The 60,948-nt window shown below is 41.1% G+C and overlaps 7 protein-coding genes and 2 long non-coding RNA genes across 10 annotated transcripts in view; 8 read left to right on the top strand and 1 right to left on the bottom strand.

Moving 5' to 3' along the window:
* The first annotated feature begins 2,314 nt into the window (after positions 1-2,314).
* Positions 2,315-6,289, top strand: LOC113022541 (von Hippel-Lindau disease tumor suppressor). Its single transcript, XM_026168031.2, has 3 exons — positions 2,315-2,795; positions 4,979-5,101; positions 5,497-6,289. Exons 1-3 carry the CDS (start codon positions 2,609-2,611, stop codon positions 5,688-5,690), a joined length of 504 nt encoding a protein of 167 aa, XP_026023816.1. The 5' UTR covers positions 2,315-2,608; the 3' UTR covers positions 5,691-6,289.
* A 1,631-nt stretch (positions 6,290-7,920) lies between these two features.
* On the top strand, positions 7,921-8,531 carry LOC145428707 (uncharacterized). The gene is made up of 4 exons (XR_013909019.1): positions 7,921-8,033; positions 8,126-8,204; positions 8,307-8,355; positions 8,448-8,531. It is a non-coding gene; the product is annotated as an uncharacterized LOC145428707 (long non-coding RNA).
* Positions 8,532-8,657: 126 nt separating this feature from the next.
* LOC145428706 (uncharacterized) lies at positions 8,658-9,882 on the top strand. The gene is made up of 2 exons (XR_013909018.1): positions 8,658-8,773; positions 9,711-9,882. It is a non-coding gene; the product is annotated as an uncharacterized LOC145428706 (long non-coding RNA).
* Positions 9,883-14,150: 4,268 nt separating this feature from the next.
* Positions 14,151-18,293, top strand: LOC145428705 (von Hippel-Lindau disease tumor suppressor-like). Its single transcript, XM_080301282.1, has 3 exons — positions 14,151-14,631; positions 16,983-17,105; positions 17,501-18,293. Exons 1-3 carry the CDS (start codon positions 14,445-14,447, stop codon positions 17,692-17,694), a joined length of 504 nt encoding a protein of 167 aa, XP_080157408.1. The 5' UTR covers positions 14,151-14,444; the 3' UTR covers positions 17,695-18,293.
* A 1,853-nt stretch (positions 18,294-20,146) lies between these two features.
* On the top strand, positions 20,147-22,553 carry LOC113022540 (uncharacterized). The gene is made up of 6 exons (XM_026168030.2): positions 20,147-20,259; positions 20,352-20,430; positions 20,533-20,581; positions 20,674-20,757; positions 20,886-20,999; positions 21,937-22,553. Exons 1-6 carry the CDS (start codon positions 20,204-20,206, stop codon positions 21,990-21,992), a joined length of 438 nt encoding a protein of 145 aa, XP_026023815.1. The 5' UTR covers positions 20,147-20,203; the 3' UTR covers positions 21,993-22,553.
* Positions 22,554-23,088: 535 nt separating this feature from the next.
* tatdn2 (TatD DNase domain containing 2) lies at positions 23,089-30,007 on the top strand. The gene is made up of 7 exons (XM_026168027.2): positions 23,089-23,299; positions 25,859-26,168; positions 26,285-26,698; positions 26,884-27,879; positions 28,003-28,130; positions 28,513-28,696; positions 29,492-30,007. The coding sequence occupies exons 2-7, from the start codon at positions 25,869-25,871 to the stop codon at positions 29,630-29,632; spliced, it is 2,163 nt and encodes a 720-aa protein (XP_026023812.2). The 5' UTR covers positions 23,089-23,299; positions 25,859-25,868; the 3' UTR covers positions 29,633-30,007.
* A 1,153-nt stretch (positions 30,008-31,160) lies between these two features.
* On the bottom strand, positions 31,161-33,061 carry ghrl (ghrelin/obestatin prepropeptide). Its single transcript, XM_026168025.2, has 4 exons — positions 32,390-33,061; positions 31,935-32,012; positions 31,736-31,847; positions 31,161-31,645 (listed from the first exon to the last, which is right to left on the bottom strand). Exons 1-4 carry the CDS (start codon positions 32,501-32,503, stop codon positions 31,626-31,628), a joined length of 324 nt encoding a protein of 107 aa, XP_026023810.1. The 5' UTR covers positions 32,504-33,061; the 3' UTR covers positions 31,161-31,625.
* Positions 33,062-34,745: 1,684 nt separating this feature from the next.
* ccdc174 (coiled-coil domain containing 174) lies at positions 34,746-40,567 on the top strand. Its single transcript, XM_026168022.2, has 11 exons — positions 34,746-34,900; positions 35,123-35,230; positions 35,326-35,426; positions 35,508-35,566; positions 35,653-35,800; positions 37,005-37,100; positions 37,196-37,332; positions 37,664-37,758; positions 38,158-38,305; positions 38,408-38,560; positions 39,863-40,567. Exons 1-11 carry the CDS (start codon positions 34,859-34,861, stop codon positions 40,408-40,410), a joined length of 1,635 nt encoding a protein of 544 aa, XP_026023807.2. The 5' UTR covers positions 34,746-34,858; the 3' UTR covers positions 40,411-40,567.
* A 15,823-nt stretch (positions 40,568-56,390) lies between these two features.
* Positions 56,391-60,948, top strand: part of fgd5b (FYVE, RhoGEF and PH domain containing 5b) — a 21,971-nt gene continuing 17,413 nt past the window's right edge. For both annotated transcript variants that reach the window (XM_026168021.2, XM_026168020.2), the window contains exons 1-2: positions 56,391-56,606; positions 57,611-60,173. In XM_026168021.2, coding sequence (XP_026023806.2) covers positions 56,597-56,606; positions 57,611-60,173 — 2,573 coding nt within the window. In that variant the 5' untranslated portion in view covers positions 56,391-56,596. The remainder of the gene's footprint in view (positions 56,607-57,610; positions 60,174-60,948) is intronic.

Genomic DNA, 60,948 nt, shown 5'->3' with positions numbered 1-60,948 from the left:
GGCATCACGAAGTTTGGCACGGAGAGCGTCACTACCAAAGATCATAATTTCAGTTTTCTTATCATTAAGGATAAGAGTATTTGCCAGAAGCCATTGCTTGACCTCACACATGCACTCTCGAAAGCTACTCAAGGACAGAGCTAGATCATCATTTAACTCAAAATAGATCTGGATGTCATCGGCATAATAATGAAAAGCAATGTGGTATTTCTCAAAGATAGCACTTAAAGGAAGCATATATAATGAGAACAGGGTAGGGCTTAACACAGATCCCTGGGGGACACCACAGCAAACAGGTACAGCGGAAGAAGACGAGGTGGCCAAGTGAACCGAAGAGAGCCGATTGGAGAGGTAAGATTTAAACCAATCCAAGGCAGCGCCCTTGATGCCTACAGTGTGCTCTAGTCTCGCCAATAGTATGTTATGGTCAACCATGTCAAATGCCGATGAAAGATCCAATAGCACTAGGACAGAGGGGCGTCCATTGTCAGCCATTAATAAAAGGTCATTAAAAACTCGGAGCAGCGCTGATTCAGTGCTGTGATGTTGTTTGAAGGCCGATTGAAATTTATCATTAATGTTATTCTCATCCAGGTAGGTCTGAAGTTGAAGCAGAACTACCTTCTCAAGAATTTTGGCCACGAAGGGAAGCTTAGAAATCGGCCTATAGTTGGCATAATCATTTTGATCGAGGTTACTTTTTTAAAGAACAGGTTGGATTATAGCATGTTTAAAAGCTGATGGTACATAACCGGAAAGCAAGGAAGAGTTCAATATGGACAATAGACAAGGTCCAATTGCACTAAAACAGTCCTTGACTATACGGGATGGAAGAACATCATGTACAAGATTAGTATTGTTCAGTTTCTCAATTAGATGCTTCAGAGTAGAGAGTGAAACGGGTTCAAATTGACAAAAAGTAGTAGAACAATCAGGAATGGACATACGATCTGTCACCAAAGGAAGAGTAGATTTAAGAAATACGACTTTGTCTAAAAAATAACTTGAAAATTTTTCACAAAGACCCGGGGAGCACGGCAGAGGCATAGAGGGGCAGGGGTTGACCACAGAGTTAAAAATTTTAAATAAAATTTGAGGATTGTTGCCATTGGTGGTGATAATTTTAGATAGGAAAGCTGCTTTAGCCGTTCTGGCAGCTGATTGAAACTTCAAGCGGCTAATACATAAAATGTCATATGATGACTGGAGATTATCTTTCCTCCACCTCCTCTCATCCCGCCGACACATACGTCGTAAAGCGCGAACAGAATCATTTAACCAACATTGTGAGTAGGTTCTGGGGCGTTTCATTTTGATAGGTGCTACAATGTCAAGGATAGAGGAGCATGTAGTTAATAGAGTATTGGCAAAATTCTCAAGCGTATGTGGGGTAAGACAATCTGACGTAGTAAATGGAGAGTTCACAAAAGAGTTAGAGAAATTCAACACAGTATCAGGATTCACAGTACGCGTAGGGCAAAGAGGAGCCTCAAAGCGTGATCCGGTGTCATCTAGGTCAAGATCGAAGATAACCGGGGAATGGTCAGAAAGTCCAGTGTTTCGAATTCCCTTAATACATATATCCACATCGTATGAGAAAACCAAATCAAGGGTGTGGCCTTTAACATGGGTAGGCTCATTCACCCACTGAGTAAGATTAAAAGAGTCGGTCAGTGCAAGAAAATCATTAGCCAATTGATCATCCATACAACAGACATGAATGTTAAAATCACCAGAAATAATAACAGAACCATATTTAAAAAGAATGGATCCCAAAAAGTCAGCAAATTCAGAGATAAACATCTTGTGGTATTTAGGCGGACGATAAACCACAACACACAGAGTAATCCGAGGGCCAGTCAATTCCAATAACACACACACACACACACACACACACACACACACACACACACACACACACACACACACACACACACACATACATATAAACCAATTATATATATATAGTCTTAACAGATCAGGTCTAGTAAAAGTGGTTAGAACGTAAAATATAGGGTTCTAACCACACACACACACACACACACACACACACACACACACACACATATATAAAGCAATTATATATATATAAAGCAATTATATATATATAAAGCAATTTTATATATATATATATATATATATATATATATATATATATATATATGTAAAATTGCTTTTATTTATTATCTAGGTGGAGGTGGGTGAGAGTCTGACAGTTTTCCTGTTGTGATTTCATTTGAAATTTATTTTCTTGTTGCTGCTTCTGCACCACGTACACCGCGTACTGAACGCATCTCTTGTAGCGAGCCACTGCATGTCACGACCAATCACAGATCAGAACAGTTCAACGTTCCACACTTTCAACCGGAAAAGTGACTGTAAACAAACTAGTTGAGAAGTAGTTTTCTCGCTGTGGCGTTTAAAAGTGTTTTAAACTTTTTCTGTTTTATAAGATAAGTAAGCGACTAGACAGATTAACTGATACGATTTTTATAATTTCGAGTAGCTGCCGTCGCGGACGATTGTAAACATTTAGGGAGCTACTTGCTAGCGTTAGCTACAGAACGCGACTCTCGCTGCGATAACAGTTTAGCATTATTTAGCTCCAATGCCTCAAGAAGGAGAGGAGACTCTTCCTCTGGTTCGTTCCCTGAACAGTCAGATACCAGTTAAAGTGCTGTTTTATAACCATAGTCCCCGTGTCGTACGGCCTTTGTGGATAAATTACCAGGGAGAACCGCATCCTTACAATGACATACAACCAGGGACTGGACGGAGGATGCACACTTACGTCGGTAAGACGGCTGCTTGCACGTTACCAGTGCATAAAGCGATTAGCTAACAAGTGGCTCTTTGTAGCTTTATTGTAGCAAGGGTGCTTACTCAGGTATTTCTAGAGATTTAAAGCTTTGTTTTGTGTAAAAAAGCAATGAGTTTTCTCGGAATGCTGGTATCACCTGAACGCAGCTTTCTCAGAGAAGAACCCAGCCCAGACTAAAGGAAAACGATGGATGTCTAGGATTAGGTTTACTACAAACACACACACACACACACACATATATATATAGACCTGTTTTTATGCAGGTCTGTTACATATGATGTCTTTACAGACTGGAAGTGAGCTTTCAGTTGTTTTGATTATCATCTGTGTTGCCAGCTCCTATTGATATTTGTGCTTAATTCTGTCTTGAACCTTGTACTGACTGACTGATTGACTGGAGGTCTTTTGTGTAATTTTAATGATTGTCTCTTTGTTTAAATAATATGTTTTAGTATTTTGTCTGTCTTTTAATTCCGAGATTCATAATAATGATAATAATAATAAAAATAATAAGCCATGTCTTGGAAACTGAACCTAGAATTGTATCACGAAAATCATGAAATAGTATCACCTTTAAAGCATTGCTCTTGTATATTTGTACATATTATATATATTTTCTCTTTATACTGTTCATATGTATATAGTGCTGAAAAACTGATTTCCTGTGTCGTTCAGTGGTGCTTTGGTACTCTCAGCCTCTCACTGAACGGGCTCCTGTGACTGACCAGCATGTAATGGAGTGGGTGGGAAGTATTATCCAACATTGTCTTTATTTTGGACAACATCCACCTCTCCGACACCACCTTAACGGAGTCCAGCTCCATCCCCACAACACTACTGGCCTTACGGATCAGTTTATAAGCCTGTTAGCATGAGGCGACCCTCAGCCTGCTCCCCCAGCATGCAACGGCATAGAGGATTGCACTGGCCACAACAGACTCGTAGAAAATCCTGAGTGTTGTCCGGCGGATGTTGAAGGACCTCAGTCGCCTTAAGAAAATAGAGGCGACTCTGGCCCTTCCTGTAAAGTGCTGTGGTGTTTTTAGCCCAGTCCAGTTTATTGTCTATGTATACTCTGAGGTATTTATAGTAATTCACAATGTCAACATTGACCCCCTGGATTGAAACAGGGGTCAAGTGTTTCCTGGTCTTCCTGAAGTCCACGATCAGTTTCTTGGTCTTTGCCACGTTAAGCTGAAGATGATTCTGCTCACACCACGGGACAAAGGAGTCGACCACAGCCCGGTACTCTGTCTCATCATCTCTGCTGAGGTCAGGTAATCAACAATCCAGGACACCAGAGAAGCATCCACCTATATCGCTGTCAGCTTATCTCCCAGGAGGGTCGGCCTGATGGTGTTGGAAGCACTGGAAAAGTAAAAAAACATGACCCTCGCAGTGCTCGCTGGCTGGTCGAGATGGGTGTAGACACGATTAAGTAGATAGATGATGGCGTCCTCAGTTCGGAGACGGGGCTGGTAAGCGAACTGAAGGGGGTCCAGATGTGGTCTGACAATGGGTCGGAGCTGGTCCAGGATGAGCCTTTCCAGAGTCTTCATGATGTGGGAGGTCAATGCCACAGGCCTGTAGTCCTGGGGGCCACTGGGGCGTGGCGTCTTTGGTGCAGGGACGAGGCATGATGTCTTCCACAGCACTGGGACCCTCTGCAGACCCAGACTCAGCATGAACAGCTTATGGAAGACTCCACAAAGCTGGGGGGCACAGGCCTTGAGGACGTGGGGACTCACTCCGTCTGGTCCAGCAGACTTGCCTGAGTGGAGTCTCCTCATTTGCATCTGAACCTGGTCTGCAATGAAAGTGATGGGTGTGGGAAGGGTGTCAGGATTCTCACCGGAGGCGACAGCGCTATGTGGAGAGAGAGGCAGGCACAGTGGTGTGGCTCTGGTACAGTAGGTGGGGTCTTAGGACCATTCTGGGTTACGCTATTTTATGGTGAGCGTTAGGCTGCGATTTTGTACCTGTTGATCCCTAATCTCGAAAAGGTACAACAAAAGGACAACGCAAGTTATCATGGCGATATACCCTGACAGGAATTTAACCACCACCCCAGTGTGCAGTTAACCCAGGGTTAACTGTTCGTAGTACAGGCCTCAGGCTTTAACTCTTAAACAGTGTTTCCGCTTGTATCTTTTCCAGGTCACCCGTGGATGTTCAGAGATGCAGAGACCGATGACCCTCTCAAGGTCAACAGCAAAGAGCTGTTTCTTCCTAAGCCAGCAGGGGGTGGAAATGTGACATATGCCAATATCAGTTTACCAGGTAAAACATCAGTTATATTACCTGAAGTCTCTGTGCCGTACAATTATGATTTAGTAGTAAGTGTGTATTAAGCTAGTTTCAGAGTATACAGAGTGATTGACATATTGATCAAATCATACAGGATAATTTCATGAAAAAATACGTAATAGTTTCTCTGGATATTATAGAAATTTTACCAGTTGTTTTTCTTTTTTTCATCAGCAATTTTCAGGGGAAACCACACAAAATAGTGTGACAGATGTTGTAATGTTTTAATTAAGAAACTCTGATGTTAGTATTGTTTGATTCACTTTTGGCATAAGAAGTTTTGGTAAATTTAGAGACAAACTGATCTATATTTGGATTTGTGAGTTGACAAAAAATCCCACACTGTTAACAATCGTTTGTTTACACAGTTTACAGTCTCAAGGATCGAGCTCTTCAGGTTACTCGGCGTCTTGTGCGACCAAACGACTACAGGAGCTTGGAAATAGCGTGGTCCCTCCACGAGGAGCTCGAAGATCGCCCGAGTGTTTTGAAAGATCTCCAACGCATAAACCAGCGAGTAGCCCAACATCTGAAAGAGAACACACAAGGGCAGGAGGAGTGATGATTAAGGCAGAATGGATATTTATCACATAAGGACAGATGTTCTTGCACTTTCCGAGAACGTAAAGAACTTTAAAGATGAAACACAGGACTTACTTCACAGTGGCTATAAACACATTTTTTGGAAATCAGTTTCAGTTTGATCTTCTGTTTGTTTGTCACAGTTGTTGAACAGAAGAAAATGTGTTTTTTCCTTTTTTAGTAAGAGTTATATGTAATATAAATCCATCTTCTGTATGTAGCCACATTATAATTCAGAGATCTGTGTTGTTCATATTCTTATTAGTAATGCTTGATATGAGGTTATCTTGCCATACCTGCACAATTCCCTTCAAAAATGGATGCTGTGTTGTATTCTATTGTTGTAGCTGTAATCTGTCAGAAATATTGGGTTATTAGGAACAGGTGAGACTGTCATAAAGGTTAACTCGCAGATGATTTCCAATGTGGGGAAAATACTGTGACCGAGGAGCTTATCCTCTTGTTTTTGTCTTCTTTTCTGTCTTCTTTGTAATAATTTTCCTGATGACACATTGCTGCTGTATGTAAAAGAGTTTTATTTGTATAATGAATAAAATATATACAAGTTTTATTAATGGATGGACGCCTTGATACCTTGGAACACTCTTCAGTTTACATTGCTGTTTTAGTTGTTGGTGCTGTCTCTAAATAAAGCAAATGTATAACAGTTATGTTTCACAGGATGTCCAGGGGATGTGAGGAAGTAATAGTTGTAAGAAAAAGAAGATTTCAGGGTGACCGCTAAGCCATTGGATTCAATTTTCCTGTTGACTCCTGGGGGAGCATAGGTCCGCAACAACACCACTCCAACGGACTCTGTTCTGGGCTGCTCTCTTTAGCTGGGTCCACGTCATTCCGACGGCCTTCACTTCGCTCTCGACAGATCTTCTCCAAGTCTGTTTGGGTCTCCCCACTTTCCTTTTTTGCCTTGTAGGTTCCAGTCCAGTGCTTGCTTTGCGACATTGTCGAGTGGTTTTCGAAGTGTGTGGCCTATCCAGCCCCATTTTCTCTTCTTGATGTCTTGACCGACCGGGTTCTGGCTGGTTCTCTTCCAGAGGTCTGTGTTTGAGATCTTCTCAGGCCATCTGCTGTTGAGGATGTGTCTCAAGCATTTGTTGATGAAAATCTGTATCTTACTGGTAGTGGTCTTGGTCACCCGCCACGTCTCGGACCCATACAGAAGCACTGCTTTCACATTGCTGTTGAAGATACAGATCTTGCTGTGCTGAGATAAGCCATTGGATTCAGCAGTAACAGAAAAGCTGCAAAAATTACAACGTGGTCAAAAGAAGTGTCCTCTACTAAAACATTACAAAGACCAATGCCATACAGACCATCCTCTCCTCTACACATCTCTGCAATTAGCTGAGTGTAGTCAGCTGTGCCTAACTTACTGCCTCGAAAAGCACATTTTCACAAGAGTCTATGCAGTCCTTTGAAAAACATGTACAATGCTCAGAAAAATCAACTTTGCAAAGTTAAACAAACCACAAGATTTCTGCAGCAATATCCTTTAGACAGATGAGAGCAAAGAGGAGATGCACAGTGCCACATTTCCAGAAAACCAAACACAGACGCCAACTGTCCAGCCACACAACCTGGGTACCTTGCAGTCATTGAACAGACCAGGAACACTTTTGTATACCAAAACAGAATCCAGTGAGGCTGTTTGTGCAACAGGTAAAGCTTTGCTCAAACTGGTTCATTCAACAGGACAACAATCCCAGGCTCAGCAGCAAATCTACAAAAGAATGGCTAAAAAAGAAAACAATCAAGGTGTTGTGCTGTGGTGGGACCTTAAATAGAACTGTGTGTAAATTAATGCCAAGATAATTAATGCATTTCTTTACATTTTAAAACAAGAATAGATGAATTCACTGAGTTACATGTATTAGTGTCTCTAATTTGTTGCTCTTCTGGTTAATAATACAAAAATGTATCCATTTATATTTTATATTAATTTATGATATGGCTTTTTTTTAATTAATACTTGAAAATTATATCATGATAGCAATGACACTGCTCAGACTTCACGTGTAATATACCCGAATAACCTCATGCTGTTGGCACTTCTGTAGCATCTCACTCACAGCCTACATGTGGATGCCCTCTTTCAGGAACAGATCACAACCTGAAATCATAACGTGCTTCTGTTTGCTCAGCAGGGGCACTGTTGCCAGACATGTTGCTAAGTGACAAAGTAACACAACACATTGTTGTGTGTGTGTGTGTGAAACGAGTTGAGCTGGGTGCCGTGTATCAGGAGCATGCAGGCGGGGGAAAAGGAAAAAAAACAGCACTCAGGTCGTTTCAGGCGAGAGCTGTAAGACCTCAGCTTTTCTCTGCGTCTCTCACAACTGTAAATAATTCGATCTTGGATCCAGAGTTCATCATCCTTTTCATTTTCTCCGCCAGCAAAACATTTTGGCCGAGGAGTCACCCAGTTGTCTTCCCACACCTGCAGACAGATCACTGGAGCAAAATGAAAACAATGGTAAGAGTAAAACGACAAGAAATCCTGCCTACCTGCAGAGCCGCAGACAGATTACTACATCATAAATTACTGTGAGTTGGTGTCATGGTTATTCCCACATAGGTACCAGTTTATTTTGCGTCACTTCCACCATCCTTGTTAAAAGAATCAGGTTTGTGAGAATAATCAAGTAAAAGAAACTGGCCTTTTCAAGAAAAATGTCTCTAATTTCTAATTTGTGTTTGATTTTATAATTTATTTAAGTGGCTCCGTCTCATGGAGGTAATTCTGCTCTAGACCGCACCACCGGCAGCCCGTTACTTCCCCTGACTCAGGACGAAGGTGCAGGTAATGATTCTCTTCCCTCCCTCTTGTGAGCATATAGCAGGTGTCACATCAGAGTTGGTGATGAACTCTTAATTTAGGTATCGGTCTCACTGCTGAATCTTTATTTTGTTTATGTTTTTTCCCTTTAGGCACATTAAAAAAAACCAGTGTTTCACCTCGAAACATGTCCCAGTACAGGAATGTGTTCAATGAGCGCGCTAGGACGGGCTTCTGCTACTGGCTTGTGGAGAAGAGTCCAACATGTTAGTACTGACTGAAGCAAAATATAACACATACAATAATCTGCTTATTGCAACTTTCATGCACGTGTTGCTGGATTATCTAATGTGATACTGACGTCCCGAGTTCCAAAAAAGTTGTGACACTGTGTAAAATGTAAATAAAGACAGAATGCAGTGATTTGCAAATCCCATAAACTCATATTTGACTCACAACAGAACATGGAAAACATATCAAATGTTTAAACTGTGAAAAATCTACCAGTTTAAGATAAATATTTGCTTATTTTGAATTTGATGACAGCAACACATCCCAAAAAAGTCGACACAGGGCTGTGTTTACCAATGTGTACGGTCAGCTCCTCTCCCTTACAACAGCCTGTAAACATCTGGGAACAGAGGAGACCAGCTGTTGAACGTTTGGGGGAGGAATATTGTCCTAACCTTGTCTGATACAGGATTTTAGCTTCACAGCAATTCTGGGTCTTCTTTCTCATATTTTCCGTTTCATAATGTATTAAATGTTCTACTGTGGTGCCATGGTGTTGTAGTAGATCAAGTATATGGTTTAGCATTATCTAAAATAGGTGAGGCCTTCCCTGAAAAGTACATCATCTGGGTATTCGATTTTTTTTTCAGCTGTGTCCATTGTGCACAGAAATTTCTCTAGATTCCCTGAATCTTTTGATGATATTAAGTAGATGATGAGATACTCAAAGTCTTCACAATTTAATGCTCACAATAGAAAAATTTTATGTTCTATTGTGAATCTAATTTTTGATGGCAGACCATAAAATGAATCAAGTGATTCTCACAATCAAAATCTGCTGCACCACAGCAGATGATTGTATAAGAGATCATTCTTATACAGGAATGTTCATGACTGGGATGCTGTTATAAGGAAGGATAATGATACATGACCAGTTTACACATTGACATCTTTTTCTTTTCATTCCTGTAGGTAAAGGATGCAGCTTGGGTGCATATAAAACCTTTCTGGGATTACCAAAAGTTTGAAGAAACAGTTCACCAGACCTCTTCTAAAGATGCCCACATTAGTTTGAAAAGCTGAGCTTGCACTTACTTGAAAATCTGTAAAGAAGTATTATCAGAAATACACATACTTCTAGAAATTTGTTTAATTTTCTTATTTTTTTCTGCACAAGTAATGAGGTATGGCGAATTACAAAATTTTATTTCCAAAAGAGACTTGATATATAGCCTACTCAAGTTCTCTTAGCAAAACATCTTTATTTTGTTTTTAGCATAAGTAATAATGATAATGGCAAATTTAAATTTAATAAGTTAAGCCTCGCCTCTCATCACCTTCATAAGTTGAGTGAAAATCTTGTATATTCCCTTGTGCTATAAACGCAGTATTCGTCTTTTTTATGGTTGACTTTGTCTTTAGTTTCAATTCATTCAGAAATGCCCCTAAGGCTACGTCCACACGTACCCGGGTATTTTTGAAAACGGAGATTTTTCTATGCGTTTGCACCTTTCGTCCACACGTGAGCAGCGCGATCTCCACCTTGGCCAGACTCTCATCTCTTGGCACATCCTGTGCCTCCACAAAGTCACTGTCATTCATTGTGATTGAAGACCTTCGATGTTGACGAAAAGTATCTGAAATGAAGGAAAAATTGAATATTTTTATTTTATGCAAACAAACAAAAGTCAAAACGTAATTTCCCATGATAAAATATTGTTGAAAAGAAGATTCTGTTCCATAGAAGTAACTGCAATGTGGCTTATTTCTGTATACCTGCTTAAACCTCAAATAATATTGAAGGCGAATGGAAGCTTTACTCCTGCAGTCGAGTTCAGCTTGCGAATGCTGTCTGGTGTTAATCTGGAAGGTTTCTACTGTGCCTTTGGAACCCAGGATCGCAAGTTCGATTCCTGCCTGGGGCGTCTGTATCCAGTAAGGGTCCTAAGGCTAGACCCCCTATGCTAAGCGAGCCTACCGCAGACATGAGCGAGACAGATAAATATGAAGGCATGCCGGCTCGGACGTCGCCCGGATCAACAAGGTCCGCGTCAGGTGTTGAGGAACCAGGGCACCCTGACGAAAAGTGGGCTACTGGAACAAGAAGGCATCGTGGGCAAGAGACGAAAACAGGGCGTTGTTGGAATGCTACTACGCAAGTAACCCCGGCGGAAGGGGCTACATGAATAGGATGACGGACCTATGGATTCTTCAATACCCAACATCCACAATGACGGCGAAACAACTAGTAGCTCAGTGTTCCAACATTCGAAAGAAGGGACTGCTCTCACAGCTAGAGATTGACGAGGTACAACACAAATGCTACGGCAAGGAGGAGTCAGGACGCCAGGTCAGGGGGGAGATATCATCACCCCCACCCGAGATTGGGTACATAGCCCCAAGTGCGATAGGAGAAGGATCGTTGAGTGCGAGAGGAACTGACCTGAAAAATAGGATAATGGCCAAGCTTGAAACCTGTATCCCCCGTAGCCGGTTACCAAGATTACGTGAAGTACCCTCAGAAGGTCTGCTAGATGATGTTAATGCAGCACTACGGACAATACCTACAACCACGATTACTGACACTAACAAGCTGATCTACAATACGGCAGCAGTGATCAGTGAGATGCTTGGCTACAAGTTGAACAGCCACAAGGGGCAGTACCCTCCATGGAGAAGGAGGCTAGAGGGCAAGATCAAAGTAGCACGGAGGGAGGTTAGCCAACTAACGGAGTTGCAGAAAGGTGCGACAAAGAAGGTGCATAAGAAATACAGTAAGCTGTCCATACCTGAGGCCTTGGAAACTGCCAAGCAAAGACTCACAGCCTTGGCCAGCCGCTTGAGGAGGTACACCAGAGAGATAGAAGGCAGGAGAATAAACCAGCTGTTCTCCACAGAACCAGCAAAGGTGTACTCTCAGTGGCAAGGGAACAATAATAAGAGAACAGCACCACCAAGGCTGGAGACGGAGCAATACTGGAAGAGCATATGGGAGAAGGACGCAACCCATAACGGCAATGCTCAGTGGCTAGTGGATCTGAGGGCAGACCACAGCGACCTCCCTGAACAGGGTCCAGTAACCATCACAGTGGCAGATATCCAAGAAAGGGTCTCCAGTATGAAGAGTTGGACAGCACCAGGGCCCGACATGGTTCACGCCTACTGGCTAAAGAAGCTGACTGCACTCCACGAGCGTCTGGCAGCACAAATGAACCAGCTGCTAGTTAACGAGAGACACCCGGAATGGCTAACCGAAGGTCGGACAGTCCTGATCCCCAAGGACCCCAAGAAGGGACCGGTCCCCTCCAACTACCGACCAATAACCTGCCTCAGTACCACATGGAAGCTCCTGTCAGGCATCATATCGGCTAAGATGAACAGGCACATGGGTCAATACATGAGTGGGACACAGAAAGGAATTGGCAAGAATACCAGAGGCGCAAAACACCAGCTACTGGTAGACAGAACAGTCAGCCGAGACTGCAAGACCAGACTGACCAACCTGTGCACTGCCTGGATTGATTACAAGAAGGCCTATGACTCAATGCCCCACAGCTGGATACTGGAATGCTTAGAATTGTACAAGATCAATGGGACCCTAAGAGCCTTCATCAGGAACTCAATGGGGATGTGGCGTACAACACTAGAGGCCAACTCCAAGCCCATAGCACAAGTCACCATCAAGTGCGAGATCTACCAAGGAGATGCTCTGTCCCCACTGCTGTTCTGCATAGGCCTGAACCCCCTCAGTGAGATCATTAACAAGACTGGCTACGGATACCGACTACGGAACGGAGCAGTTGTCAGCCACCTCCTGTACATGGATGACATCAAGCTGTATGCCAAGAGTGAACGAGACATCGATTCACTGATCCACACTACCAGGCTATACAGCAATGACATTGGAATGTCGTTCGGACTGGAGAAGTGTAGTCGGATGGTAACAAAGAGAGGGAAGGTAGTCAGAACTGAGGGGATTGAACTACCAGAAGGCAACATTGCAGACATAGAGGACAGTTACAAGTACCTGGGGATCCCGCAGGCAAATGGGAACCATGAAGAGGCCGCTAGAAAGGCTGCAACCACTAAGTACCTGCAGAGGGTCAGGCAAGTCCTGAGGAGTCAGCTGAATGGTAAGAACAAGATCCGGGCCATCAACACGTACGCCCTGCCCGTGATCAGGTACCCTGCTGGGGTAATAGGCTGGCCAAAGGAGGAGATAGAAGCCACTGACATAAAGACAAGAAAGCTCCTTACCATGCATGGAGGGTTTCACCCCAAGTCCAGCACCCTGAGGCTGTACGCTAAGCGGAAGGAAGGGGGCCGGGGACTGGTGAGTGTCAGCACCACAGTCCAGGATGAGACAAGGAACATCCAAGAATACATTGGGAAGATGGCCCCAACTGACCGAGTGCTCAGTGAATACCTCAGGCAGCAGAAACCCAAGAAAGAGGAGGGAGACGAGGAACCATCATGGAAGGACAGGCCCCTGCACGGCCACCGGCAGATAGAGGAGGTGGCTGATATCCAGAAATCCTACCAGTGGCTGGACAAAGCTGGACTGAAAGACAGCACCGAGGCACTAATCATGGCAGCACAAGAACAAGCTCTGAGTACAAGATCCATAGAGGCTGGGGTCTATCACACCAGGCAAGACCCCAGGTGCAGGCTGTGTAAAGATGCCCCAGAGACAATCCAGCACATAACAGCAGGGTGCAAGATGCTAGCAGGCAAGGCATACATGGAACGCCATAACCAAGTGGCCGGCATAGTGTACAGGAACATCTGTGCCGAGTATAACCTGGAAGTCCCGAGGTCAAAATGGGAGATGCCCCCAAGGGTGGTGGAGAATGACCGAGCTAAGATCCTGTGGGACTTCCAGATACAGACGGACAAAATGGTGGTGGCTAACCAACCGGACATAGTGGTGGTAGACAAACAGAAGAAGACGGCCGTAGTGATCGATGTAGCGGTTCCGAATGACAGCAATATCAGGAAGAAGGAACACGAGAAGCTGGAGAAATACCAAGGGCTCAGAGAAGAGCTCGAGAGGATGTGGAGGGTGAAGGTAACGGTGGTCCCCGTGGTAATCGGAGCACTAGGTGCGGTGACTCCCAAGCTAGGCGAGTGGCTCCAGCAGATCCCGGGAATAACATCGGAGATCTCTGTCCAGAAGAGCGCAGTCCTGGGAACAGCTAAGATACTGCGCAGGACCCTCAAGCTCCCAGGCCTCTGGTAGAGGACCCGAGTTTGAAGGATAAACCGCCCGCAGGGGCGTGCTGGGTGTTTTTTTTTTTTTTTTTTTTTTTTTAATATATATACGCTTTTATTTATTTTCTAGGTGGAGGTGTGTGAGAGTCTGACAGTCCACGTACAACGCGTCCTGAACGCATCACTTGGAGCTGCCACTGCATGTCACGACCAATCAGAGATCAGAACAGTTCAACGTTCCACACTTTCGACCGGAAAAGTGATTGTAAACAAACTAGTTGAGAAGTAGTTTTCTCGCTGCGGCGTTTAAAAATGTTTTTAACTTTTTCTGTTTTATAAGATAAGTAAGCGACTAGACAGATTAACTGATACGATTTTTATAATTTCGAGTAGCTGCCGTCTCGGACGATTGTAAACATTTAGGGAGCTACTTGCTAGCGTTAGCTACAGAACGCGACTCTCGCTGCGATAACAGTTTAGCATTATTTAGCTCCAATGCCTCAAGAAAGAGAGGAGACTCTTCTTCTGGTTCGTTCCCTGAACAGTCAGATACCAGTTAAAGTGCTGTTTTATAACCATAGTCCCCGTGTCGTACGGCCTTTGTGGATAAATTACCAGGGAGAACCGCATCCTTACAATGACATACAACCAGGGACTGGACTGAGGATGAACACTTACGTCGGTAAGACGGCTGCTTGCACGTTACTAGTGCATAAAGCGATTAGATAACAAGTGGCTCTTTGTAGCTTTATTGTAGCAAGGGTGCTTACTCAGGTATTTCTAGAGAAGCTTTGTTTTGTGTAAAAAAGCAATGAGTTTTCTCGGAATGCTGGTATCACCTGAACGCAGCTTTCTCAGAGAAGAACCCAGCCCAGACTAAAGGAAAACGATGGATGTCTAGGATTAGGTTTACTACAAACACACACACACACACACATATAGACCTCTTTTTATGCAGGTCTGTTACATATGATGTCTTTACAGACTGGAAGTCAGCTTTCAGTTGCTTTGATTATCATCTGTGTTGCCAGCTCTTATTGATATGTGCTTAATTCTGTCTTGATCCTTGTACTGACTGACGGGTTGATTGGAGGTTTTTCTCTTTGTTTAAATAATATGTTTTAGTATTTTTGTCTGTCTTTTAATACCGAGATTCATAATAATGATAATAATAATAAAAATAATAAGCCATGTCTTGGAAACTGAACCTAGAATTGTATCACGAAAATCATGAAATAGTATCACCTTTCAAGCATTACTCTTGTATATTTGTACATTTTATATATATTTTTCTCTTTATACTGTTCATATGTATATAGTGCTGAAAAAATGTGATTTCCTGTGTCGTTCAGTGGTGCTTTGGTACTCTCAGCCTCTCACTGAACGGGCTCCTGTGACTGACCAGCGTGTCATGGAGTGGGTGGGAAGTATTATCCAACATTGTCTTTATTTTGGACAACATCCACCTCTCCGACACCACCTTAACGAAGTCCAGCTCCATCCCCACAACATTACTGGCCTTACGGATCAGTTTATAAGTCTGTTGGCATCAGCGACCCTCAGCCTGCTCCTCCAGCATGCAACGGCATAGAGGATTGCACTGGCCACAACAGACTCGTAGAAAATCCTGAGCGTCTATCGTTTCATTTTACGCTATCGTTTGTTTTGTGGTGTCGCAAAATAAACTGAAATTAACTATTGTAAACTTATATTAATTTCTTAAAGTTCTCTCTTTCTCTTATATTTAATATAACCACACTACGGACGGACAAGCGCCTGTTTTTATGTGTTGTCGTTAGCAACAACGACGGTAAAATCAACACGTGTCCGCTTGTTTATTTTCCACATAAACCTTTCACAATAAAGCTCAAGATCCTGTTGAGATTTTTCAAAATAAACTGAATCACGTGAAAGAGTATGCAGAGAGTTTACGGATGAGAAGTAAACAACAGCTGCCAGGTGCTAGAAAATAAACCTTAGACTCAAAGGTTAGAGCGGCTTTTCCCCGCAGCACGCTGTGTAATAAATACTCACAAAGAAAACGGCCCGTTACAACTTATGTCTAAAAATGTATAGTTTCATGCATCGGCTAAAACACTGGACTCCAGGTACACGATGCCCAGCTGGAAACACTTCACGCAAGTCGAGCTGCCCGAGATTCACAGAATTTTCAGAAAATGTAATTATATGATGTCTATCAGGATATGAGATTTTGGTCATATCGCACAGCCCTAGTTGGAAGCACTGGAAAAGTCAAAAAACATGACCCTCGCAGTGCTCGCTGGCTGGTCCAGATGGGTGTAGACACGATTAAGCAGATAGATGAGTGCGTCCTCAGTTCGGAGACGGGGCTGGTAAGCGAACTGAAGGGGGTCCAGATGTGGTCTGACAATGGGTCGGAGCTGGTCCAGGATGAGCCTTTCCAGAGTCTTCATGATGTGGGAGGTCAATGCCACAGTCCTGTAGTCCTGGGGGCCACTGAGGCGTGCCATCTATGGTGCAGGGACGAGGTATGATGTCTTCCACAGCACTGGGACCCTCTGCAGACCCAGACTCAGCATGAACAGCTTATGGAAGACTCCACAAAGCTGGGGGGCACAGGCCTTGAGGATGCGGGGACTCACTCCGTCTGGTCCAGCAGACTTGCCTGAGTGGAGTCTCCTCATTTGCATCTGAACCTGGTCTGCAATGAAAGTGATGGGTGTGGGAAGGGTGTCAGGATTCTCACCGGAGGCGACAGCGCTATGTGGAGAGAGAGGCAGGCACAGTGGTGTGGCTCTGGTACAGTAGGTGGGGTCTTAGGACCATTCTGGGTTACGCTATTTTATGGTGAGCGTTAGGCTGCGATTTTGTACCTGTTGATCCCTAATCTCGAAAAGGTACAACAAAAGGACAACGCAAGTTATCATGGCGATATACCCTGACAGGAATTTAACCACCACCCCAGTGTGCAGTTAACCCAGGGTTAACTGTTCGTAGTACAGGCCTCAGGCTTTAACTCTTAAACAGTGTTTCCGCTTGTATCTTTTCCAGGTCACCCGTGGATGTTCAGAGATGCAGAGACCGATGACCCTCTCAAGGTCAACAGCAAAGAGCTGTTTCTTCCTAAGCCAGCAGGGGGTGGAAATGTGACATATGCCAATATCAGTTTACCAGGTAAAACATCAGTTATATTACCTGAAGTCTCTGTGCCATACAATTATGATTTAGTAGTAAGTATGCATTAAGCTAGTTTCAGAGTATACAGAGTGATTGACATATTGATCAAATCATACAGGATAATTTCATGAAAAAATACGTAATAGTTTCTCTGGATATTATAGAAATTTTACCAGTTGTTTTTCTTTTTTTCATCAGCAATTTTCAGGGGAAACCACACAAAATAGTGTGACAGATGTTGTAATGTTTTAATTAAGAAACTCTGATGTTAGTATTGTTTGATTCACTTTTGGCATAAGAAGTTTTGGTAAATTTAGAGACAAACTGATCTATATTTGGATTTGTGAGTTGACAAAAAATCCCACACTGTTAACAAGCGTTTGTTTACACAGTTTACAGTCTCAAGGATCGAGCTCTTCAGGTTACTCGGCGTCTTGTGCGACCAAACGACTACAGGAGCTTGGAAATAGCGTGGTCCCTCCACGAGGAGCTCGAAGATCGCCCGAGTGTTTTGAAAGATCTCCAACGCATAAACCAGCGAGTAGCCCAACATCTGAAAGAGAACACACAAGGGCAGGAGGAGTGATGATTAAGGCAGAATGGATATTTATCACATAAGGACAGATGTTCTTGCACTTTCCGAGAACGTAAAGAACTTTAAAGATGAAACACAGGACTTACTTCACAGCGGCTATAAACACATTTTTTGGAAATCAGTTTCAGTTTGATCTTCTGTTTGTTTGTCACAGTTGTTGAACAGAAGAAAATGTGTTTTTTCCTTTTTTAGTAAGAGTTATATGTAATATAAATCCATCTTCTGTATGTAGCCACATTAGAATTCAGAGATCTGTGTTGTTCATATTCTTATTAGTAATGCTTGATATGAGGTTATCTTGCCATACCTGCACAATTCCCTTCAAAAATGGATGCTGTGTTGTATTCTATTGTTGTAGCTGTAATCTGTCAGAAATATTGGGTTATTAGGAACAGGTGAGACTGTCATAAAGGTTAACTCGCAGATGATTTCCAATGTGGGGAAAATACTGTGACCGAGGAGCTTATCCTCTTGTTTTTGTCTTCTTTTCTGTCTTCTTTGTAATAATTTTCCTGATGACACATTGCTGCTGTATGTAAAAGAGTTTTATTTGTATAATGAATAAAATATATACAAGTTTTATTAATGGATGGACACCTTGATACCTTGGAACACTCTTCAGTTTACATTGCTGTTTTAGTTGTTGGTGCTGTCTCTAAATAAAGCAAATGTATAACAGTTATGTTTCACAGGATGTCCAGGGGATGTGAGGAAGTAATAGTTGTAAGAAAAAGAAGATTTCAGGGTGACCGCTAAGCCATTGGATTCAATTTTCCTGTTGACTCCTGGGGGAGCATAGGTCCGCAACAACACCACTCCAACGGACTCTGTTCTGGGCTGCTCTCTTTAGCTGGGTCCACGTCATTCCGACGGCCTTCACTTCGCTCTCGACAGATCTTCTCCAAGTCTGTTTGGGTCTCCCCACTTTCCTTTTTTGCCTTGTAGGTTCCAGTCCAGTGCTTGCTTTGCGACATTGTCGAGTGGTTTTCGAAGTGTGTGGCCTATCCAGCCCCATTTTCTCTTCTTGATGTCTTGACCGACCGGGTTCTGGCTGGTTCTCTTCCAGAGGTCTGTGTTTGAGATCTTCTCAGGCCATCTGCTGTTGAGGATGTGTCTCAAGCATTTGTTGATGAAAATCTGTATCTTACTGGTAGTGGTCTTGGTCACCCGCCACGTCTCGGACCCATACAGAAGCACTGCTTTCACATTGCTGTTGAAGATACAGATCTTGCTGTGCTGAGATAAGCCATTGGATTCAGCAGTAACAGAAAAGCTGCAAAAATTACAACGTGGTCAAAAGAAGTGTCCTCTACTAAAACATTACAAAGACCAATGCCATACAGACCATCCTCTCCTCTACACATCTCTGCAATTAGCTGAGTGTAGTCAGCTGTGCCTAACTTACTGCCTCGAAAAGCACATTTTCACAAGAGTCTATGCAGTCCTTTGAAAAACATGTGCAATGCTCAGAAAAATCAACTTTGCAAAGTTAAACAAACCACAAGATTTCTGCAGCAATATCCTTTAGACAGATGAGAGCAAAGAGGAGATGCACAGTGCCACATTTCCAGAAAACCAAACACAGACGCCAACTGTCCAGCCACACAACCTGGGTACCTTGCAGTCATTGAACAGACCAGGAACACTTTTGTATACCAAAACAGAATCCAGTGAGGCTGTTTGTGCAACAGGTAAAGCTTTACTCAAACTGGTTCATTCAACAGGACAACAATCCCAGGCTCAGCAGCAAATCTACAAAAGAATGGCTAAAAAAGAAAACAATCAAGGTGTTGTGCTGTGGTGGGACCTTAAATAGAGCTGTGTGTAAATTAATGCCAAGATAATTAATGCATTTCTTTACATTTTAAAACAAGAATAGATGAATTCTAACAAGTTGGTATAATTAATACAGGTAACAGCGTAAATGGGTACACAGGTGTAAAAGCAATTTATGCAATCCTGTATGCTGTATCAAAAACAAAACAATTAAACATCCAATGAGCATCTCAAGGACATCTCGAACAACGTAACCTCCTCTGTGTGCAGTCATACATGCCCGCTTCCCTTTCTGTGAGGATAACAAATAAATAAAGGAACGACCAGGATATCACTGAGTTACATGTATTAGTGTCTCTAATTTGTTGCTCTTCTGGTTAATAATACAAAAATGTATCCATTTATATTTTAAATTAATTTATGATATGGCTTTTTTTTAATTAATACTTGAAAATTGTATCATAATAGCAATGACACTGCTCAGACTTCACGTGTAATATACCCGAATAACCTCATGCTGTTGGCACTTCTGTAGCATCTCACTCACAGCCTACATGTGGATGCCCTCTTTCAGGAACAGATCACAACCTGAAATCATAACGTGCTTCTGTTTGCTCAGCAGGGGCACTGTTGCCAGACATGTTGCTAAGTGACAAAGTAACACAACACATTGTTGTGTGTGTGTGTGTGAAACGAGTTGAGCTGGGTGCCGTGTATCAGGAGCATGCAGGCGGGGGAAAAGGAAAAAAAACAGCACTCAGGTCGTTTCAGGCGAGAGCTGTAAGACCTCAGCTTTTCTCTGCGTCTCTCACAACTGTAAATAATTAGATCTTGGATCCAGAGTTCATCATCCTTTTCATTTTCTCCGCCAGCAAAACATTTTGGCCGAGGAGTCACCCAGTTGTCTTCCCACACCTGCAGACAGATCACTGGAGCAAAATGAAAACAATGGTAAGAGTAAAACGACAAGAAATCCTGCCTACCTGCAGAGCCGCAGACAGATTACTACATCATAAATTACTGTGAGTTGGTGTCATGGTTATTCCCACATAGGTACCAGTTTATTTTGCGTCACTTCCACCATCCTTGTTAAAAGAATCAGGTTTGTGAGAATAATCAAGTAAAAGAAACTGGCCTTTTCAAGAAAAATGTCTCTAATTTCTAATTTGTGTTTGATTTTATAATTTATTTAAGTGGCTCCGTCTCATGGAGGTAATTCTGCTCTAGACCGCACCACCGGCAGCCCGTTACCTCCCCTGACTCAAGACGAAGGTGCAGGTAATGATTCTCTTCCCTCCCTCTTGTGAGCATATAGCAGGTGTCACATCAGAGTTGGTGATGAACTCTTAATTTAGGTATCGGTCTCACTGCTGAATCTTTATTTTGTTTATGTTTTTTCCCTTTAGGCACATTAAAAAAAACCAGTGTTTCACCTCGAAACATGTCCCAGTACAGGAATGTGTTCAATGAGCGCGCTAGGACGGGCTTCTGCTACTGGCTTGTGGAGAAGAGTCCAACATGTTAGTACTGACTGAAGCAAAATATAACACATACAATAATCTGCTTATTGCAACTTTCATGCACGTGTTGCTGGATTATCTAATGTGATACTGACGTCCCGAGTTCCAAAAAAGTTGTGACACTGTGTAAAATGTAAATAAAGACAGAATGCAGTGATTTGCAAATCCCATAAACTCATATTTGACTCACAACAGAACATGGAAAACATATCAAATGTTTAAACTGTGAAAAATCTACCAGTTCAAGATAAATATTTGCTTATTTTGAATTTGATGACAGCAACACATCCCAAAAAAGTCGACACTGGGCTGTGTTTACCAATGTGTACGGTCAGCTCCTCTCCCTTACAACAGCCTGTAAACATCTGGGAACAGAGGAGACCAGCTGTTGAACGTTTGGGGGAGGAATATTGTCCTAACCTTGTCTGATACAGGATTTTAGCTTCACAGCAATTCTGGGTCTTCTTTCTCATATTTTCCGTTTCATAATGTATTAAATGTTCTACTGTGGTGCCATGGTGTTGTAGTAGATCAAGTATATGGTTTAGCATTATCTAAAATAGGTGAGGCCTTCCCTGAAAAGTACATCATCTGGGTATTCGATTTTTTTTTCAGCTGTGTCCATTGTGCACAGAAATTTCTCTAGATTCCCTGAATCTTTTGATGATATTAAGTAGATGATGAGATACTCAAAGTCTTCACAATTTAATGCTCACAATAGAAAAATTTTATGTTCTATTGTGAATCTAATTTTTGATGGCAGACCATAAAATGAATCAAGTGATTCTCACAATCAAAATCTGCTGCACCACAGCAGATGATTGTATAAGAGATCATTCTTATACAGGAATGTTCATGACTGGGATGCTGTTATAAGGAAGGATAATGATACATGACCAGTTTACACATTGACATCTTTTTCTTTTCATTCCTGTAGGTAAAGGATGCAGCTTGGGTGCATATAAAACCTTTCTGGGATTACCAAAAGTTTGAAGAAACAGTTCACCAGACCTCTTCTAAAGATGCCCACATTAGTTTGAAAAGCTGAGCTTGCACTTACTTGAAAATCTGTAAAGAAGTATTATCAGAAATACACATACTTCTAGAAATTTGTTTAATTTTCTTATTTTTTTCTGCACAAGTAATGAGGTATGGCGAATTACAAAATTTTATTTCCAAAAGAGACTTGATATATAGCCTACTCAAGTTCTCTTAGCAAAACATCTTTATTTTGTTTTTAGCATAAGTAATAATGATAATGGCAAATTTAAATTTAATAAGTTAAGCCTCACCTCTCATCACCTTCACAAGTTGAGTGAAAATCTTGTATATTCCCTTGTGCTATAAACGCTGTATTCGTCTTTTTTATGGTTGACTTTGTCTTTAGTTTCAATTCATTCAGAAATGCCTCTTAAGTGAATATACAGAATACAGCTGATTTTTGCACACACTCTTTAGAGCTTGTTTTACATTTTTGGAAGGTTTAAATGAAAAAAACAAAATTAAAAATGTTTAATTCACTGTGTCACAAAAATAAACTTTGGTTTGCTTTAATTTGACCTGTTATTCTGGTAAAGTGAACTTTTGGTGCAGGACAACACTCGCCTACAAATTCCTGAAGATAGGCGTGTTTTTTTTTATGTGTTAATAATTCATAGATCATACATGGAAGCTTCTTTCTGCTTCTGATAAAAATCAAAAACAGAACCCAAAAAATACTGAAAATTATCTCAAACTTTGGACATAACTCAAACTCTAAAGTAATTTTTGAGTTATTTCTTCGATATTTTTGCGATGCCCTGTTCAAAAGTTTGAGATAACAACCTGAAATTTTAAGTTATAGTCTTCAGTAGCAGACACAAAACATCAAGCCTAGCTTCACAAAGAGACAAAAATGTTTTCGGAAAATTGTCAGGTACAAAGACTGGACTGAATACTGGACTACTTTTCAAGACTACTTTAATTAGTAACGTAAACAAGAAGCAAGAAAGGCTGGCTCATTGGAAGGAAAATATAGAGAAAACTAATGTGTAATTGCTGCTTTAGCCGGTGTAAACAATTCTCGCGAGATCTAACACGATTGTGTGACGAAAGCGCAAAGGAACTTTTAAATGTGCGCTCTTATCGCCACCTAGTGGTTAATTTTATAACAAACTTTTCTTGGTTCAACTCAATACATTAATAATACGTGAAGACAGTGAAACGTTTCAGTGCTTTTGTTTACAGACCGATCTCCGTAGGAGTCGTTTAAGCTGCCGGTTGACGCTTTAATTGCCGTTTCCACCGCGGAGACCCACCAGGTAATAGCTCCTCAACGTCAGGCAGTGCTACTTAAAACAAGCGGCTTAGCTAGATTAACGTTTTATAAATGTCAAATAATTATAGTGATATTGATTTAACTAGTTGGATTGAATATTTTGAGGTAATGATTATTGTTTGCAAACATTCGTGACCGGGAGTTTTGTGGCAGTCAAGCTGCTAGCTAGCACACAGTTATTGCCAAAGTTTTACCGTCAAGGCGCTTCCCCCCCGCGGAGTGCTTTCACACGGTTAATTTAGTGTCACAGCTTTAAAAAAATACACAATCCTGCTGTATATAGGTTATTAAAGCTGTGTTTTACTGTTTATCCCGCTAATAATTTTATCACCTAAAATTCCCTCCAGGTGCAACCAGCGGAGCCCAGCCCTGCACTTAGAAACAGATAGACCCACAAGTAACCCTGCAAGTTAATTCATTAATAAACAGGGATAGGTTTGACGAGCTGAACTAATGAATGAATGGCTACTCATTCTGCAGAACTTTGAGATGGAGATACTCAAACTTATTTGAGGCCATATTATTTTTGTTAATGCTGTGAAAAAAGCTGTTTCTTTGTAAACATACATTTGTATTTAGTTGTAGTTTTGGCTGCAGTATTGGGGTTGATGTGTATTGATTTGTGCAGGGAAATGATAAGCCCATATTCACGCTAGTGTTAGGATTTACGTGATCTTAGTTTGAAAGACAAGGGTTTAAGGTCAGATGATAAAGTAAGACATCCACGCTTTTCCGGAGCCTTTTCCAGGTTAACAGTGCATATGACCACTTAGAGCTGTGGTTCGAGCAGGGAATTATCAGCCCCTAGGGATTAATATTGATAAGTATAGATTTACTCGCATTATTGCTTCTGCTTACAAGGTCAAGGTCAAATTTATTTATATAGCACATTTCAAACAGCCGATGCTGCACAAAGTGCTTAACAATATAAAAATGGTATTAAAAAGCAACAATGTAATACAATAATAACAATAAAAAACAAAAGGACAGTAAAAGAATTAAAACAATAACTAAACTAATTCAAATAAGACCAAAATGCTTGGGTCATAATGTGTTAAAAGCCAGGGCATAGAAATGTGTCTTTAGTAAAGATTTAAATTGCTCAAGTGTTTGTGCAGATCTAATATTTAAGGGGAGACTATTCCAAAGTCTAGGACCTGCCACAGAGAAGGATCTATCACCATGGGATTTGAGGTTAGTCTGTGGGATGGACAACATTAGTTTTGATCTAGACCTCGTGGTTTTTCCTGGAGCATAGGCAGAGAGCTCAGACAGGTAAGGAGGGGCTCGGGCATTAAGTGACTTAAAAACAAAAAGTAGAAGTTTAAATTGGATCCTGTAGGAGACAGGAAGCCAGTGTAAAGAAGCTAAAACTGGGGTTATATGCTCTCTCCGTTTGGTACCAGTTAGCAGGCGAGCAGCAGCATTTTGAACCATCTGAAGATGATGGATGGTGGCCTGATCTAGACCATAATACAATGAATTGCAGTAGTCCAATCTGCAAGTAAGAAAAGGGTGAATAACACGCTCAAAGACGTTAGCCGGAAGGTATGGCTTTACCTTGGCTAGCTGTCTTAACTGAAAAAAACAGGACTGAACTACTGCACTCACCTGCTTATTCAATTTAAAAGAACCATCAATGTAGACACCGAGGTTTTTTACATGTGTTTTACAATACGAGGAAAGGGTGCCCAGAGTGCTGTCGATATGATTAAAGTTGCCAAAAATGACAACCTCAGTTTTATTTTCATTTAGTTTAAAAAAATTTAATGACAACCACTGTTTGACATCATCAAGGCAGCGTAATAAGAGCTGCGAATGGTCTGACCCTGCTTTTAAAGGTAGATAAATCTGCAAATCATCAGCAAAACAATGAAATGAAATGCTGTACCGCGAGAAGATGGAGCCCAATGGCAACAAATAGAGTGCGAACAGGGCAGGACCCAAAATAGAGCCTTGAGGTACACCGTATTTAAGAGGGGCTATTTTGGAGTTGTGGGGGCCCATATTGACATAAAAAAACCTTTCTGACAAATAGGAACGAAACCACTGTAGGGCAGATCCTTTTAGGCCAGCATGAAATTCTAGCCGTGATAACAGGATGATAACAGCCGTGATTACAGGGCTAGTTCTTAATCAATCTCCTTTTTAATTGCTAATCAGATATAGGTAGACCAAAAAAGGTTTTCACCACAACAGGAGAGCTTCATTAAGTCAAATAAGAGTATAAAAATGCTTGCATGACATTCAGTGCAGAAGCTCCACTGCTGAATGTGGTGTCCTTGTTCTGAACTTCCAGTAAGAACGTGCCAACACTGATAAAAGGAGCTGGTAAGATTGGAGAGATATGATTACTGTGGAATGAATTTTTAAGAAATTCTCTTAACCAGGTAACCCAGTGTTGGGCCCACTTTATGTAGAGTTAATGTTGTGTAGAAGCTAATAAAATGATCATCATTGCATGAGAGCCAGTCCGTGGTCATTTTTATCAAGAAGCTTATCCAGATGTGTTCATTCCTTTTCTAACTGCGTTTTGGATCAGGATCTTAGACATGGATAGCAGAAGAAAGAAGGTGGCCTTCAGCTGGCTCCGAACTACAGTCACTTCACCAGCACATCATCAGGGTGGAAACGCTGACTCAGTCACACCGCCTTGCCGGACCATAACGCAAAATGAAGATTCAGAAACTTTGCCCTGCAGTGATTCTCCAGGATCTGCGCGGCTTGGAGCACTGAGTCTGGATACTCCCAAGAGAAAAGCCGAGGTGCTCTCTGAAAGTCTGCCCTCTGTAGGCAAACTTAAGCTGCGGAAGCTTTCCAGAAAAAACAGTGAAACATTTAAAACTTTGAAGGTAAACCTTTGCCATTGGATTATAATTTTAGATTGAATGTTTTGAATCTATCTTGAGTCTCACAAGTTGCTTGGTTCCAGTGAATACATTATCTGTTTGTGGTTAATTTGGCACAGGACAAACCTATGAACACCTCAGCCGCACAGCCAGAGTCCAAAAACATCCAGAAAGCTTCACCACCTCCACCCCACTCTTTTATCTTGAAGAAGAAAGACAGGACACCTGAGGAGGGATTAAAGGCTATCTGCAGGAAGGCACTGATGGCAGCCCTTGGAAACACAAAAACAACGTGCAGCACTACTAATATCATCAGAACTGACATGAACAGCTTGTCTTCACCTCTGCAGACTGAACGTCCCAGTCCAGCCTACCTTGAGACAACCATTGTGGATATTAACAGCTCCTGGAGCCAGTATGACACTGCACCTGAGGACCGAGGCGGTAGCAAAGGAGATCAGTGGCCCACCCTGCAGGTGTTGGAAGACTCAGACATCAAAGGTGATGCTTCAGAGCCAAAGACAGATGGAAGGGTAAGCAACTACAACTTGTAATAAAAGTAATATAGCATTTCTTCTTGTTATAATGTTTTAGTTGTGCATTGGTTGTTACTGATTCTTTTGAATTCTAAAGCAGCTTCAGTTTTTATTTTAAAATGTTTTTAAATGTATCATACCATAAAATTATCATGGCGCTGAATCAAGATTTTGTTTTTCAGCGTTTTGTGGTTGAAGGAGAGGATTTTCCCAGGATGTTTGTTAGTGAGGACTCTGTTTCTCTGGAGAAGACCTTCCAAGACAGACCATTTCCTCCAGACAATGAGCTGGAAGCTGAGGACCATGACTCCGCCCTCCCTGCACTAGAGTACATACCAGATTCTTCATCTCGTTTCTCATCTGACCAGAGCTGTGATCAACATCAAACTTTAGTCGATAGTGAGGGAGGTGTAACTCCCACTTTTACGTTTACACCCTCTAATGAAACCACTGGGACCCTCGAGGCAGCTGCTAAAGACATGGAGGTGCCTTTCTCATCACCACAGAGGAAAGTTTTTGTCTCACTGAAGCAGCCCCACTCACCGCACGTGAGCGTTTTAAATGCATCTGCAGTTGAGGCTGACAATATTTGCTCATCCATCATTAGGGGACATTCATCGGATCCCTTTGCTCTGCCCCGACACTCAAATACGGGAGCGTCAAAGCTGTGCTTCGACCCCACAGCCTCACGCAGGCAGTCGGACGGTGTTTTCCGCATGCGTTACCCTGGTTACTCCTCATCTCATACTTGGACTCCTAGAAGACTGTCCTTGGGGGCTGAACCTTTATGGACCAGCTACCCCTGCTCAAGCAGTGAAGCTGGCTTCATAGACACGCATTGCCATCTGGACATGCTCTATGGAAAACTTGGCTTCTGCGGGACGTTCAGCAGCTTTCGAAGGCTGTACCAGAGTAGCTTCACTGGAGAGTTTCAAGGCTGTATTACAAACTTCTGCAACCCAGATATCATGGTGAAAGAGGCGCTGTGGGAAGGTCTGCTGGCTGAAGACATGGTATGGGGGGCATTTGGGTGCCACCCGCATTTTGCCAAAAACTACTCGAGTATTCAAGAGCGCAATATACTGACGGCGATGAGGCATCCAAAAGCCGTGGCCTTTGGTGAGATGGGCCTGGACTACTCCTACAAAAACTCTACTGACACCTCAACGCAGAAAGAGGTAAGGTAAAATCTGAAGTGGATTTTCTAATTTGAGACTCCGTTTTTCTTGAGCAGCGTATGCCTGGATATTGAAAATAAGAATGTCGTGGTCTTTGTTTTGTTTCTCTGCTTCTCTGTGAAGGTGTTTGAGCGGCAGCTGCGTTTGGCCGTGGCCATGCAGAAACCTCTGGTGATCCACTGCAGGGATGCAGATGACGACCTGCTGAAAATCATGAAGAAGTGTGTTCCCAGGGAGTACAAAATTCATAGGTGTGTTGTGTGTGGAGTAAAACCCTTTAAACTCAGTTTTTCTTTTTATAGCTTCTTCTTAAAATTAATTGCTTATTTTTTTTGTAAGAAATTCAAATGTTTCAGTTTAGAGAAATAAGATAAAGGCTTGCACTTTATTTCTGACTAGCCTTTTTGTAATTGACTCGTAATAGTTGTCATTTTTCGATGGTGATGAAGAAGAACAGAAAACGGTCATAAAGTGAATTTGAATTATTTAATATGTCTGAAACACAACAGCTGTTCTGCTCATTTCCACATCAGAACTGACAACCTGAGGATTTTTAAACTCTAAAGACCTTTGGAGTTTAAATCTTAGTGCCTTTAATCAGACTTTTAATTTGAATTACGTTGTGCTTTCCAGGCACTGTTTTACAAACAGTTATCCAGTGATTGAGCCCTTCCTGGCAGAATTCCCCAATTTGTATGTGGGATTCACAGCCCTAATCACCTACTTGAGGGCTACAGAGGTCCGGAATGCCGTTTCCCAGATCCCTCTGAATCGCATTGTGTTGGAGACAGATGCGCCATATTTCCTGCCAAGACAGGTATGTGTAGATAGAGGCTCGGGAAATCCAAAACAAACATCTTGTGTCATTAATGAAAGAAAAGGTTTCTGCCATTTTTTTTTTAAATTGCAAAATATTAGAAATGTATTATTGAACAAACTAGAGGTATGTCATACAGTTTATTAGGTACGCCATGCTAGTGCTGGTTAAACCTGCTTTTGCCTTCAGAGGATCTTTAATTCTTTGTGGCACAGACTCAACAAGTGGTCAGTTCTCAGAGAGTTTGGTCTCAGATCACAACACAGAAATGCCCACTTTGCTATCAGATTAAACATTTGAACAGTCTTATGTTACCAAGATATGATCACAAAAGATCCTGTTACCGTTATGTTCAGTGTTTTTTTTGTTTTGTTTTTTGTTAAACCAGCATAAAGGAGGATGAAAGGTATATAATGGTATGACGACAGTCTTGGGAAAACAAAGAAAGTTTGATCTATATCAGAATCAGATGTAAAGCATCAGAGCTGATTTTTAACAGACAACATCATCATACTGTGTGCAGCAGATCCAGCAGTGGAGACGTTTTTGTTCCACCATGCTTCTGAAAAGAACCTCCTGCCTGTTGGCCTGTCTCTTGTGTTCCTTGACTGCTTGATCTCTTGTTGATCTGAAACGAAATTTTCCCTCCAAGAGTGGAGTGAAACTGGGCACATATTTCTATTGAGTCTAAAACTACTATCAGAATTTAAAGCAAATATCCGTGTTGTTATATTTGAGGTATTAATTATTATGAGACTCCATGTTGACCTTTTTGAATGTCATGCTCTTTAATAGGTTGGGAAAGGTGTCTGCCAGTTTTCCCATCCTGGAATGGGCATCCATACTCTGCGGGAGCTGAGCCTACTGAAGGGGGAAGACATGGCCACTGTCCTTGACACCATCCGAAACAACACCACTCAGCTGTATGGTATATGACCTTTAGAGAAAACGCTGTAAACTGGCAAGAAAGAAGAGAGACGTTTCCTCTTTTTGTTTTATATTTGTCAATTCTCCATATATGGATGTTGACGTGTGGAGAAGAAATTTCATTTTAAACAACCTGAAAGAGAAAAAGGAGACAAGCCTGACTGGAATGAAAATATCTCTTGTCTAACAGAGATCCAAGTGTATAATTGTTTATCTGAATATTTCTTTTATGCCGTTGTTATTATAGATTAATTTCTAAGCAGTTTGTGTTTTTCTTTTATGTGTGTTTCTGTAGTTTTACATTGCTCGCTTGTTTGGTTTGCTGGACGTTTGGCTGCCTTGGTGTGATGCAGTAGAGATGCATTAAAAGTCTTTATAATAGTGCTTCTTTTTTCTCTGAGACATGTTTTGTTAAATTAGTCATCAGTGCGAACACTGGTGCTGATGGAGGAGCGCACGGAGACAGGAAAGCATAGTCTACAGTGGAGCAAACGTGTACACTGAACAAAGCCGATTCTGCATTGAGGGAAGGAGAGGGGCTGCGGGAGCGGTCCATTACTCCACTTTAATGACGCCCTGCTCGTCACACACATTTGTCTAAGTGCTCTTTTTTTTTTCTTTTTAAATCTAAACAATATCAAGAGTGAGCAGATGTGTGTTCATCCTGCCAGTTTTTTATTTATTTATTTATTTTTTTAAGCACATTTCTTATTATAGAGCCTTTAAAAAGGTCAGAGTAAACTCTGTCACTGAGGTTTGGACAAGATGTTCTTCAACATCCTTCTTCCTTTTTTTTTTCTTTTTCTTTTTTTCTTTTTAAAAAAAAAAACATGGTCATTTTGTGTTTTGTAAGACATTTAGCCTTTTAATTGTAGCTTTAAAGGTACCAGTTAAGTCTTTACTCAAGTGTTTGCATCCTAAGCATCTGTTTCCTTGATATTTTTAGCTCATACAACCAAAGTTCACATGGTGAGACATTCATGATCCATGATATCATGAGGGTCAGAATTTAATCAAACTGGCACACGGTGGTCACCTAATGGGTCTTCACCCAAATCATACTCAAAGTCAAGCATAATGTTTATGCACAAGGCTTACACTTTTTTCTCCCTGATGTATTCAACAATATTCAGTTCAGGTTATTTAGCAAAGTCGTTAACAAAACATTCTTATTAATAAATTTTGCGTGCAAAAAGACATTCCCAGGCCAGTCGATTATATCTCTCGACTGGCCTGGGAATGTCTTGGTGTTCCCTGAGCTGCGCTGGGGAGAAGTCTGGGCTTCTCTGCTTAGGCTGCTGCCCCCCACGGCCAGCCCAGCCCAGGGTGAGTGGCGGAAAATGGATGGACAACTGTTTGTGAGGTTCCTTGACTTCTCAGTGGATTTTAATTGTTAGTTTTTGCAGTACAGCTAATTACCACCAAGAAAACTGTTATTCACCCATCAGGTAACCTGTAAATCATGAACCGGATGAGCTGTTGCATCACAGACCTTCTGATTTAAAGACTCATTAAATATAATACAGTGAGACAAAAGGTTGATTGATGCTTTATTGTATAAGGCATACTCGAATCCTAAAGAGACAGATGGTATAGTGTGTGCTGTAGTGATCTATACAGGGTATCATTTTTTACAGGTTGACTAACATTAGATCGTATTTCTCTGCTGACACAGGAGTTTTAATAATGAATGCAAAATGTCAGAGTGTGAGTTAAACATTTGGGTGTTTGAGAGACATTTTTCCTAAAGCTGCACCCCGGGAAATTCATAATGACAGCTGAACCAACCCCTTGATGATGAACATAATCTTTGAGGCTGAAATCTCCAGGAAATGCTATTTGGCTGATTGATGTGTTCCATTTTACACACAGGGTCACATGGTAAGCATTTTAATGTTTTAGGCATCATTCATTTATCTTGTATTTCATGTTATTTAACCACAGTCTAATAACTTAGATAACTAAAGCTGATTATGGAAAACACTGACACAGTCTCTGATCTTCAACGAGGAGATGGTCTCTCTGGGGAAAATAATATATATATATATAAATATATTGTAATATTTAAAGGAAACACTTTTTTTACTGTATAAACCAGAAAGAAGGGACAACCTGCTGATTCTGTGTTTCCCAGCAGGCGTTGCACAATCTCCTGCAGCTCTACAATGTAGTCCGCCAAGTCTTCTGCTCTCAAGGTGACGCCAATTTCAAAGGGCGCACTTATCTGGTCCGAAGAGAAAAAAAACACAAAGCTGCAGGATTGACTGCTGGGAGATGGGCTGTATTTGTTTTGTATTTTTCCCCAACTCACTGTCATGGTTTTGTCCATATTGGTTTGATTTGGCTCCTCCATGGCTTGGCGACCGATTCTGGAGGACTTCACTTTGTTCTGTGATTTAAAAATGACATCTCATCATTGTTATGAAATAATTTCCACTTAAGAGGTTTAATTAACATAAGAAAACCTCCCTAATTCAAATGGCATGGGTGAGGTACAGTGCAGAATAATGTCACTGGTTGGTTGGTGAGTTCACAGTCTAAATAGCTGGTAGAGTTTTAATTTTTAGTCCATCTTAAAGCTTTGGTGGTTATGATGGGTGATAATAAGTTTAAACTCAAAGGCTGAAAACAAAAAACATGAAGCATTGAAATATTTATAGGTTATTACAAGCGTTAAAAAGAAACCAACGCTGAGTGAAGTTTTCATAAAGATTTTATAAAAATGTAGTTTAAAAAAAAAAGATAAATTAGGACAAAGTATCTCACCTGAGGTTTCTGTGATGGGCTGAGGAAGCTTGAGCCCGCACTGGTTGACTTGCACCACAAGGTCAAGGAACACAAGAGAAAAGCCAACAGGCAGGTGTTTCTTTTCAGAAGCATGGTGGAAGAAAAACGTCTCCACTGCTGGATCTGCTGCACACAGTATGAAGATGTTGTCTATTAAAAATCAGCTCTGATGCTTTTCACCTGATTCTGATATGGATCTAACTTTCTTTGTTTTCTGTCCATCTTCGTACCTTTATATACCTTTCATCCTCCTTCATGCTGGTTTAAAAAAAAAAAACACTGAACACAACGGTAACAGGATGTTGTGTGATCATATCTTGGTAACATAAGACTGCTCAAATGTTTAATCTGATAGCAAAGTGGGCATTTCTCTGTTGTGATCTGATATGAGGTGTGATGGACATCTTATCAGTGGGCTATGGACAGAATAGTATTGCAGTCACAGACTTCTACAGCAGCACTGACTCTCAGGCAAGAGCTGTAATAAAGTTAGCAATAATCTAATGTTTGATTAGACAGGAAACTTAAATTTATATCAGCATAGTGTTATCATTACATCAGTGCTCAGCTGGAATGAATGCTACTTTAATATCTCTGAAATAAACAAATAAACCAAAGTAACTGGAGCGGATATTGACACAGCCATGTGGCATTTGATTTACAAGGATTTTCACTCACATTTACATGCTTGTGTTGTGTAATTGTGCTTTCAGTGGAACTGTGATGGTTCAAAATGGTTTTTAGTTTTTAAATCAACAGCCTACCAATTGACAAAATACACGAAGCCTAAAGCATCATGCATAAGACACAGTATGAAGGACAGTTTATATGAAATGGAAAAACTTGCATTGGTCAGACAGCTACTCCAAGAAGTGTAATTACATTTCTTTGATTTAGGAAAGTAATCTGTATTTAATTTTTTTCTTATTTAGGCATCACACCTATCATATGGTTACTCAATACTTTGTTAGGTACACGTGTCCAATTACTCAGCACGATTATCTAATCAGCCTCAACTCAATACATTTACCCATGTAGACAAGATCTAGACGACCTGCCGAAGTTCAAATGGAAGATCAGAATGAGGAAGAAAGGTGATTTAAGTGACTTTGAGTGTGGCATGGTTGTTAGCACCAGATGGCCTGGCCTGAGTATTTCACAACCTTCTATAGGGTTTACAGAGAATGGTATGAAAAAAGAGAAAATAATCATTGACTGGTAGTCAAGCAGTAACTCGGTCCCTCGTTACAGCCAATGTGCACAGAAGAGCATCTCTGAATTTGCAGCACATTCAATTTTGAAGCAGATGGGTTACAGCAACAGAAGACCGCACTCGGTTTCTCAGGATAGGAAAATGAGGCTGTGACATTAAGATGTTCAGGAAATAAACAATAAACAGTCTGAAAGCAAGGCAGCACGGTGGCACGGTAGTTAGCACTGTTGCCGCACAGCAAGAAGGTCCTGAGTCTTTCTGTGTGGAGTTTGCATGTTCTCCCCTTGTTTGCGTAGGTTCCCTCCGGGTACTCCGGCTTCCTCCCACCGTCCACCGACATGCAGCTTGTGGGGATAGGTTAATTGGATAAACCAAATTGCCACTCGGTGTGAATGTGTGAGTGTGAATGGTTGTCTGTCCCTGTGTGTTGGCAGGGTGTACCCTGCCTCTCGCCCTATGACAGCTGGGATAGGCTCTAGCGCTCCCCGCGACCCTGAAAAGGATAAGCAGAAGCATGTATCCATCCTGTCTCATAACAGCAGATCAGTCTGCAGGGGACATTTTTGTCCCCCTCAATACCAACTGATCATCCTTTAATTTCCACAGCTTACCTGAGTATTGTTGCCGACCATGTCCACCCCTTAATGAACACACTGTACCCATCTTTTGATGAAAACTCTCAATTTCAAAAACAAACCCCCCCAAACACTTTTGGGATGTGTTTAATTTTCATTGAGGAAATGGTAAGTTTATCCAAAAAAGCTTCTACCCAACAAGGGTGCAGACACTTTTCTCCTAAACATATTGAAATTGTGTTGGATTCTAAACCTTGGATTAATGCCAATAGCCCTGTTGCAATTAAAGCAATTTTCATAACTATCTCGCACATAAATGCATATAATCACCCATAAAGCAAAAAAGACAAGAAAAAGAAAACTATAAAACTACTAAAAGTCGTGCAGGAGGGAGTCTGCACGACTTTTTTCCCCTTCCTTATAAAATCTGTTTTCCTTTATCTAGACTAGACAATAGTCATCTCATTTTATTTTAGTTTATAGTTACTTTTTAACAAAAACGGTGAAAGTAAGAATGAACGTTTGAAACGGAAATGCGTGCAGTGTCGGAGAGACGCCACTAGTTGGCTGTAAAGCGACAGTTTGGTAGCAACAGAAATACCAACGAAGAAGTCGGACTCCAGCAAACAGCAACAAACTGGAGATTAAGGTGTAGGGGAAATGGATAAAAAGAAGAAACCTTTAGACGTGACTGCTTCATCGGTGAGTTGAATGTACAGGCAGCTCTTCAAATATTTGTTTGACAGAAACTGTAGACGCTTAAGCTTAATTATACGGATAAACATAGCTAACTTACTCTCATGGTTGCTAGCAGCACATACAACGAGCATGGACTGTATTTAGAAGAAATACATAACGTTTGTTAGTTTTTTTTCTTTAGAGAATAAACAGCTAAACCTTAAATTTCGGTTTTATTTCGTGCAGCTAGTGGACCTTAAAGCTGAGCTGTACAGGAAACAGGAGCAGTTCAAACGGCAGAAACTTGGACAAGAAACTTCTGGAGCAGGATTCAAAGCAAAATCAAAAGATAAGGTACAGCACGAGTGATTTCTGAACGTTTTTTTTTATAATGGCGTGCAATGACTGACTCACGTTTCTAATTTTCCTCTCCACATGTTCCTCTGCAGAAGCCCAACATCTGGAATAAACAAAATGCGGGTGTTTCAGCAAGAGCTGCTAAAGATGCAGAGCAGCTGGAAGAGGAGCGGAGCACCATCGATACAGCAAGGTGAGTTCAGTACTGCTGACGTTTTTCTGTATAACAGGTGGACCAAAACCTCTCACAGCTTTTTTTCTACTCTCTCGACAGGCGTAAGTTGGAGGAGAAGGCGAGACTCTACGAACAGATGACTAAAGGAGACTTTCCTGGTTGGTGAACTGTTTGTGCCTTATGTCTGCTACAACAGCATCAAAGTGGGCATACTTTGTATTTACCTTGTTGTGTAACTCATCAGATGAGGAGACGGAAGGGCTGTTCCTTGTTGACTTCACCCAGAAGATTATTGACAAAAAGAGAGAAACACTTGCCCAGAAGGAGAAAGAGGACGAGGAGCAACTCAGCTCATCACCCGTCCCTCCTCCTGAGAACCCGGATGAAGAATGGTAACTTCACATTGATTGCATTCATCAATATTCAACTTGTGCTGGCATCATATAACATATCAATATTAGGCTTATATGTTTTCCAGTATTTGCTAATACATTATGTTGCCAAAAATATTCACTTGTCTGTCTTGAGTGGCATTCCTTTCTTAATCCATAGGGTTTAAGATAATACTGGCCCACGCTTAGCTTCATATCTTTCAGCTTTCCACAGGTTTAGGAGTGAGTTTATGGGAATGTTTGACTATTCTTTTAGAAGCACATTTGTAAGGTCAGACAATAATGTTTGATGAGAAGGCCTGGCTCATAGTTGGCACTCTAATTCAGCAGTGGTCAGGATTCTGTGCAGGCCAGTCAAATTCTTCCACTCCAAACTTGCTCATCCAAGTCTTTATCAACCTTGCTTTGTGCACTGGTGCTCAGTCATGTTGAAACAGGAAGGGCCGATCCCCAAACTATTTCCACAATATTAAAAGAATGAAATTGTCAAAAACGTCTCAGTATGCAGAGTTCCTTTCACTGGAACCAAGAAGCTGAAACCACTGCTGTAGAATCCAGTGGCAGCTGCTCGGCCATAGAAACTCATTCCATTATGCTGGCTACCCACTATTCTTGAGCTAATCTGAAGGCCACGTGAATTTTGTAGGTCTGTAGCGATTGACTCTGCAGAAAGTTGGCGACCTCTGCACAATGTACACCTCAGCATCTGCTGACACTGCTCTGTGAATTTACATGGTCTACCCCTTCATGGCTGAGCTGCTGCTGTTCACAGTTAGTTCCATTTTGTTATAATACCAGTAACAGCTGAGTGTTGAATATTTAGTAGCGAGTAAATTTCACAATTGAACCTGTTGCACAGGTGGTAAGGAGCTCCTAAGAGCGACCCATTCTTTCACAAATGTTTGTAGAAGCACCTGGGGCTTGCCACCTTTTGTTTTTAGAACAGAAGAAGCCTCTTGTATAAGAGCTGAGACATCTTCACAAACTTAGTTCAGTTTTCTAGACTACCATGAACTGAATGATTGAGAAGCCAGAAAGTTTTTATCAGCCACTATATGCAAATAACAATTTTTGCTCTGCGAATATAGAAGGAGTGATCAGACTCTATCACTGCTTTTTGACATTACAGATAAACAAAAGGCCTTGTGGTGTTATTTGTCACAATATTTAAAAAAACAAAAACAACTATTTTTTTTCTCTGCAGGGTGGACTTTGTGGATGCTTTGGGACGATCTCGGCGGTGCATGAAAAAAGACCTGCCAGACTTTAAGAAAATGGACCAAGACCTTCAAGGGAAAGGGTAATTATTTATGTATTGTGATTTTTTTTTTCTTCAAGGATGGTAATGAAATATTTGAAACTCTTAACTCTTTTGGATATGCCTGGTCCCTGTAGAAAAGCTTCATCAGACAAGACATTACTCTCAGAAGACATGCGACGAGAGCTGCAGAGGCAGGAGTGGGAGAGGGAGGAAGAGGAGGCAATGAAAAGGCCTGTTGGACCGATTCACTATGAGGATATCAGACAACAGGGTTAGTGTCACAGCAAAGAGCTTTGAGCCCTTACATCGTCTTTCACTCAGTCAGCCACAAGGCGATTTGTTTGTGGTTACAGATTAGTATTGAGCCTGTGTCATCTTTCCTCATAGTTGGCTACAGAGTTAATGGTGATCTTGAGAGTTTGAAGTTAGATCTTTGTGGGTTTTGCTTAATCGCCACTGAATTCTTTGCCAAATAATATATACCAAAAGAATTTATGGACTGAAAATAAGGTCTTTTTTTATGCTACGCTACACTTTGAAACAGAGGAAGTTTGGTTTGCAGGTTTGAAACTGTTGTCTTACTGTTGTTGTTCTTATCTCAGAGGCTCGGGACCTTGGTGTGGGGTACTACGCATTCTCTCAGGATCAGGAGCAGCGGCAAAAACAGAGAGAAACTCTGGACATGCTTAGAGATCAGGTGAGCTATTAAACACATGTAAAATGCTGGCCCAGGACAGCATTATGGTTTCTGATAGAGGGATGGACATATAGATATTCTATTCATCCCAGGGGAATGACTGTGTTATAGCAGCAGCATAAAGAATAATAAAAAAAAACCATTGATAAAAGCACCACAGGCCCATATTGAAGGCCTTGTTATGTGAGGAAGTGCAAAATTGTACATACAAGAGAAAGAGATAATTTGATAACAATGGAGAGAATTAATAAAGGAATTATTTAACTGTTTACAACACTGAACATTTATAATGTAATAAAAATATTTAGATTGTGATTGTCATTTAAATTAGATCCATCAGGAATTATTTATTACTTTATAATCTAATAAGTGTTTTATTCCACCTGTTCTGTCCTGCAGACTACAGATCAGCGCACAAAGAGAGAACGACTGAAGGAGAGGAAGCAGGCCATCCTACAGGCTCGACTAGCCAAGGTAAGGCAGAGGAAGATGAAGAAGGCCAAGCTGGATGGTACAGAGGAAGAGGAGAAAGAAGAGGAGAATGAAGGTTCGGATCTGCACGGCTGTTTGTGTAGAAAATTTGTTTGCAGGCTTCAGTTCAATGATCGCACGAATGCTAGTAAGAACAGTTATGAATTCTTGGTTTCAGGAGAGGAAGAGGAATTTGAAACAACAGGGACCTCCCCTCAACCAGAGGAGTGCCCAGAGGTCAGCATACTCAAGAAGGTGGAAGTGGAGATCCAGGAGAGGAGAGACACCAAACCAGGAGTTCCTCATGTCAGAGAGTGGGACAGAGGCAAAGGTAAGTCTCATTTTAAAAAAAACCACTTTCATGTTATGAATATAATAAATGTGCTGTATGTTTCAGCTAGATAACACGTTAAATAGGATGTTTTCTTTTCTGTCGATGATGAAGTTAATTCATTATTTAGATACAGCGGTTTCTGTGTCATGCATGCTGGGTCACTGGCATGATTTAACTGGGACCCTTGATTCAAACAGAGACATTGATATTATTAGTAACACTTGTTTGTCCTTCTGTAACAAATCAAAATGTGTTGTGAAAAACCCAAAGTTCAAGTCCCCAACTGATAGTTATAGTATAATATACAGTACTCCAATAAAAAGACTATTTGGTTTTCCATTTGATGAGCTCACACTGCTTTAGGCTGTAGTAATGTTGAGATGTGTATTTTTTTTTTTTAATTTGTGGAAATTATTGCAAATACAGAGCAGAGCAACTATGTTTGCAGATGAAAACTTCAGAGAGTCTCATTTATAAAACTGCTAAAAGAAGTACAAATGCACAAAAGCTGAAGATATTTGTGTGCCAAAAGTCAGCGTTCCTGTTATAGATAATAGACCACGCGGAAATGTGTGGTCAGCCTCATACTCTGCCCTCTGCACACCCACATTCAGCCAACAATGGTGACGCCAAACTCCTCATGACATTTGATGCATAGAGAAGAGCCAGGCCCCACAGTGCTCATTGCTTGTATTTCCTTTTCCTTGATCTGCATTATGAACAGGACTCATAATGACTGTGTGAGAGCTTTTATTGACTTAATGCAGTCTATGAGCAGGTGGTGAAGGCAAGTCAGGTCAGGTGACAGTAAATGTCAGAGGTGACTGACTGCTGTCACAGTTGCACTGTTGTTGCACTTTTATGCAATTTGTTAGTGCTCATTTGCTCTTTGAACCAGGGCTGATAATCACCTTTAATATCAGGGAAAGGCAAGTCTACAACTATCTATAACTCCAACTGAGCTGTGCTCCAAAGTCAGCCTCTTCTGACTATAAAAATGACTACCACCAGCTGTTCATCCTGAAGTGTCCAGCTTCTATTATTAGCACAGCACAAGTGGATGGAAGTAGTTATTTATTTGCATCCTTCTTCAGCCAGTTTTCTGGAAATTCCATTCATATTTGCTTGGCTGTTTGGATCAAAGCCTAGCTAGTTCTTCTAATAAATTCAGCACCATCCAATAATAGATTGACAGATTGGCTTTATGTCACTTTTAGGTGGAGTTTTAAGGATCAAGGCACCTCTGTTTTCTGGAATGTAACCTCCCTAACATTAGCTTTTGTCTTTGTTTCCTTTCAGAGTTCATGTTTACTGAGTGGAAAAGTCGGCGTCGGGAGGAGCGGGATACTGAATTTGCACCTCCGTCTGCATACTTTGCAGATGACAAGAGGCCGAAACCAGGAAAGTATAAAAATGAGGAGAATAAATCCAACATGTCCTTCAAGTGGGCAAGAGCTCCAGGAGGAATCTCTGAGAGCAAAGCAGAACCACAACCTCGGTCTAAAACTGCATCTTCACCTCCTGAACCTCAACCAAACCCTCCCCCGTCTGCACAGCCACCGCCCTCAGACAGCTCGTCGCTGTCGGCTCCCCCCTTTCATCCCCAGTATCCCCCTCACCCGCTATTTTATCCTCCATTTCCTCCTCCACCTACTCCTCAGTTTGCAAGCCCACCTCACCTCCTTCCTCCATTTCCACCACCGTTCCCACATCAATATTCACCCCAGTATCCACCTCAGGTGCAGAGCCAGGCGCAACCTGCAGGTGACAGCCAAACCCAGCAACTCCACCAGGGCCCTCCTCAAAGTCTGGATGACATGTTGTCCTTCTACAGGAACTCCACCTGATGTCTAAATACTGCTTGATGTGTAGTTGGGTCATATTGTGAGTTTAAACACTGCTCTTTTTTTCTCGCTCTTTGTTTATAGAGTAAATCACAAAAACAATAAAACACAATATGTCAGCTTTTTGGAGTTTAGATATTTAATAAATATCAAGAGTGCATCATTTGTGTTTGTGTGTATTTTGGTCACAGAAGGGATTAATGATTAATTTCTGCTCAAGCACTGCACATGAATATCAAAACTTTAATCCAGCTACGAAGAATGACTGAGGGGATGTCATGCAATGCCTTGTTACTTCAGGGTCAGAGGTCAGGCAGAGACCAGTGACCTGAAGCCAGCTGAGATCTTCTGCCTTGACCTGACATACTGAAGTTACACCGTTTTCTGGAGAGAAATGATCAAAAATGAATTGTCATCGTGCAGGTGACTGCTGTTCAAAACCCCACAAGGCTAGCCGCTCTGATCGAAACTGTGGGAAGAGCGGTGAGTGCACTGAACGAAATATGGGAAAGATCTTCGAGGAGCTCACGGCTCTTAAAAGAGAGACCAGTGATGGACATTAGGACGAGTGTAAAATGGATGCAGTTCGTTCGACCTAAACCAGTTACCTCCATCTCTAATGCGGCTATGCCTCCACCCCTGACGGCGCCAGCTGCTTGAAGGTTGACGCCGAGGAGAACAACAACATTCTTCCAGGAGAGACGATAATGAGAACGAACTGACTCTCTGCCCTATTCATCAAGGCCACCTGCGTAGGACTGTTGATCTTTGCCTAACAGGCGAAAGGACACACACCCCGACACGCACACTGATACTGATATGCACTCACCACACTCCCTTCCCCGGATGCTTACCTCGCTCGATGGAGACAGCGGCTCAGCTGGAGGCGCGAGGAACTGCAGCGTTCGCGACCGCTGTGTACATCGGCGTAATCCCCGCCCCTATGGTGCTTGTCTGTGTTTCATGGCGTATAGTGTGATGATCTGTGCTTCTTTATGTGCTATGGAGTTTCCTGTTTTCTCCTCATGATGACTCCCTTGTTGGAAGTCATCATGGGCAGAAACCCCCTTTTTTTTCTCCTGAACTTTGCCCCTATATGTTACATATCTCACTGTCTACCCCTTTTTTGCTCCCTAGCCGGACCTGTCTCCCCAATGTAAGTTTGTATATTATGTATTGTCTGTATGGTCGACTAGGTCTGTCATTTCAGCTCCTGGCAACTGCAACTGACAAATAAAGCTTATCCTATCCTATAAAGTTAAAACCATTTGTGGGTTTTTGCTTAGATGAAGATCAACCGTTCTTTTATGAGTAACCAAAACAAAAATCCTGCTAAATCCTTCCAAGGGGTTCATAAATTTTTCTTGCAAGAGTATATCACAAAATGATTCATATTTGTGTTTAATGTCAGTCGGCTCACGGAGCTGTTTGGAATCTGGGAGTGTGTAATTTAGTTGCAGTATATAAATATCCACCAGATGGTACCACATACACTTTTATGTGAAGTTCAAGTGACGGTTCATTGATTTCTTCACTATTCCTTTAAGAGTTGCAGTAGCCTTTGTTAGTTGTTTATTTACTGAGTATTTATTAAGGAAATTCTTATGCTTTGTCTCAAAACTGGCTTCGGCATAGCATCTTCTGATGCCTCAATTTATTCCTTTGCCAATCCAAACTGGGAAACCTTTTTTTCTCCAATCTTCTCTTGGAAAAACATGCTTGAATAAAGGTGCAGTTATGGTGAGCCTGTGTGAATATTAGCCTCAGTTTCCTGTTCTTATTTGACAGGAGTGGTCTTCTGCTGCTGTGACCCATCTCTAATATTTGATATGTGCAATCATACCTTGGCTATGAAAACTGTTTATTTAAGTTACTATTTTGTTGCTATGAGCTTGAAGTAGTCTGACCATTGTCCTCTGAGCTCTGGCATCAACATGACATGTTCATGCTGAGAACTACCACTCACTGGATATTTTCTTTTTTTCACACCGTTCTCTGTAAACCCTTGAGATGGTTCTGTGGGAAAATCCCAGAAGAGGAGCAATTTCTGAAATACTCAGACCAGCCTGTCTGGCACTAACAACTTAAAATCACTTTTTTTTTCTTCATTCTGATACTCGGGTTGAACTTTAGCAGGTCTTCTTGATCATGTGTACATGTCTAAATCCAGGCCATCGTTCATCTTTGGAGAGAATTTAGCAGAGCCCAATATAACAACTGCTCAGCTAAATAACCTCACATCACTGTTATGGGAGTGACTCAAAACTAGCTTTAATCATGCTGATTGACTCTGAATGCGGGCTGAATGCAGGCTGTTACATAAAAGCATCTAAAATTACCCTATAACGGAGATTCAGGCATGCAGCATTACGTTACAAAGGACAGCACTTCTGCCGTGGGATAATGTTGGTTTACATGTGCTGAAACATAACACAGACGGTTATCAGTTTTCTCATTCTGACCTCTGACCCTGTGCAGCTCCACAGAAAAATCACAACACACCTCACCAGGGAGCTATTCAAGGGATTAATAAAAAGCCTGATTTACCACTTGACCCTCATCACCCTATTAGCCTTCCAGTTAGATATTTGGCCTGGGTTCTCCCTCCCTTGTTTCCTCTCTAACGAGAATGTTAGTTTGGCGCATTGTGTGTTTTGTTGATCTCTCCAACACATATTGGGTTTATCTTCCTGTTGAGGTAGATTTTTGACCCAATTGTAACCTTAAACATGATGTTTTTTTTCCTCTTTTTGTTACTCTAGTCTCATATTGAGTCCATGCACTCTCAGACAGCTGAAGCACTGTGTCACTGGTAGGTAGATGTATTTGTGTGTGTATCTCTGTCAAGCATGTGTTTGTATGCACTGTTGAAGCTAAACTGGTGCCAGGTAAATTTTCTGCCTGTGGGGTGACAATATGTTTCTATAGTAACAGGACCTCACAGACTAAAAGTCATATAGTGAGTTAAAGAGCAAAATAATAATTTATTTCCTCCCACATGGTTCCTTTTAATGGTATCGCTCAGCTGGTTCATTTTTTTGGTCCAGACTGAAATAACTCAGCAGGTTTTGGAGTGATTATCACAGACTGTTTTTCCCAGGATATTAAAAATGCTCTGGGTTTTTCTTCACAGCCACCATAAACGTGATATTTGTGGCTTTTAGTGAAATCCCTCAACAACTGGCCGAGTTTAAATTTGTCCAGTACTTTGGTTTATGACCAGATTTATGCAAACTAATGAGACTTAATCAGCCTCGGCTTCCACTGTGTGCTCAGCAAATGTTAGCATGATAAAACACTAAGAGTAATATGTAGATCATAATCAATCTAAATTGCTGAACACCAGCATCATGTTTCAGGTGCACGGTCATTGTAAGCAAATTAGTGTGCTGATAAAAGGATTAAGCTGGAAGTATCACTCACTCTATATAAACATAATTAAGGTAATAACAATAGTGACATGTATAATCTTTGGACAGTCTGTTTATTGCCAAAAAAGTTGCCTGTGAAATGAAAAAACAAACAATCAAACTAGAAAACAGTGATTTTCATTTTGTTTTTGTTTGTATGTCATCTAAAGCTTACACTGACTGGCCACTGGTACACTTTTCAACTGCTTGTTGACACAGTTACTCACATGCTAAAAACTAGACACAGTCAAGTCAAGCTGCTGAACTTCGAACTGAGCCTCAGAATGGGGAAGAAATTAGACTTAAGTGACTTTGAATGATGACTTTAATTGACTGTGATTGCTGGTTCCAGACATGTCAGAAACTCCTGGTCCTCTCCGGATTTCCCCACACAATGGTTTCCAGGCTTTAAAGAGGCTGATTGGAAAAAAGAGAAAATGTCCAGTGAGCACCAGATCCCTGCGTGAAAACTTCTTGCTAATGCCAGAGGTCAGAGAATGGCCAGACTACATCGAGCTGAAATGAAGGCAACAGCAACTAAAATAACCACTCGACACAACCGAGGTATGCAGGAGAGCACAAGACATCAAACTTTGAAGCAGATGGGCTGAAGCAGAAGAAGAGCACACCAAGTGCCACTCCTGTCAGCTCAGAACAAGAACCTGAGGCTACAATTCACACAAGCTCACTAAAATTGGACAACAGAAGAGTGGCAAAGCATTGCCTGACCAGATTAGTCTCGATTGGGCCAGAATTTGGCTTAAAGAAAATGATAATGATCCGTCTGTATCAGAGTTCAGGAGTGAAATGGTATGGGGAATGCTTTACCGATACGGTTTTGGGCCCCAATACAGCTAAATATTGCGTAAACATCACAGCCACCCCATTACTGTTGCCAATCACGTCCTTCCTTTTATTATCATAGTGATCTTCTGGTGGCTGCTTCCAGCAGGATAGCACACCATGTCACAGAGCTCAGATCATCTCAAACTGATTTCCTGAACATGTCAGTAAGTTCCCTGAACTCAAATGGCTTCCACAGTCTCCAGATCTCAATCCAGTGGAGCACCTTTGAGTTCTAGTGTAACGGGAAAATTGCATCATGGATGTGCGGCTGTCGTATCTGCAGAAACCGTGTGACGCCATCATGTCAATGTGGACCAAAAATCTCTGAGGAATGTTTCTAACACCTTGTTAAATCTCTAAGACATGTCTAAAAGCCCAGCACGACCAAGATGCACCTAGTGGTAAATTAAATGTGTCAATGTCATCAAATTTCAAAATCAAAGTCAATATTTCTCAGTTTCAGTCACTGCTGTCCAAAGTGAGTGGCTCCGAACACTGACCACGACTAATCTGACCATACAGCCTTAACTGAGTGGGGCCAAGAAGTAAGTCAGTGCCTTTTGTGTGCAGTTTTACCAAAGACTGAACAAGATTTGACTTGCTGACTTATCACTTTAATGAATCTAATCACTTATTAGGGACATGAAGGTGTGTCCTGCTGACAGATCTGCCTTTCTCTCAAGGATCAGCCACACTGGGAAATCATTTCTGTATTTCTGTGTGGCATTTTAATTCTGCTCTGGGTGAGCAAAAATGGCAATCAGCCATTTTCTTAATGGACAATAAATGATCTGCACATCAAGGATACTTACAATGCACTCTGATGTTTTTTTTCCCCTAATAATTTTTTGGGGGTAAATCAAAAGCATTAAGTTTCGCCAACAGCCACACATGTGTTGATGCAACTATGAAGCCACTCAGTGCTGAAGGTTGCAAACTGGGGGTGATGTGCACCACTTTCTCAGCGATGCCCTCTAGACTTGAACTGATGATCTAATCTCTGCAGGGCCCTGATCCAGAGAGGTGGGAAGAGAAGGTCTGTCCCCCTGTTAATGCACTTACACTGACATAAAAAGCAAACCAGGCCAGTGAGCTGCAGCGTTTATCCCTTCTACCTGCAACATCAAACTACTGGCACTGGGAGATCAAATAAATCCTCTCCTCGTGCTCCAGAGAGGTTCAGATAAACTAGAGCAGTGCAGAGGTTTCACACTGACTCTTTGTATTAAAGTTTGTATAGTTTGGAGCTGATCCTGATTATTATATTGATATATTGAGGCAAACATTTTCTGTGTCCTCAAGTCTGTAATTAATCGAAATTGATCAAATTAGATTTTTTTGGCTTTGTAGTGGAGATACTAAAATCAAAAGTGCAGCTACAGCCACTTGTTCACTTGGAAGAAGGGAAACAGCTGGCCTGCCTCTGTCTGAAGGCAAACTCTTTGTATAATTATTATTTACTTACTTCTTGGCCATGAGCTATATACTTCCTGAAATCTCACGGTTTAGCTTACACTACAACGTCACACAGGTCTTTCCAAAAATCTGTTCACACTGTACCGGCATTACTTTAGTTAGGCCCAGGCGAGCTGTGAGCTCAGACGACACACCGGTCTTTGGGATGTTTTTAATCCTCTGGGCAGTTTTATGATGCAGAGTATCAACAGCACAACAGGGGACTAAACTCTCAAAATGGAAAAGCAATCAAACTCATAAATTGTCAGTGCAGGACACACAACTGCAAGTTCACTGAGCTGGATGGAGGTTTGGTAATAAAACGAAACCTTCATCAAGAAGTTTTTTTCATCAAGAGGTTTGTTTTTAAGGTTTAATGTAAGGGTAAGAAAGGAAATAGCAGGGTTTCCTTGAACGGTAATAAGGGATTACGTTTATTGATTAATGACATGCACATTTGAACCAACAGAGACATTTAGAGACAGTGACAGATTACTGAAATTGTTATATGCAAAAAATTGCGAAAGAATGTGTCAAGTATTGGAGATTTTCTTTTACATAAACTGAAGTTTCTAAACATTTGACTAAAAAATCAGATTAAAGTTTTAAAGATATGCAGAGAGCAGGTTAAGATGGTAAGCACACATTGGTGTGTGTGTGTGTGTGTGTGTGTGTGTGTGTGTGTGTGTGTGTGTGTGTGTGTGTGTGTGTGTGTGTGTGTGTGCTCACTGAGCAAAGTTACTTAAAGTTGGATCTTCACTGGAGTCATAAAACAATAGGGGGGCCTTTTTGTGAAGTCCAGCAATCCTGAAAGAGAGACTGGTGGAAAATCTAAAATTCATTAGAGCTTATTATGTTTAATTTCTGACACGTAAGCATTTTTATGCCTCTAAAATTAATTTCACCTTCTGTAAAGAAGGACAGCAGCTTGGTTTCATTTCCTTTCAACAATCCATGATTCCTGCTTTGGGATCCGCGGCGTTCTTCTGTGTGCTTATCTCAGCTGTGGAGCGCTGCAGGAGCTTCAACTTATTTGATTCCAGAGTCCTCCTAGAAATGCCACATGATAGAAATTAATTGAAAAGTTGCAGGGGAACAGAAACAGAGAGATAGAAAGAAGAAAACACAAATCAGAACAGGCTTCATGCCTTTGTTTTACCACTGTTGCTACTTCTTCTCGCTACAGCTATTACAAAAGAAATGGGTGAAACTCATGCTGCCCCACGGCTTGATAAAAATGAATAGCAATGGCACCCAAACAAAATGTGTCATTAGAACATCCTTTAAAAAAAATCTTCAATGAGCATCATCTAAAGATAATTAATTAAAAAAGAGAGCTCCATTAAAAAATAAATACAACAACAACAAAGAAAAAAAAATTAAATTTGTGCACGGAGCAGACAATTAAATCACATTATTAGCTCGACATCCCACACTGCTCAACGGGAGCACTGCTTTGCTGCTGTAGGCTTCCTTAATGGTTCATCAGTGAACAGTCTTACACTTATGTGTATTGCCACCTCCACACCATGAGAGGATGTGCTTCAGATGGAGGCCCGGGTCGCTCTGTCAGCATCACCCCACGGTGAGCTGTAATGAGTTGGTGAGCATAATGATAGCTAATGCTGCCACGGCTACTGAGCCCCTCTTGCCACAAGGCCGTAATGTGCTCCTGCTGCGCTGTGTCAAACAGCCACATGTAAAACAGACTGGTGCCAGTGAGCTTGATGGCAGGCCTGCTGCAATGTCTCCCCAGCAGCAGATGGATCAGAGAAAGAGGGGACAAAAGGGCCGTGGAGTCTGTAATGACAGTGTTTGGCTGCGGATCACATCACGACTTGGGGCAGCTGAATTTATGTTGTTAAATAACACCTCCTGCCTCCTCTGATCACATGTTGTTAACACGGGGGTGATATCAATTAGAATTTTTCAGTTCCACTGCCAATGCAACCACTCGGTCCTGATACTGCTGCTTTGTGAGACGTATGGTTAAGAGACTCATGGTTGCATCAGCTGACTAAAGTGCAGTCAGTATTAGTATCCAAAAAAATGCCATAAGTACTTCTAACAAGTCAACAAACTGCATTCACTGTCCTACTTGATTAAGCAAACACTTATTGCTACCCAAAAGTAATAATGAAAAAATTAATTGTACATATAAATGTCCCTGGTTGCTATTACATTGTGTATAACATAATTAGACAATTAATTCTGATCCATCAGTGTACCAGCAGCATTTGAGTGCTGTATGAGGGACCACAAAGCAAAACGACTGGGAGAAACGGATTTAATCTTTTCATTAATATGCTTATGTTTGTTTGCTTTTAAGGTTTGAAATAAATGAATCAAGTCCAACACAAGAACCCAGGACTTTGAGTATAGTGTATATGAGTAATATAAAGGTACAGAAACCACACTGCTGGGTGACATGTTTAAGATGAACAGGGATGCGTTTTTCAGTTCATCACTGTGGTGAATATTAACAGACATACCAAATCAGTCTGCATTAATCTTTAGTCAATAATAGTCCTCCTTGAGTAAGTTTTGGTAAAGCTCACTGAAAACTGCTAAATAGTGGGCTTTTTTCTAAATTAATAATATTTGTGACAATTTGAGCACATCACTCTGTGAGAAGCTCAGAGCCACAGACTCTGTAGGCAAGTGAGAAAATGCAGAAAAAGTGTATTTTATGCAGTTATACATGATTAAGCAGTATAATGCTATACTTATTTTTAAGTGATGTGATCTGATTTCCTTTTTTTGTATGTTTGTCACACTTGAATGTATCCTATCATTAAACAAGTTTAAATATCAGACTGTATATAATAACTGTATACACAGTAGTAAGTGTACCTGATTTGAATCTATGGTAAAACTGATAGCTGATGTGTTTCTGTACATTTATGTCTTCACTTGTATTGTTGCATTGCTCCTGATTCTCTGGGATTTTGAGCACTTTTCACTTTTCCTCTATTAAAAGAAAAGGTTTGTGCTGAATTCATTACTGAAGTTGTTTCCTTATAGAAGCAAACTAATGTGTCTGAGATGCTGAGGAGTGTAAAATGCATCAAGTGTATACAGTACTTCTGGGCTGAGCTGAGCTGTGAGCTTGGAGGTAGTTTGTCTCCTGGGCAGTGTATGTGTCGCCTGTCAACTCTCCCACCCACCCACCCACCCACACACACACACACACACACACACACACACACACACACACACACACACACACACACACACACACACACACACACACACACACACACACACACCACCCACTCTTCACGATGGTGGATAAAGATATTAGCTGGGCACTGTTGACATTGCATGCACACCCGTAATGGCCTCATAAATTCTGCTCATGTGAAAGGGGAGAAAAAAAGGAGTGAATAGGAAGGAAAGGGACTGGGGACTCATTGCAAGTCTACTCATTCTCCTGCTGCTCTAAACCACCCAGCAAGCTTTCTACCTGCAGTTAACAGATGCAGCAAATAGTCCTGCAAGTAGCATTTGACATTTGTGTTTACGATACACTTCAGAGCTCTGCTGCTTCATGTTGTGGTTATATGGTTTCTTTTTGGAATGTAACTCCTTTTTAAAGTGCTGCTAAAGTTCTTATATTACCATGTTTGATATTGTTTTAACAATCTATTATTCACTTTTACCCTAAAATGGCAAAAATAGTATGTATATTATATTTATGGATTTATTTTAGATAGATTTTGGGTATTTGATTGTATGAAAGTGGAAATTAAATTTGTGTGTAATATAGTTGAATAATGGTGCTGCCAGTTTTTGTCTTTATGTCTGTTCAGCTGATAATGTGCTGTGTTTGGACTCTGGTAAACTATTATTTGGTCATTACCTGTAAATGAAAGATGGATATTGTCACGATAACATCACCTACTTTTCTGCCATCCTAGGTTTTAAAACCAGATGTTAAGAGTGAGGGACAACCGGTTGGTATAAAATAGACAATAAAATATGCAATAAATAAAACTAGAAAGGCTAAACAAACAAAAAAAAAAAACGGACTAAAATTATCTTGACTAACTAATATTAACTCTGGTGTGTGTTTTTAAATGTGATTTAAAGTGGAGGACCAACTCATTCTATAATTTGGGGGTCACAGACCTTTGTTTGGTGTATATGTGCAGAAGGTCTGCCAGGTAAGTGGGAGCCAAGCTCTAAAATAAAAACTGCTTTATTTACTTCACGTAGGACCTAATTTTTTTTTTAAATTAAAAGAAAAAAAAGATTAAAAAAGACTTGAAAGTAATGATTACATTTCATGGAACATGTTTGTTGAGATCTGACCTTTTCGTTGTTACTTTCTGATTATTTGTAACTTTTACTTTTGCACCAGACGAGTCAGCACCTGCTGGTTATTTGGAGAAAAAAAAAAGTCCTCCTTTTGCATAAAGCTCCATAAACATATTGCGCATATTAGTGTGTTTTAACTGCAACTGTCACACCAGCTGCAGTATTTTGTGAACTTTTACAACTTCTTGAGCCTCTGACCAAACATCTCATACCAATTACATCAAAGTAATAGACATAAACAACAAAGATCACCTGATGCTAGCTGGCTAGACAACTTTTCGCCCCTCCTACGGGACACACAGGCTTCAACAACACTTCTGAAGAAACAATGCTATAAGTGCATGTTACAATACACTATATGCATTATTTACCTTAACAAAAAAGGGGGCCATGTGACCTAATTTGAAGGTTTTGTGACATGTGGAAAGTAGAAGTGTCAGCTGAAAACTAAGTGTCTAGAGTCAGACTACTGAGTTGAATTTGATGGTGATCTATGGCAGTCAGTGACCTTCCCTAAATTAGATGCTGTAAAGAACGGAGGCGGTGTTTCTTGGCAGCAAAGATGTCACTCTTGCTAGCTCCAGAGTCACATGCCCAGTATTGATTGTTAGATCCAGGAGCTGTTAAGGGGCTGCTTGCATCTCAATGTGTCCTTCAGCAGAGAATTAATGCTACCTCTGTAAAACAGCCTCTTTCCTGCTGGATTTCACTTCATTATTAATTAAGCACAAACAACAGTTTCCGAAACCAAAGTAAACTAAAAGATTCAGCAGGCACAGATCAGCATTCTAGTCAATACTGCTGTATTTATTTGAGAATTTTGAGCTTTCACAAATGCATCTCTGTGGTAAATACGAGGCCACAGCCAGGAGTCAGTTAGCTTCATCAGGTAAAAAAGCACATTTTTACACATTTCAGTATGTATTAAACAAACTGGAAATGAAATACCCAAATCAGGGACATTAAAGGGATTTCATGCTTATAAGTTGTGAAATGGAGTCTGTGACTCAGACGCATTCCACAAATTCAAAGAAGGCAAGATGATGGTGTCAGTGCAGCTGCTTAATGCATGTTGTCTCAGTTAATGCAATGCAGCAGAGCCAATACTGTATATGAATAAGTACATATAGTACTCATTCAGAAATCATACTTGTTATTAATCTCTGGCTCTCTTCCACAGCATGTCTTTTATCCTGTCTTCCTTCTCTCACCCCAACCTGTCGCGGCAGATGGCCCCGCCCCTCCCCGAGCCTGCTTCTGCTGGAGGTTTCTTCCTATTAAAAGGGAGTTTTTCCTTCCCACTGTCACCAAAGTGCTTGCTCATAGGAGGTCATATGATTGTTGGGTTTTTCTCTGCATGTATTACTGTAGGGTCTACTTTACAATATAAAGCACCTTGAGGCAACTGTTGTTGTGATTTGGTGCTATATAAACAAAATTGAATTGAATTGAATTCAGAGGATGTCAGTTGATGTAGCAGATACACAAGGCGCCATGTCCACTTGGGTAAATGGTAAATGTATCCTTATTTCCTAAAGATGAAATACTCATAGAACTAAACCACATCAAACTCTTAGGAAATTTATGTATTCAAGGGGGAAATATGGGAGAGGCATAACCCATGAGACTTTTCATGAGTTTCACTCCCACACGAGACCATCATTTAATTAATTAGTTAATATATTGATTTTTTCTTATTGTTGCATTGCTTTAAGGACTTTGATTTTTAGTTTTTCTGTTTGTTTACTAAGAGATAGGGCAGAGAACATGGTGCGTTTATGAAAATATCCACATTTCTTTCTGTACATTAAGCAAATTAGATACTCTGTATCCCTCTAATATAGACACAGACAGATTTAGTCCAACAAAACGCCTGATGTAATCTGATTTAGTGTGAAACACTGAACATTTGTTCTCATTTTTTTCCTCACTTTGTTGCAAATCTTCTGGAAATACAACGCTTAAATAATCAAAGGAACACTTTGCAAACCCATCAGATCTCAGTGGGAAAAGACTCTATCTACACTGATATGGGTTTGGTAATATGTTATAAATGAAAGGATGCCACATTGTTTTATTAAAAATGAAATGATCAGTGTGGGAAGCATCACTGAGGTCCTGGACAGTCTGAGGTACAACCTGGCACTATCAGATGAATGAAATATATTGTCCCAGAGGTGTTCTACTGGATTTAGGTCAGGTGAGTGTGGGGGCCAATCAATGGTATCAATTCTGTCATCCTTTAGGACCTGCCTGCAAACTCTTGCCACATGCGGTGAACCTGCTCTAATATCTGAAAAGCAAAGAGTGCCGGTGGTGGCCTGCCAGTTCTGGTATTCTATGGCAAAAGCCAATCGAGCTCTATGGGGCAGTGGGCACAGAGCCCACTAGGGGTTGTTGGACCTTCTTTTTCTGATCGTGTGGTCAGAGACATTCACACCATTGTTGCCCCTCTAGTTCACCTGTTGTTAATTTCATTAACACCAAAGCAGCTAAAACCGATTAATGACCCCCCCTCTGCTACTTAACTGACCAGATCAACATCCCAGAAGTTTAACTGACTTGATGCTTTACTGTGATTAAAAAGTGTTCCTTTAAGTTTTTTGGAGCAGCATATTTGTTTTCACTGAGCTATTACTGAAGTTCAGCGACTTGGCCTCTGCGTGCAAACACACACTGACATTTTATTACAGGAAACACACAAAATATTCAAGACAGAGTTTAAATTAAGTTCATTTTTTCTTTTGTTTTTTTGAAATGACAGTTTTAAAATTTTGCATCAACAACCTTATGGTCACAGTTTTCCTTTGTAAAAAACCATCCCTATTGTATACTTCTTGTACACTATTGTATGAAAGTTCTCACAGAAGAACAAAAACAACCTTCCAGCTGTGTTTTCTTCCTTGTCATGATGTGAAGGGAAACTAAAATTAGACCGCCATGACACAAAAGTTTCTTCCTGCATCCTATCAGACCCTGTCAGTTTACTGGATTCAGTGTTGCCAAAGAGAGAAAAGTCAACAAAACTTTTCAAGGATACTGAACATGCGCCTTTATTTTTCACTGGATGTACAAAAATAAAGTTTACCTGTTAGTTATCCATCAGTGTGGATATTATACTAGCTACCTACTTGCCTTCTGATTTTAGTTTTGAGACATTTTTCTCTCAAGTAACCTCTCAGTGCTGATAAAAAAGTAGGACAATGAGGCCCTGGTTGAAAATAACTTGAATTATCCTTTACGTTTGTTGACTACACCCTGTGTGTAGTTTCACTGAAAGGCTTGAAAACAGTGACAGGAAGGAGTAGATCAAGATGGAGTTCCTTTTTTAAGCCTTGGCCTTATTGTTTTACCTCAGAGCAGGAGAGAGGAGCAGACGCACTCTTTTCTTGTCTGACATAAACAGGAGACACACAGATGGAGATGAACCTCTGAGTTTATCTCCATCCTCACTGTAAACAAACTGCTTTTCTCATCCATTAGTTGTTATTGTGTATTTTCAACATAACGTGACATGTGTAGCCTATATCTCTATTAGGTTATGTACTCATTGTTCTTTAGTGATTTCTTATTATCTGTCATATATATGTACTATTACAGTGATGGATGTAACAATGGGCACACCAAGTGGTGGGGGCACGCTGCTCGGAAACCCGACAATGGGTTTGTCATACTGTGTTTGGGTATTTTGCTGGCTTGTCTTCTTAGAGGAGAGATTAACTGCAAATCAATATAAAGTTGTTCAGAGTAATCACCTTTATCCTATGATGAAATATTTCCTTTATTCAAAGATATCCTTTAATTTTTCACCTATCCGCATGCCTAAAGAGCAGGTCTAGAGAGATCTTATCTTCTTCTTATTGCAAACAAATCCAATTAAAAAAATTATTTTAGGTACTTATTGAAGGTACTTTAGTGACAGAGTTTGCACTAGTGCACAATAGTGTATCAGAGCAGAGTGTAAATGATCCTGAGACAAGCATACCTAAATTCACACCATTTTTTCTTCTTTATGCTCAATTTTTGTTAAAAAAAAACTTGCTGTGCCCAGCTGTTTTGGAAAACAGCCAGATGCCGACAGACTGGGGAAGTTGCAAAGTACTGAGGGACAAATTAACTCATTGTTTGTTCAGCTCTGTACTTTAGACTGACAATAGCATCACCAGCCTTACCCTATTTTATTGTGTGCGCTCGTGTTTGTGTGTGTGTGTGTGTGAGAACACCCACTCATCCTCAACATGTTTTTCTTAGCGGATCTGTCATTACTGTTTGGTGCTAGAGCTCACCTTCCCCTCTTTATTGACTCAATATGAAAACACAATTATTGCACCAACAAAATCAGGGTCAAAGGTGGAACCACATGATGTTTGTAATGAGTCTAACACTCTCTTAATGACAGGACTATTCACGGCCTCACATAGAGCAGCACATTTGGGGTGCTTTTCATTTAGGCAACTGTTTGAAATCAGCCTAGTTTTGTGTTTCTTCGTCAGAGCATCTCAAGCTTTATGTTGGGCTGTGATAAACCATCTATTGTGGGGTTATCAGAGATGATATTTTCTATAGTTTAATGCATGCAAGATTGACTGGCATTGTCGGGGGACTGATTTTTGATCTTAAAGTGTGATGCAGAAGAATATCAAATGTGAGGCTATTCATCCTTATGTTGCATGGCCACATAAACTCTCCGCTCACTTGTAACCCACTAAATATGTACAATGGGATAACAGCCAAGGAAATGTCCATTATAAATGTTTGAGACACAAAGTCTACTACATATGATTTGCCCTGGATTAGCCTTTCTAGCATTTTGTAATCTAATTTCACTCATGTTTTGTGATATGAAAAAAGGATATTTAAAAAAAGAAAAAGAGATCAATTCATTTGCTGTTTTCTGTTTGATGTGAATTATGTGTTTTTGAGTCAAAACAGCTGTTACTTGACTCCCCCCTTTTTCGCATGCTGGACTTATCCCCCACTGAGCCACTCCCCTAACCCTGCTGTTTGCTGCTGTAACACACACATATTTTTGGTGTTATAAATCTTCACCAGCTGACTACAATTGATTAGTAAAAATAACTCCCCTTACTTCACCACCGGTGAGTCACAGTAAAATGCACGGAGGGGTTAAATGATGTCCATAGGCTGCTAAGGATGTGAAGTTGGGCTGTGCAGGAAACATGGGAGAGCAGCTTCCTGTTGTGCAAAAAAGGAGCCTGTTGTACAGCAATCAGATGGACAGATGGGCGTGCAGGGAAACAAAGCTGGTTTATCAATGCAAGAGAGCTGTTCTGAAATGTCAAATATATTTTATGCTGCTAAGAAAAACTGTTTTATGAGAATATTATCCAGTCGTTGCTCTGATTTGACACTAATAAATCAAACACTCAGTTTCACAAGAACAACTTTAAAAAACGCCCATAAGTTGCAAGCCATGACTTTGTTGTATGTTTTATTATCTCGTGATAATGTTTAACATTTGGTTACTTTGTAACTGCTAAAAATAGAAACTATAAGAAGGTATATGATGATATATATATATATATATATATATATATATATATATATATATATATATATATATATATATATATATATATATATATTTGATGATATAAGTGACATATATATATATATATATATATACACAAACCCTGGGACAAAATGTGGCATTTTTTGCTTTTATGGGATTTTCCCAGAATTATCGTTTTTGTGTGTAGTCCACCTCGTGAACAGGCGTTAAATTAAGTTTCTTTTACATAAATTGAGTGACTGTCTACGTAAAACATCCACATCACTCCGTTTAATCTCATCCCTGTTATATTTACTGATTACAGTAAAGTACCAATCATCGCTGAAATTCATTTGTAGGCGGACTGTAACATTTCCAACACTTGACTGGACCTGCTGCTGTGCAGGGATTCTCCTCAAGTGCGGTTCATTCCAGTTTCCAATCGCGTCCGGCGCGCACCAAGACGCACCAGCGAGCGATCAGCTGGGCAGCGTTTCCCTCCCAGAAGGCAGGGCTGCGTTGAGGCACACTCACTCACTCTCTGCTTAGACTATTCAACAGAGTTTGCTGTTTGCTCCATTTTTATTACTTTTTGTGTCCTGACTGATTTTGCGGACGAGATGTTGGAGATACTCGCTTTCCAAAAATGAACACAGGTGAGACGATTTGCCTCGAGCCACGAACTGCTTCACTTTCGACATTTTTAGAAAATTAGAAGACATACGAAGTTTACAGTTACTTATATCTTACAGATTCATCTTTTTAAATATATATATATATATATATATATATATATATATATATATATATATATATATATATATATATATATATATATATATATATATATATATATATATATATATATATATATATATGTATATCTCACTTTGGCTCCTTTCTTCGTAAATGAATGACTCCAGCTGTAGCAACAGGATATGGAGCAAATCAAAGTGTGCCTTTACCCAGTGTTTCTTGATTTTACAAGGAAGTATGGTGTTGGTTATATAGAAGAAAAGAGAGCGCTTTAGCAAAAAATGAAGCTAGCTTGGGGTTTGAAAACTTCAAATCAATCTTTAACTGCATGTTTTCTATTTATAGGCAACTGTCATAATTGCCTATTTTAACACTTCCTTTATATAGATATTGTGCATTGCATAATGTATTGATGTAATTCATGTATTGAATACACGTGAAGTACATGTGCTGATTTATTAGCACTGTCCTTTGCGACATGTAAAGTGACCTATTGTTCTTAAAGCAGTACAGGCAGCCTGACAGGAGTGTCTCTCGCTTGAATCACAGGAAGTGAATCAGGGAATTCCTCTCAATTCTTTCTTGAAGAATATCAAAGTATACATTACTAATTTAGCATCTTTTTATTATAATCTTACACCACCAAGCTGTACCAATTGGAGGAGCTATCTTGGTTTGTACTGTCAGTTTCATGTATGGAAATATATATATTTTTACAAAGAAATATTCTACAGATTTTGTGAAGAAAATGTGCACAGCTAAATATGACTCTTACACACGGTTCAAAGTTTTATCATTTGTGAATCTTTAATCAGTTTTAGGTCACAGTGAAACAATGCAAATGACCTGCAATCTATTTTAAAGCACATAATCTTACAGTTTCCTTTTCCTGTTGTTCTTTCAGACTGCACCAAGCCCTCTGTTGCTCCCAAGCCAAGATTTGTTTGTCACGCCAAGCTGTCCCCCCTTCTGTCTGCAGCCAGGGGTCCTAAACCTTCTATAGCCCCAAAACCTAAAGTCGCATCAGAGGTAAATGGCAGCCAGGGAGGATGCAGTAATGGCAGCCTGGTAACCTCAGATGGTGAGGCTGATGAGGAGCACAAGACAGAGAATGGTCTAAACAAAGCAATTATAGACACATTGCCAACGGAGCAACAATTTAACTCTTACATCCTCAAATCACCACAAACAGACTCACCATCGGGGTCACATGGGCTGGAGGACAGAGATGTGACAGAGGAGGAAAACGAAGATGAAGATATGATTCTGAAGATTGATGAGGACTGGAGATTAACTGACAGTGCTGTGACAGAGGAAGCTGATTCCCTGGAAACACTTTGGATCAGTGATGCTAGACCCACGGCTGACTCGGAGGAGGCAGTGGAGATGATTGACACAGACGTGACGGAGGACATGGATGCTGAAGGTTGCGATGCAGGTGAGGCGCTGGCCGACACAGATGGCATCTCTGTGGGAGACTTTTCTGTTAACAGCATCGATGAGGAGGCAGGCTGTTATTCTGGTGAAAGTCGAGACCTGAACAAGAACCAGCGCCAAATTGAAGAGGATGCAAATACGGCAGACGATCTAACTGAGTCTTGTACAGATGAACCTGATGTCCTGGGTGAAGAAACCACAACTGAGGCTGATGACAAGCGTGTTTTTCTAGCAGAAGATGAAGAGAAAGTAGAACCAGTCTCTGACTGTGGTTTCACTTGTAACATCCTAAAGCTGAGGTGTAGCCCTAAGATTAAAGAAAAAGGTGAAAGCCAAGAGCGCACCCGTTTTTATGACTTCACTCCTGACGACCAGAAACAGATCTCTGGTGCAGCTAAGAGACACACTGGCTTAGAAGGCGATCCAGGTTATGAGCCGTTTTACATCTCTTCGGAGGACATTATAAACCGAGACTTGATGTCAAGGAAAGACAAAACTTGTGGACCACTAGAGAGTGCACTCACACAAAGTACCGTTTCTTCTTTAAACAGCCATGGAGTATCAGCCAGGAAATATGAGGAAACAGCCGAAAATATACAAACGGAGTGTTTGGGTTCTCAGGATTACATTAACAACACTCATGAAAACAAGGTAAGGATATGTCCGAAAAGGATGCCTGTCAAAACTGAAGAGCATAATTCTCATGCAGTGGGAGACATATTAAATCATTTGTACTTCCAGCCGAGGTTCAGGCAGATATCCATCTCAGTACCAACAGATGCCGATACCTCACTGACCTCTTCATGCTCAGGAAGCCAGCTCCTGTCCCCAAACGACTCTGACGTCTTCAGAGACGACGATGACTCGGAGGGCCACATTGTGCCCTTTCTGGATGACACCACTGACACAGAGCAGGACATCAGCGATGAGCATCTATACGAGGAGCCAGGGAAAAGTTTGTATGCGGAAAATGGTTTTCCTTTTGATAGGAAAGTGACTGGGATTCGATCCCACTCTTTGTCACACCGCATTACTAATAAAGTGGAGGATACAGGAGTGCAGTTTCTTCAGAAGCCCTACACGAGTGGATTTGGACAACCTGCAATGAGCAGCAGCCCCATGTTAAACTCAACACGGCACAAAAGTTACTCAAAACCCCATTATTTGTCCCTGTACCCCCGTTCCCTGTCCATGGAGGGCCAAGACTCATCTCTGTGTGTCTACAGGGAAGGATCTCCTAGACAGAGAGGTGCCCTTTGTTCATCTGAAAGCTTCTCCAGGCGCTCCCCTCTCTCATCCAGTGCCCTATCCACACCTACATCTGCAGTGGATATCCCTCCTCCGTTTGAGCTGGCCTACATCACTAAGAGGCCTATTACAAAGAGTTCTCCTTCCCTTCTCATTGAGGGGGACTCATCAGAGAAAAACAGGAAAAAGAAGTCCTCCCTTAAGCGCTTTCTCATGCTTAAATTTAGGCGGAAGACAGAAAACAAGCCTGCGGTCGATGTCAAACCATCGTTCTTTAAGCCCTCAGCAGAGTCCAGCCACCGTACGCCCAGCAGACTGCTGGATTTAGATAGAAGCAGCATAAACAGCTCTCCGCAGCTGAACTCACGCTCAGTCAGCAAACTACAAGTTTCACCTGAGCCGGCCTCTCCCTTCCTGTTCTACAAGGAAAGCAGAAGGAAAGGGAACACTGTGGCCTTCCTCAATCGCAGCGTTGTCCGGGTGGAGTCCTTCGAGGATCGCTCTCGTGTGCCTTTCACTCCTCTCCCCCTGACCAAGCCTCGGTCCATCTCCGTCCCCAACACAGATACCTCTGACTACGAGAATGTTCCGGTCATCAGTTCAGACTACGAGAACCTTCAGGTGCCGCAGCGGAGGCCTGTTCGGCAGATACCTCTCACAGACTTCTTTGTCCGTCCCAGTCGAGTGCTGTCTGCTGCCAATGAGACAGATGGTTATGTGGACATGAGCAGCCTCCCTGGGTTTGAGAAAAAAACTCAGTCACTTGAACAGGAAACAGAAAGGTATGTAAATGAACCAAAGCTTGTAGCACTGCCTTGAGTTAAATGATGACATTGCTAAAAACAATAACAATGTTGGTTTAAAATGTTATCTTGGTAATTGCTTATTACCACTAAACATCACACGCAAGGTTTTATGCAATTCAAATTTGACGTGTTGATGCTATCAGAAGAAAGTCATGTTATCTAAGTTAGGGCTCCACACTGGATTCACCGTCTGAAGATTATGAATCTCTGCAACAATTTTTATGTCTGTCCATCCCAGAGTTTTTGCAATAAATCCATCAGCACCAAAGCAGTGGAGTGTCTTACTAAAAGACCAAGAAGCCAAACAGCTAACACGCATGGCAATTGTGCATCATATTAGTGATTCCTGCCACTACCATTTTTTATTACTTCATGGTCACTTTAATAATGTCCTTGGAATTATCATTATTTGTTATATAGAGACCCCCCTGATGCTATGATCCCTGCAGGTATGTAAAGAGGAAGCTTACCTCTTACCTTGCAGTAAGACTAAACTTGTCTTGTCATGGCTTGTTGAGTGGGAGAAGAGGAAATGCTGGTGTAGGGGTAGTGGCTTAAGATGTAATTGAAAACGGGCTGTTTTCATTCATAAATCATCCCTTTAGGTACAGAAAATGGGGTCCTTTTGGGCTGATGTTGTAGGCAGAGCCTCTTGTGTCTCTAGTGGGATGCTGTTTGTTGTATGATCAGCCAGGCGGCTCTGACTTTAACCCACCTCCCCCTTACCCCCCACCCCCACATTCCTGTTAGC

This window comes from Astatotilapia calliptera, chromosome 5 (assembly GCF_964374335.1).
Source record: "Astatotilapia calliptera chromosome 5, fAstCal68.1, whole genome shotgun sequence".
Lineage (NCBI taxonomy): Eukaryota > Metazoa > Chordata > Actinopteri > Cichliformes > Cichlidae > Astatotilapia > Astatotilapia calliptera.
Note: the sequence above shows the minus strand (reverse complement) of the source record. Positions and strands in the feature narration are given on the sequence as shown.

Excerpts from the sequence above, each read along its gene's own strand:
- LOC113022541 (XM_026168031.2), top strand. The coding sequence starts at position 2,609 with ATGCCTCAAGAAGGAGAGGAGACTCTTCCTCTGGTTCGTTCCCTGAAC. Across the intron at positions 2,796-4,978 it reads GAGGATGCACACTTACGTCG|GTCACCCGTGGATGTTCAGA; the intron begins GTAAGACGGCTG and ends TATCTTTTCCAG. Across the intron at positions 5,102-5,496 it reads TGCCAATATCAGTTTACCAG|TTTACAGTCTCAAGGATCGA; the intron begins GTAAAACATCAG and ends TTGTTTACACAG.
- LOC113022540 (XM_026168030.2), top strand. The coding sequence starts at position 20,204 with ATGCAGGCGGGGGAAAAGGAAAAAAAACAGCACTCAGGTCGTTTCAGG. Across the intron at positions 20,431-20,532 it reads GGAGCAAAATGAAAACAATG|GTACCAGTTTATTTTGCGTC; the intron begins GTAAGAGTAAAA and ends ATTCCCACATAG. Across the intron at positions 20,582-20,673 it reads ATCCTTGTTAAAAGAATCAG|TGGCTCCGTCTCATGGAGGT; the intron begins GTTTGTGAGAAT and ends AATTTATTTAAG.
- ghrl (XM_026168025.2), bottom strand. The coding sequence starts at position 32,503 with ATGCTTCTGAAAAGAAACACCTGCCTGTTGGCTTTTCTCTTGTGTTCC. Across the intron at positions 32,013-32,389 it reads GCCCATCACAGAAACCTCAG|AACAAAGTGAAGTCCTCCAG; the intron begins GTGAGATACTTT and ends TTTAAATCACAG. Across the intron at positions 31,646-31,735 it reads GGGAAACACAGAATCAGCAG|AGAGACCATCTCCTCGTTGA; the intron begins GTTGTCCCTTCT and ends TATTTTCCCCAG.
- LOC145428705 (XM_080301282.1), top strand. The coding sequence starts at position 14,445 with ATGCCTCAAGAAAGAGAGGAGACTCTTCTTCTGGTTCGTTCCCTGAAC. Across the intron at positions 14,632-16,982 it reads GAGGATGAACACTTACGTCG|GTCACCCGTGGATGTTCAGA; the intron begins GTAAGACGGCTG and ends TATCTTTTCCAG. Across the intron at positions 17,106-17,500 it reads TGCCAATATCAGTTTACCAG|TTTACAGTCTCAAGGATCGA; the intron begins GTAAAACATCAG and ends TTGTTTACACAG.
- tatdn2 (XM_026168027.2), top strand. The coding sequence starts at position 25,869 with ATGGATAGCAGAAGAAAGAAGGTGGCCTTCAGCTGGCTCCGAACTACA. Across the intron at positions 26,699-26,883 it reads AGCCAAAGACAGATGGAAGG|CGTTTTGTGGTTGAAGGAGA; the intron begins GTAAGCAACTAC and ends TTTGTTTTTCAG. Across the intron at positions 28,131-28,512 it reads AGGGAGTACAAAATTCATAG|GCACTGTTTTACAAACAGTT; the intron begins GTGTGTTGTGTG and ends TGTGCTTTCCAG.
- ccdc174 (XM_026168022.2), top strand. The coding sequence starts at position 34,859 with ATGGATAAAAAGAAGAAACCTTTAGACGTGACTGCTTCATCG. Across the intron at positions 35,567-35,652 it reads GACTAAAGGAGACTTTCCTG|ATGAGGAGACGGAAGGGCTG; the intron begins GTTGGTGAACTG and ends GTAACTCATCAG. Across the intron at positions 37,759-38,157 it reads TGGACATGCTTAGAGATCAG|ACTACAGATCAGCGCACAAA; the intron begins GTGAGCTATTAA and ends TCTGTCCTGCAG.